This window comes from Notamacropus eugenii, chromosome 5 (assembly GCF_028372415.1).
Source record: "Notamacropus eugenii isolate mMacEug1 chromosome 5, mMacEug1.pri_v2, whole genome shotgun sequence".
In the NCBI taxonomy this organism is placed as follows: Eukaryota; Metazoa; Chordata; class Mammalia; order Diprotodontia; family Macropodidae; genus Notamacropus; species Notamacropus eugenii.
This window is the reverse complement of record NC_092876.1, coordinates 436096318-436168406: the sequence shown is the minus strand read 5'-3', so window position 1 is coordinate 436168406 and position 72089 is coordinate 436096318. Positions and strand designations below refer to the sequence as shown.

General features: G+C 39.7%; 1 long non-coding RNA gene across 1 annotated transcript; it reads left to right on the top strand.

Annotated features, from left to right (window-relative positions):
• Nucleotides 1–41798: 41798 nt before the first annotated feature.
• On the top strand, nucleotides 41799–60685 carry LOC140503112 (uncharacterized). Its single transcript, XR_011966705.1, has 2 exons — nucleotides 41799–41957; nucleotides 60017–60685. It is a non-coding gene; the product is annotated as an uncharacterized lncRNA (long non-coding RNA).
• The last annotated feature ends 11404 nt before the right edge of the window (nucleotides 60686–72089 follow it).

Here is a 72089-nt window from a genome sequence, read left to right as displayed (position 1 = left end):
TTAAATTCATTTTCTTTTTTTTTTTCTTTTTTCAGTTTTTTTAATTTTTTAAAATTTATTTGTTTTCAGTTTCCTACAATCACTTCCATAAGTCTTAGATTTTCTCCCCCTCTTTCCCCTCTTCCTCCCCAAGACAGGATGTAATCTTAATGAGTTCTTCACATATGTTCTTATTGACCACATTTTCACATTAGTCATGTTATATAGAAGAATTAAAATGAATGGGAAAAACCATGAGAAAAAAACAAAACAAAACATAACACAAGAGAAAATATTCTGCCTCATTCTGCTTTGTGATTCCATAGTTCTTTCTCTGGATGTTGATGGCATTTTGCCTCAACAGTCCTTTGGGAATGTTTTATGTCCTTGCATTGTTGTGAAGGGCTAAGTCTATCAGAAACAGTCCTTGCACACTGTGGCTGGTACTGGACCCTTTCCCCTTTTTATGATCTCTTTGGGATATAGTCCTAGAAGCGATATTGCTGGGTCAAAGGGTATGCACATTTATGCCCTTTGGGCATAGTTCCAAATTGCTCTCCAGAATAGCTGGATCAGCTCATCCTAATGTAATGTAGTAATGTTGAAAAATGAATTTTCTAAATTCAAGATACCACTTATTATTATGCTTATTTTACAAATGAGGAAACAAAGAGTGGAAGGTGAAAGTACATGTTCTCAATCATTGATTAAGCCCATAGTGGACATAGGGATTCACTTTTCCTCTTTTGAACTCAGTGCATTCAAACACTCATACTCAACACCCTTCTTATTACCTGGGAAATAAGCTGCAGTAGGATGGAATTTCTCATCTTCCTTTTCCTTTAGAGAAGAAAACTGGTAGATACTCTGGCTTCTAGCTACCTACTGACTCCCTTCTGCAGGGGACCAGTGACCCAGCAGTCCTTTCTATTGGAATTAAATGGACCTGGTCCAAGCGGAGAGGCAGCCCTTGTATGCTGTCATCTTCTCAAGGACACAGAAAGCAAGGAAAGATTAGACGGAGTGATGCTGACTGAAAGATCATTTAGGAAGCACAGGCTGTTACTGTTGTTTAATTAGAAGGCTATTGGATTCCCAGGACCAAGGTGGGTTTGCTCCTCATTTCCCATTTGACGGCCCCCAGTGGCAACATTTTAGAGATTAAGGCTTTCTTGTTACACTGGTAGTGTGTGGTATTTTGTTTTTTTTTTTTTCCCTCTTGTTTCTAAACCCACTGAGCTGAGAAATAGAATTCCCTGTTCTTGTCTTGCTGTTGGCTGATTAGCCACCAAAGGTTGCTACCTGAAGGCACTTTGGACTCTCAGTGCTCCCTGCTCGGCTGTATTCATTTGCTGGTATCTTCTCTAAAATGTGTATTTGCTGATTGTGTCCTTGTCCTTGAAGGAGGCACCCTGCCTTCTGCTGTGTGAGAAAGAGAATCTGAGGTTGTAGTTTGGTCTCTCTCTATAAATTCTCCATGTTGGATAAACTATGATTTTATTCCCACCAGATAAATGATTTTCCAGCTGCTTTTATGTTTCACCTGTGATGGAAATGGATATGGGAGGTTTTCCTGAACATGAAACTAGGAAAGGAAACTCAGAGATGGAGGGTGGGGATAGGCACAGAATAAATCTTATTACAGTGTCTCAGGGGCTAAATACCTTTGACGCCCTGTGCATTTGTGGGTTCATCCCGATATTTTCTTGCTACAAGTGGGATGCCTCAAATAGTGGTTGCACAGCTGCTTAAATCTCATTTGTGTGGCTAAGTCACAGTAGGATTAGTTTCTTGTGAAAAATAATTCATTCTGCTGTTTTGACTCTGGGGTCCCTCCAAGTTACCTCAAATATGTTTCAAGACTTATTTATCTAAAGTTTTCCTCAATGTGGAAAAGAATGATGTCAGACTTGAGTGAATTTTGTTTTTTCCTTTTCTTTTCTGGCCATTTACAAAAATAGATCAGCAAATCATGGGCCAGAAACGAACATTCCTTTGTTTTGGATTTTTTCCCTATATTCTTCCTTCGGTGTTAGGATAATCCACTCGGAAAAAAAAATGTACAGATTTTCATCTACTCAGGGAATTTCAAGGCTCCATTCATTCAGATTTGTAGTTTATCTCTTTCCTCCAGGCAGAAATGAACCTGGGCCATTTCAGAGAGAGACAAATTTCTGTCCTCTTAAAAAAACCTTTGGGAAGAAGAATTCACTACCTGTTTCTATCATGTATTTCAGTTTTTATTAATTTTGCTCTTAGGAAGTTCTTCCTAAAGTCTAACTCAAATCCCTCTTGCTCCAATAGATTTCCTCTTGTTATTTTAACCTGTTTCCTTTTGTTCTATGTCTAGTGGAGGTGGGGAGCAGTCAATAATAACCCCTTACTCCCAAAACACAGATGTAAGAGCTCTCTAGATGTGACATTAGAATTTAGTTTAAAATATGCACATGGGAATTCCACTATCTGCTGAGTATCATCCTCTTGCTGCTGGAGGATCTAAGAATAATGTACATATTGCTGAGTAGAAATATGCAACAAGGGAGAGACTTTACTTCCCTTAAAGGAATTTCAGGGTCTTGCTTTGAAATTCTCCTGTCCATCTCCATTGCTAGAGTCACTGAAGACCCAGAATGTACTCACAAGATGTTTATGATATATTAGAAGTACCTAAAGAGAAGCATGTATGTCCAGATCTCTTTATAAGGTTGAACTACTCCTCTGAGTCTAGAAAGGAATGACTTGTAGTAGGCAGGCAAGGCTGAAAGTCATGGAGTAAGATTCCTGGGGGATGGAGGAGCAGATTTCTCTTTCCCTCCTTCTTTAATCAGCCCTGTAGCTTTGATGGGAATCCCTGGACCAGTAAGAGACACCACATCCAGTGTGAAGCAGAGACACACATTCCAGATAAAATAGAAACAGAAAGTCTTCTGAGAAAGGAAGCATCTTTAAGAAGTGGGATCCCTGGCAATCCAGAATTAGAATATATAGAGAATACTGGGAAATTAGCATGAGGGTCTTATGAAAAGAAGAAAGACTTGCAGGCCCTCAACTCTCAGGACTTGTGGGTTGTCCATAATATTCATATCCTTGGTGTGTGCCTCAAGAACACTGTACTTTAAATAGAACCCAGTCTTCCCACTGGAACTATGTATATTTGTGTGCTTAAGGTTTATGGGGGGAATGTTTGTAGCTAATGTTCTTTTACTATGCCATCTTAGTAAATGTCTTTGCTAAGAGCTAATTGAGTCTACTGGCTGATTGTTAATGAAAAGCATGGTGATGAGGGCTTGTGAAGTAGATTTGTAAATATAACCCCCCTCTGGAACCTGACTATTCGGGTACTAGTTGAATGAGTTCACCAGAGGGGATGCTACACTTTCTGCCTGTAATTTCAGAAAGCAGATGGTTTCCTGGACATAACTTACAGAAACCTTTATTATAAATCAAACAATTCATGTTTCCAGGGAGGAAGGAAATGCTTCAGTAAGAATACTAATTTCCAACTAAATTTAAAGTATAGGTGAAAGTATACTATAGAAAGGGATGAGGCCTTTAAAACAGGAGGCACATACATTATTTTCCTGTGTCTACTCTTTGAGTGTCAATAAAAGGAGAATATCTCATTCCTTTCTCCCCACGCATATAAAAGATGATAGCAGATAAGACATGCTGTCAAATCCAGATCCATTAAAACCCTGTTATAGCTAATATACAGCCTCCCTTCCACTACCCTAAAAAGAAAATAGAAACAAAGGGTGTGGATAATGTTAATATGGGGAAAGGGGAAGAGAAAAGAAAAAGGCCTGAAGGGGATATCCTGTGGACCCTTAAAGGATGTGGCATGTGAGAAGAGGCCCAAAGGAAATTAAGTGTTCTAGGGGGCAGGTGAGGATTTAGAACAGTTCCAGGCATGGAATGGGGTGGGGGTGGGCAGCCTTTACAAAGGCACTGAGGGAGGAGACTGAGTACTGTGGGAGAACAACTGGGAGTCAGGGAGTCTAGAACTGCATTTCATGGCACAGGGAGCTTTCATTGAGGTAACTTCGTCTACTAATACAGATTGGAATCAAACTGATATCTCATAGTCTTAGATAGACTGGACCACTGAGAAGTTAAGTGACTTACCTGAATTCAACCGGCCAATATACAGCAGAGCTAGGAATTTGAGCATAGGTCGTCTTGACCCTGAGACCCCCTCTCTGTCCAATATACAATGTCATCTTTCCACCTCTTTATCCCTTCAATACCCAGAACTTAACAGATGCAAAATTCAACTCTATTTACATTCCCTAAAACCGCTTCTCCTTTGATTCACTCTTTCCCAAGCATCACCATTGAACTGGTTTTCCATGGCTATGACCTCGAGGTTATCTTTGACTTTCCTTTGTTTTCACCTCCCTGCTTTACTCCTGACCTCTTTTCATTCCTTGGTCACTTATCAGATCCTGTCAAATCTATCTCCACAATATTGCACAAATCCACCCCAACCCCTTTATATTCTCACTATTCCAAATCTTTTCTTCACTCCTAATCCCATTCCTGCCTGTCTTGCTCACAACAGATGACTTTGCCTTCCACTCTATAAAGAGCAAGTCTGGCCACATAAACTTTGCTCCATTTCCCTCCAGTTCACTTCAAAGTATATTTCTGTCTTCCTTTATTTCCTCTTTCTTCCCTCCTGTCTCATAGAAAGAAATATCCCTTTTAGAAGATCAAGACCTAGAGAGGGTCACCTCCAGTAATCCTGATCTATATCTTACCACTGGACCCTGATGGCTCTGGAGCAGAAAGGGTTAGGGTTAGGGTTAGGGTTAGGGTTAGGTTTACAGATAAAAAGCAAAGTTGAAATGCTGGCAAAGTAGTATATAATGAACCTCCCATGGCCCCATGTTCCACCAGTCCATCAAGACTCAGTCCCATCTTTGAATGTAGGATGCATTTCCTCAGACAATTCTGTCTCCCCCCACCAGTCCATTCTTTGGTATTCTTCGCATCCTGGAAGAAAGCCCACCTGCTGGTGTGTATGTCTGTCAGTGGCTGTTGGCCTCTGTCTCCCATGGGGTACTAGGCCCTTTGTGCTCCAGAGGGGCCAGTATGTCAGAGATGGGAAACCAAGAGGAGAGCCAATGTCTTTTCATGTGCTGTGTCTGGGAGTACTGAGGAACACTCACCATCCCACCTGTGTTTTGGCTTTTGCTCTGCCTAGTAAATTCCAAGATCTGGTGAAACACACTGGAAGCTGCCACTGTGTGGTGGTTCATTTTGGTGTCTGAGCTGTGGTTGATCTGCAGTTTTTTGACTACAACTGTAGCATCTGCAAAAAGAAACAGAACTGACACTTCATTGTTCCAGCCCATTGCTTCAAGCTTCTGAAGGGTGCTGAGAAAATAACTACTTACACCTTCAACACTCATAAGGCCCAGCACACATTCAGCCAAGAGCTGCGGGGTACAGAGTTTCTATACATCTCTGTCCAACCCTGATGGTTATAGAATCGCCCCCCCACTGCCTGGATGAAGGCGATGTGCCCAGCACTGTCACTGAAAAGTTCAATGGCAACAAGTGCAAAAAGATGATGAAGGAGCACAAGACTATTCAGAGCAAGTCCAAAGAGTGACCCTTCTCCCTGCCTCAGCTCAGCCTGGCCCATGAGAATGAGGCACCTTAGGACAAGACAACTTTACCCAACAAAGGAGCCTATGATGACATGTGTCTGGGAGTCCAAGGGTTTTCTCCAGGTATGTCTGAATGAGGACAAATTAAAGCAACTCACTTTTCATACAGAGAGCCAGCCTGAGACAACTGGTCCTAGAGGCTGATGTTCTTTCTTGGACCAAGCAGTCTATGCCTGACTCCTAGGGCTACATGGCATTCCCCCTCAGCCCAATCTGTGGTCCAGATCATTTCAATTCCTCCCCTTCCTTCCCAACTTTCATGTGAGCTTTTAGGTACATGAGCCTCCTTTGGTTTTTATTAAAGACAATTATTACTCTGAAAAAAAAAAAGACCTAGATATGTATGCTCTTAGTATCATCCCTTCTACCTCCGTCATGACTTTGCTTCTTCAATTATCTTGCCCTTTTCTTGCACCTTAACCCTCTTCCTTTCCATTAGCTCCTTCCTCTTGGTTTACAGTCATGCACAGATTTCACCTTTCTTAAACATAAAATAAACTGCCTCTTGACTCTTCAAGTTATTAGTCTCTCTCCTTTTCCTTTCATCATCAAACTCCTTAAAAGAGTTGTTGGTATACACTGCTTTACTCCTGACCTCTTTTCATTCCTTAACCCTTGACTTATGCCTTTTGCCTCTGTGAAACATCTTTATTACTTCAGAACTCTGATCAATGCAATGACCAATAGTGACTTCAGAGGACAAAGGTACTCCTTCTTCTCTTGGCTTAAAGTTCTTGGCTGTAGTTCTCTTGGAGGAGCCATGGCAGTGGAATGAAGTCTATATTTCTGGCATGGAAAATATGTTGATTTGTTTTGCTTAACTACACTTCTTTATGAGAGAGAGGTGTGGAAGAGTAGTAGGCTAGAGGAGGTCATTGGGAAATGACAATTATATAAAAGAAAACTAGACATCAGTGAGATATTTATTTAATAACATACTTTTCTCTTGAGTTGAAGTTTACCAGTAACATTCTAATCACCAAGTCCTATGAACTATTTTCAGTCCTAATTATCTTTGTCTTCTCTGGGACATAGTTAACCAATCTTTCCCTCTTGCAACTTGATCTTTCTTTCAGCTTCTGTGAAACAGCACTAACCTCTTTCTATCCCTATCTTGCTAATCAGGTGCTTTCTCTCTTTCTTGTTCTTTTCCTCTACAGTTGTAGATATTCCACCAAGATTCTTTCCACATCTCTCTTCTCTCTATATTTGAACCCTTGGCAATCTCAATTCCTACAGCTTCAGCTCTCATCTCTCTGTGGGAGACTTTCACATCTGACCTCTTCTGTGGTCCAGAACTGCCCTTTTAATTGCCTTCTGAACAGTCCCAGCTGAATAAGAGAGAGTGGTGAAGCAAAAGGAAGATGGCATTGGGAATCAAAGAACTTGGGTTTAAATTTCTCAAATTCTCTAGGCCCCCATTTCCTCAACTATAAAATGAGAGATCTGGAGGAAATGATCTCCAAGTCCCCTTTCAGCTTCAAACTCTATGATCCTATATCTTATTACTACCTAAAACTCAAAATATCTGATGTTGAACTTCTTATTTCCCTGCTTCCCACTAAACCATGTCCTCCTCCAGATTGCCTTATTTCTATTAGCTGGGAGGATCATTCTTCCTGTTACTCAGGCTCAAAGCATGAATCATCTTTGATTTCTTTCTCTTGCCCCCGCAGCCAATCAGTCATCAAGTCTTGTCAATTCTACTTCCATGACTTTTCTTGCCCCCTCCTTTCCATTTCCACTGCTACCACCCAAGTTGACCTCATTTACAAAGCCTTCCTAATCCAAGGAACTCAAAGTAATTGTTCCATCTCCCTCTGGCTTCCCCTAGCATGTTATTTATACCTTTTCTCTGAGACTTACCATATGTTCCCTTGTATTTGTGCACATTTTACTTCCTCTCCCATACTGTGTTACAACAAAAGTTTGTATTTGATTAGGGGTACCTGGATTCTTTACCAGAAATAATCACTAAACTAATTCCCCAAGTTCTTCAGAATGAACTGTCTTGGAAACCCAGTTATCTTCTGACTTTGCAAGTAGCCCATGTAGGGGGTGTGAACTCAGAACTTACATTTACACAATGCCAGGACTGAGAACACATTCACCATCCAATTAATTCTCTGCTATTAGACTATACAGGAGACATATAAATCCAATAGCAAAATAGTTTAATTAACACATGAAATAAAGGAGAGACAGAGACAGAGAGAGGAGAGAAGGAAGAGAGGAAGAAAAAAGAGAAAAAAAAGAAGAGGAAGAAGAAGAAGAGGAAGAATCAGTGAAATCATTTATATACAAATAGGCACAATTCACCTTAGGTGTAAATTAATTCCCCTGACTTTCTAGCACTAGGTTGAATGGGACACAATCACTTCAGAACTTATGGCTTTAGTTAGTCTGTCTGTTAATAAATACTTATTAAGCATTGCTATATGTCAGGCATTGAACTAAACACCAGGGTTTTTAAGAAAGAGGAAAAAGATAGTCAGTCCATGCCTTCAGGGGTCTCTCAGATTAACAGAAGAGACAACATGCAAACAACTATGTACCAACAAGATATAAATAGGATAAATGACAAATAATTAGAGGATGGAAGACACTAAAATTAAGAGGAGTTGGGAAGAGTTTCCTGAAGAAGATGGGATTTTAGTGAGGACTGCAAGGAAGTTAGGGAAGACAGTAAGTGGAGAAGAAGAAAGAGAATATTCCAGGCATGGGAGGGAGGGGCAGCCAGGGTTCATGGACTGGTAAGGAAGCCAGCGACATTGGATAGAACAGTATGTGTTGCTGAGTAAGGTCCAAGAAGACTGAAAAGGCAGATGCAAGTTAGGTTATGAAGGGCTTTGAATGCTAAGCAAAGCATTTTGTATTTAATCCTGGAGTCAATAGGGAACCACTGGAGTTTTCGGTTGTGGGGATGATATGCGGAGTGATATGATTAGACCTGTAATCTAGGGATGGAGAATAGATTGGAGTGGAGAGAGACTTGAGGAGGGCAGACCCACTAGCAGACTATTACTATCGTCCAAGCTAGAGGATGATGAAGTTCTCTACTAGAGTGGTGCCAGTGTCATAGGAGAGAAGGGGGTGAATATGAGAGAAGCTGCGAAGGTGAAATTGACAGGCTTTGACAACAGATTGGATGTAGTGTGGAAGGGATACAAGATACATAACTGATCATAATAATAACATTTAAACTCCATTTACGATGTGCCAGACGCTGTACAATTAGTGTTTCATTTGATTCTTACAACAGTCATGAGAAATAGGCACTGTCCATTTTACAGATGAAGAAAATGAGGCAAATGAGTTAAGTCACTTGTCCAGGGTGGCCCTGCTATCTGAGGTCTACGCTGAACACTGGTCTTCCTGACCTCAGGCCCAACATCCTATCCACTGTACCACCTAGATGACTAGTGAGGAGTTGGGGATGAAAGATTGTAAGCCTGAAGGCTTGGGCAGATAGTATTGACCTCTATTGTAACAGGGAAGTTAGAAGGAAGAGAGAGTTTAGAGGGAAAGATAGCGAGTTTGGTTTTGGACATGTTGAGTTTAAGATATCTACTGGTCATCCAGTCCCAGGTGCCTGAAAGGCAGATGGAAAAGTGAGATTGGGAGTCAGCAGGCACAGGATAGGTAGATTTAAGAATCACTGGCACAGAGATGGTAATTGTTGTTAAATCCATGGGCACTGATGGGACCATCAAGTAAAGCAGGATAGAGTGATAAGAGAAGGGAGCCCACAACAGTGGCAAATGCTTAGGATGTTATCTGGCCCCTGAAATCATTTGCAAAATGTCCTGCATTAGGCTGAAGACCTGTGAAGTCTCTCACCTGAGTTCTGGAATCATCAGGGTCCTGCAAGATTTCCTGGGGGTCAAGGACAGTATGGCAGGACTGTTTAATGCGACGCCTCTTTGTCATGCCTGCTTCAACTAGCCCATATACGTATGTTGGACTCAGAAATCCTACTTTCTAAATTTGCCAGTTTGTGGAACACTCCTTACTAATCAGGGTGGTTATATAGTGATATCACCATGGATCAGCCAACTTAAGCACTGTGAGAGACATAGAGTAGTGAATTTTTCCCAATGTGTCACGCATGTCATTAAATGGAGGTACTGTGGAAAGATGATCCAGGTGAGGAACTTTCTCTGCCATTGTAGATCAGCACTTTCTTTGTTGAAGAAGCAGTTTGCATCAAGGACAAATGATCACTGAACCAAGTCTTCCATTTAATATATCTTAAAAGGAGTGATTCTGTCCTCTGGTTCTCTCTCTTCCATTGACCAAACATGGCAAGACTTTTGGAGTGTTCTCTTAAAGTGTGTGTGTGTGTGTGTGTGTGTGTGTGTGTGTGTGTGTGTGTGTGTGTGTGTGAGAGAGAGAGAGAGAGAGAGAGAGAGAGAGAGAGAGAGAGAGAGAGATTCCTTCTGTCCAAGGAGCTATGACGGTGAGAGCTTATAATCAGTAATTCTGAGATGACGGCTCTCAGAAGCAGTGTGCCAGTTCTTCCGGACCAATTGTTACTTTTTCATTATGAGCATTTATACCTCAGAAAATTAGCAAACACACCAGGGTCTTGATTTATTGTTTTGTTGATTGTCTAGATGTATGATGTGCATTAAACTTAACAAGTGTGTCTTGTGTACATTGCTGTTGTTTTCCTCTGGAGAGCTGGTTGTTAAACATTTTACCATCAGTTTCCAGCCTTGTAGGAAACCAGTGAGTTCAAAAAGTTGGGAGCTACTGGACCTGTTAGTGATAACTACACTAGAAAAAGTGCTCCCTAAAGTGATGACAATGCTTCTTGGAAAAGATGATCTCCCCAGGAAATTGGGGCCAAGCAATGCCTCAGAAGCTATACACCACAGGGAAGATGTTCATACGCTGCAAATCTAAGTGAAGTTGAAACGACTATGAAGCAATTTCACAAACTGCTTCATGTTTTAATGTTTTAGGTATCAGTCTCTTGGGAGAACATAACAGGAATTTTGAGTTACTGTTTTGTGTTTTAAGTCTTTGTCAATAAGCACTTAGAAATCTTTCATGTTTTAAACATGTCTTTATTCTTTCTTTTTTCTTTCTTAGTGGAGGAAATAAATAGCTGTCCTATACTTTATCTGCTTTTTACATTGAGTACCTTTCTATAATGGAACCTATTCTCCTTCTTGAAGAGACTTCAGGCATGAGAAATCTCCTCTGGGGTTCTGAGGTTGGGGCTTAAAGTGCCAGAGACAAAAAGAATCCTGACTTACCTGTTGAAAGGCCAGAATTTCAGAGGGTTAAATCCCTTCTGTGTGAGTCCAGAGCTCAGGCCCCTTAGTGGAAGAGGACAGCCCAGCTTGCCTGGGCTAGCAGCTCTTGCAATATACACATACCAGTTTTTTCCTACTAGCTCTTTACCTTCTTATACTCTAGCTTCTCCTTAAAGTTAGGGTGTGTATGTCCATCCTGGTTTGGGGTTTTATTTTCCCTTCTCAAAACAGAAGGCCAGAGGACACCAAATACATTTTCCCATGTCTCTCAGAAAGTTCCCCCCACATTTTCTTGTCAAACAAATGCCTCTAAATATTTCTTTACTGAGATTTTTCCTCTCGTTCAGTCTGTCTCTAATGGGTACCCTTTTAAGCAATTACCAATTACCAAATTAAACAAATACACCGAAATAAAAACGAATTTATTCCTGATTATGCTAGAGATCTACAAAGCAGCTGGCCAATACATGTGAGCTTCTTGAGGACAGGCTTTGTCCTGTGTATATTTGTGTTCCCTATAATGCCTAGCACAGTCCTTTGAACAACTCAATAAATATTGGCTGAATGAATGAATGAACTAGATGGAATTTGAGGTAGAGCTTGAAAAATGACTAGGAATTTTATAGTAGGAGATAGTTGAAGGCTAGGGGGAGAATCCCAAACAGACAGAATATGAGCAAAGGATCGGGGAACCTGACTAGGACATAAGGTCCTTATAGAAAATAGTGGGACCAAAAAAACCAAGCAAAGTAGGTTGGAGTATGGAGGACCTTAGATGTTAGGATGAATAGTGTGGACTTTATATGTTGGGTAATGGTGAGCCAAAGAGGGATTCTGAGCAGAGAATGATATGCTCAAGGATTGCTTTGGTAGTGGTATTTAAAATGCCCTGTAAAGGGAGGAACCAAAGGCTGCAATATATTACAAGACCAGTTGTAATAAATAATCCAGAAAATTAAGCCCTTAACTTCAAATGAAAATGCAAACCAAAAGATATATTAGAGAGATATTTCTGAATCTCCATGGTGGCCAAAGGGTCCCTTGGAACTCTTCCATAGGAGCCATGAGAAAGGTCACCTGCTTCTTCCCTCTCTTCTTTCTCACAGTTTGAATTTGTCCTTTATGACTTTCTTTTCCTTTCTTATGGAAGTTCAGGACAGGTAATGAGAAAAGCCTTCAGGAGAACAGCTACTAGGCTGTCAAAATATGAAAATCAACATAAGGCTTTGACCCAGCACTTCAGTGGAAACAAAGTAGGCAAGGAAGACAAAGACAGAAAGGAAGGGTCCATAAAATTAAAAACTCCACTTTTTGTGGAAGCAAAGAACTAGAAACAAACAAAAAAAGATGCCATAAGCATCTTAGAATGGGCATACCTGGCCCATGCTCTGTGTGTATCTAAGGAATGTACAATGACTGGGGAATGGCTGACCAAACTATGGCATGTGAATGTAATGGGACATTATTGCAACATAAGAAATGACAAATATAAAAAATTCAGAGAAACATGAAAATGCCCTTGAATTAATACAAAGCAGAGCAGCTAGAACTAGGAAAACAATTTACACACCGACTACAACAATATAAATGAAAACAATCTTAAAAGGCAAGGGAACATAGATGAAAGGCAGTGACCAATATCATTTCAGGGGATGGATGATGAAATACACTTCCCTCTTCCTGGTGGAGACGTAGGATCCTAATCCTGGAGAATACTGTATACTCTATCAGATGCAGGAGGGGGGAACCTTTCTGTTTTTCTTCACAACAACAAAAGGTTATATGGGGGAGGGTAAGAGAAAGAGAAGTGAAAAGTCTAAGAAAATATGGTTTAAAACAACAAAAGGTAAAAATACAAATTTTTAAAAAAGGAAAATAATCACTGTAAGGTCTTTGAGGAATAATGTTATAGAGGAAATAAGCGTGGTAGGGAGGGGAAAAAATGTAGAATTTTTAGGCAATGCAACAAAGATAAACTAAGGATTATTCTAGGATGGATTAAACTGACAAATTATGAATTTTAAAGGAAGATAAATCAGAGGGAAAAGGACTCCTCAGGTACCCCAGCATTTTGCTAATTTAAACAACAGTGGCGCCTCTCAATCACACTGTCTCTAGGGTTCATACCATGGCATCATATTATGCAGGAGCTACCTTGTAAATATGAGGTCTTCGGCTCTGCCCCTTTGATATTTCTGGTAATTAAACCTTTTGGGACAATGTTCAAAATAATGTATAGTATACTAAGTCTCAGGTTATAACCAAATGAGGTTTTAGTGTACAGGGCTTAGAAATAAAGCCAGAAGAGAAAAGAGGAAGGGATGAAGGAAGGAAAGAAAGAAAGAAAAAAAGAAAGAATAAAGAAAGGAAGAAGAGAAGGAAAAGAAGGAAGGAAAGGAAAGGAAAGAAAAGAAAAGAGGGAAGGAAGGAAAAGAAGAAAGGGAGGATAATTTTAGGGCCTTAGAATTTATGATACATATGGTATTTCTCTCAAATTTGGAGTTGCAAAAGCTACTAGGTTCAATGTAGGGAAAGTTTTGGAAATAAGTGTGTCTCAATTGACTCAGGCCCCTATCCCACATCAGCTGGGAACCTCAAAAGTTATTCATCCAAACTCAATTTGTGCCTTTCTGACAGATCAGGCAAGGCATTTACAAAGTACATTTAATCAGGACCAAGTGATAAGTGAAGGAACAGGAAAACATATCCCAACCCTTGTTCCTGAAGAAGTACAATCTCCTCCCAAATTCCCATAGAGTAACCTCAGTGTCTCTGGGATTTATACTTCTTAAACTATGGAAAACTCTCTGCCTTTATCTGTAATGAGGTGTGTTTCGACTTCATTGCGTGTAGTCTTGAAAAGAGACTTCCTCTAGAGACCTCCACAATACCTTTGGGGAACCCTAGGAAATAATCCCTGGAAAGACTCATGCTCCGGACTGGGCATGGATCTGGCAAAGTCTTTAGTGTGGCCAAACTGAGTCTGACTATAGTACCCAGGTATCTTCTCAGAGGATCCCTCAGGGCCACCACCTTTTGGTGCTGTGGAAGTCTCAGCTTGTTTTCACGCTATTACTACCCTTCTTTCTGTGTCAGGCACTTCCATGTTGGGCACTGCCGTGTTGGCTTCTTTGTTATGACTTTCCCCCTCCTCCTCTTTTTTTGTCCTCCTTTCTTTCTCTTCCTTTTCCCTAGTTTCCATGTTGAAACAGCTAGGTGGCATGGTGGATAGAGCACTGGACCTGGAGTGAGGAAAACCAGAGTTCAAATCTAGCCTCAGACACTTACTAGCTGTGTGATCCTGAGTAAGTCATTTAACCTTTATTTGCCTCCATTACTTTATCTGTAAAATGGGGATAATAAGAACGCCTGCTTCTCACAATGTGAGAATCAAATGAGATGACATTTGTAAAGTGCTATTCAGACCTTAAAGTGATATATAAATGCTAGCTATCATTAATATTGTGAATGGAAACCTATCAAGACTTTGCAAATATTTACCTTCTGGGGAAAGTTCTTCAAGCTATATACTTAGAGTGGTACTAGTGGTATCATTCTTTATTTTATAGTATCATTGGAATCTAAGACTTGGAGAGGGCTATCACAATCATCTTTGTGGCTTTGCTCTCCTGTTTCTGTACCCTGTCTGAACATTACAAAGACCCAGGGTATAAGGATGACATCAGTTTGCTCAGCTCCATCTTCCCTCCTGCCTGTATACCCTTCCAAAGCCTTAGAATGCGCAGAAAAGGGAAGAGCTTTCCTCTGGAGTGTCCTGGGGAGCTTAAGAGAGATTTCTTTTCCTAATGCAATTTGAGAGAAGGCTAATTAAAGGTTGCTGTATTCAGAATGCAGTAATATTCAACAAAATAAGCAGTAAGGCCTACTTACCAGTCAGTTACCCATCACAGTGCCCCTACCTCTCTTCATTTGCCTGTCATGTAGTAGACTGGACTTCCCACACCTCAGGCTGCATGATTTTATTTTAAAGGAAGGGTGGAGTGGTGTTAGGTCTGATAAGGTGAATGCATACATCTTTCTGTACCCTCCAAGGAAAGAAGAGAAAGGAAGAATTAAAATGAAAGAATTAAAAAAGGGGGGAAAAAAGGAAGACAGGAAAGGGTGGAGGGTGGAAAAAAAAAATTTAAATCCCCATGATTCCTCCATCCAGTGATGTTTCTGCGGTCTGTTTGTGAATGATTAATATAATAAGGGCATCAGAAGAAGGCTGCTAATAATGAACACTGATTGGGAGCAAGCCACAGCTGTTCTGATGGATTTCTGAACAGCAGTCTCTTGCTGAATGAGCCTCGTGATTATTTATCTACAACCCAGGGTCTTCATTGTGTAAGCTCTGCTGTCTCAGCCTCTGTGCTGTCTGGTGTGCCAAAGCCATAGAAATCTCTGATGATGATGGATTCTAGAGGAGCTGCTTTCTGTCTTCTGTGCAATGTGGTACTATCCTAAATAAGGACACTCAGAAAAAATCAGACAGCCTTTTCAGGTCCACAAGGAGGGCAGCCAGAAGCTGGAACATCCATCTTTGCAGGGCCAGACACAAGGGAAACACACATGGAGATATCTGATTGTTCAAAAGACAGTCTTGATTCTATTTGCAAAGGGGCACATTTAAATCCATTATTAACACATATACACAGGTAGATCACAGAGTCACAGAATATCAGAGCTGGAAAGAACCATACAAATCATCTAATCTAACAATCTACCCTCATCTCTCTTTTTTGCAGATGAGGAAACTAAGGTTCAAACAAATGAAAAGACTTGCCCAAGGTCAAACAGCTAGTTAAGTGGCAGGTTCAAGATTTCAGTTGGGGTCTTCAGACATCAATCCTAGTGCCTCTTCATGACATCACAATGAATGATCTGTCCAACTTAATCAAAGCCAGTCCATCAACAAAGCATTTATTAAACATATCATGCTCAACAAAGGAAAAATTGCTCCAGTTTTCAGGATGATTCAGGCTGAAAAATCTTCTTTTTCCTAAATTTACCCACTATATCTACCAGCATTTTCGGTTACAGTAGTCAAATCTCATTTTAAGAATCTGTTTTAAGAAATGTGGCAGTGTCACAAAAGCATTCTCCAGGTTCCAATGTCTCCTTTGTTTTGTTCAATATCTGATTCAATTAGGTCTCAGTACAATGGTGTTATCTGAACTATCATGTGAAGTGCATTGTAACAGAACTTGACCTGTGTTTACCAGTCCCATGTAAATCAAAGAGCATCACCATTTCCAGTTTACTGGCTAATCACGTTATTTCATTGTGCCTTTGGAATGCCTTTGGAAACCTGGACTCAGCCAGTGGTGTGTGACTCTGGAAACACGAAAGCACTATTTCCTCATTTATCAGTTCACTTTTTGATTTGATTAACTTAAATTTTCTGCTCATCCAATTGGAGCTAAAAGACACAAACATCACAAACACATGCAAGAAGCTTTGAGAACTGGACGTTGCAGTAATACCCATCATTGGGGCATGGCTGAACAAGTTGTGATATGGGATGTGTGCTATAAGAAATGACAAGCTCAATGATTTTAAGAAAACATAGAAGGACTTGCAGGAAATAAAAAAGAGTGAAATAAGCAGAACCAAGAGAATATTGTATACATTAATGGCAATATTTTTTTAAGAACAACTTTGAATGAATAAATAATTTTGTCTGTTACATATATCCAAATTAAATATAAAGGACATGTGAAGACAGACACTATGTGCATGCAGAGAAAGAACTAACAAATAGAAACATGTGTACAATAATTTTACATATATATCCATATTTGTGTCCAACGGTAGCCATCTCTAGAGAGGAAGCAGGGAAGAAAAAAAAGAAACTTACAAGATTCTTGCATATTTTTGTTATTTATTTGAAAGGAACAGCAAATTGGGCATAGTAGATTTGCAGTGTCATGCACAGTCATCTCTTATTGTACTATGTATGTTATGGAAATGTTTAATTCCATAAATTTAATAATGATAATAATGAAGCTATGAAGTTGGTCCCAAGAGATGTAAGCATCTACAGTTCATGACTGTGGTGAACAACTTAATAAATAGTCCCTCTTCAGAGAGAAGTAACATTTCCCCTCTTCATTCCCCTCTAGACTTCACCCCTGACCCTTCTGGACTTTCTCTTTCTCATCAATCATCAATTATCATCATCACCACCATCCTACCTAAAACATTTGTATAGCACCTACTATGTGCCGGGCATCATGCCAAACACTTTATAAATATCATCTCATTTGATTCTCACAGCAACTCTGAGCGGTAGGTGCTATTGTTATCCTCATTTCACACATCAGGAAACTGAGGCAAATAGAGATCAAATGACTTATCCAGGGTTACACAGCCAGTAAGTGTCCAAGCCTGGCTCTTCTTGACTCCAGGCTCAAGAGCTCTATTCACTTCTCCACCTAGTTCCTTCTTCAATGACCCAGAAATCTCTTCACCCTTGAGGCTCACTTGGTTTCTTGATTTTACACACTTCTTCTGATTGACTGGTTCCATCTAGAACCTTCACTTTAAGAAAGATGAGCAGGTCAACCATGACTAGGAAAAAATTCCAAAATACCTAAGGGTAATATCCTGAGGACTCCAGCGAAAGGACTACCAGGAGCCACATTTACTGCCTTAACAAGTCCACTTTCCCCTAACCTTTGTAGTTATGGAAGAGTGTGTCACAGTCTTTGGTGAATGGAGGGGAGGTGTGAATTGTTTATACTAATTGTTCATTCCAACCAGCTCAACAAAAATATCCTTTTCTAAAAGCTAATTGTACAGTTGATTAATTCCTGTCAATAGACAATCATGATGAGGAACACAGCTGTAGAGGCTTATGAGCTACAGCCCTAGAAAACATACACTCCAACCTCTAGAGTATTGGGGATGGCACAGTCATCATGCTCTAGGGACCCATTTGTCAATGAGTAGGAGAGATTGGAGAGGGAAGAGACAGGAAGCAAGGAGACTAGTTAGGAAGTTTGTAATAGTGTGGGTGAGAGGTGATGAGAGCCCAGACTTGGGTAGAGGCCCCTGGAGTGGAAAGAAGCAAACATATGAGAGATATGTTGTGAGCATAGAGCTGACAAGATTTCAAGATTGTAAGGTTCCTGTTGCCCTCAAATGACATTGGGAAATTTGTAGAATCTGATGAGCAATTTATAAAATAGCAACATCATTATAAAAACAAATTGCTTTGAAAAATTTAAGAGCTCTGATCACTGCAATAATCAATCATGATTCTAGAGGACCACTGTGAAACATTACTGTGAAACATTACCCTCCTGCCAGAAGAGTGATGGTCTCAAGGTCCATACTTTATACATGGCCAATATGGGAATTTTTTTTCTTTGCTGACTATGATTATGAGAATTTATTACAAGGATTTTGTTTTTCTTTCTTCCTCCCTCCCTCTCTTCTTTCCTTCCTTTCTTTCTTTTTCTTTCTTTCTTTCTTTCCTTCTTCCTTCCTTCCTTCCTTCCTTCCTTCCTTCCTTCCTTCCTTCCTTCTTTCTTCTTTCCTTCTTTCCTTCTTTCTTCCTTCCTTTCTTTCTTTCTTTCCTTCTTCTTTCCTTCTTTCTTCCTTTCTTTCTTTCTTTCCTTCTTCCTTCCTTTCTTTCTTTCCTTCTTTCTTTCTTTCCTTCTTTCCTTCTTTCCTTCTTTCCTTCTTTCTTTCTTTCCTTCTTTCCTTCTTTCTTTCTTTCCTTCTTTCTTTCTTTCTTTCTTTCTTTCTTTCTTTCTTTCTTTCTTTCTTTCTTTCTTTCTTTCTTTCTTTCTTTCTTTCTTTCTTTCTTTCTTTCCTTCTTTCCTTCTTTCCTTCTTTCCTTCTTTCTTTCTTTCTTTCTTTCTTTCTTTCTTTCTTTCTTTCTTTCTTTCTTTCTTTCTTTCTTTCTTTCTTTCTTTTCTTTCTTTCTTTCTTTCTTTCTTTCTTTCTTTCTTTCTTCCATCTGGGGTATCCTCCCCACAACTATCAAGTTGAAATTCCTAACGCAGAGCTAATGATCTCTTCTCTTTACTTCTACTTTTTCAGTGAGTCACTGTTTCCTCTATGTGAAATGTCCAAATCCAAAATCTAGCATTTAAGACTGCCATCCATACCTTTCCAATCTTATTTTCATTACTCTCTTTCATATGCCCCAACCATCAGGTTGTCTAGTGAGAGCCCTAAAGTCATCTAAGTTTTAGAGGGTCTTGTAGAAGATTCTTAGGACCTTACCACCAAGGGGCTGGGCATAGTAAGAACATCTTAAACCACCATTCCATGCAAACTAGGCTAGTTTTTTTCCTTAAAATTTATTGAAACTATTCTCAAGATTTAGCAATCCCAGAGGACTAAGGCTGGAACCATTACTGGAGTCTCCTAGAGACCTAAACACAAAAGTCAGGGAACAAGCAATCTGGATCTCAGGCTTCTGACTAAAGAAGCCCAGAGCCAGAGAGGCTGTGCCTGTCTGAATCACTGCTTTATCTATGCTTACTGAATACACTTTCCCAGCTATGGATAGGTAAAACCTTTTGTCAACTGTTGGGCAGTCTTCTTTCATTCTGATTCTGAGGCTGCAGTATGACACCAGCCTGAACTGAACCTGGCTTACCACCATGACATTACCTTTCTTGTCTGTACCTCAGCCTAACAGAACTACTTCTTCCTTGTAAGTAGAATTTAAGAGCTACCTCCCATGTGAGACTTTGCCTGAGCCTTTCAATTACCACTACTTTTTGCTTCTTGAAATTACTTTGTGTTATTGTGCATACATTTTAAAATGCACTTATTTGTATATATGTTGTACCCCCCTCTCCTCCCTGATTCCCTCTTATCTCTTTATTTCTGGTACACCACTCTCTCCTGGCTCTCCTCCTCCCTATCTGACTCCTCCTTCTTGGTCCCTTTTGCTGGATCCTCCTCCAGATCACTTCCTCTAACTACAGGTGTCCCTCAAGGTTCTGTCCTAGGTCCTCTTCTCTTTTCCTCTATAGTTCTTTTCTTGCTGATTTCATCAATTCTCATTGATTTGTCATCTTTATGCTGATGATTCTCCAATCTACCTTTCCTGCTCCAATCTCTCTACTGATTTCCAAATTCACATCTCTAATTGCTTTTCAGACATCTAGAAGAAGTCCCATAGACATATTAAACTCAACAGGAATTTCAGATCTACCTATCCTTCTCTAACCTCTACTGATCTCCAATCTCATATCTCCAGGTATCTTTCAGACACCTTAAATCAGATGTCGAGTAGACATCTTAAATTTGACATGCCTAAAAACAAACTTGTTATCTTTCCCCCTAAAATGCCTTTCTACCCATCTACTATTGCTGCAAAGGGCAAAACCATCTTCCTAATCTTTTAGGCTTGCAAGCATAGGAATCATCCTAGATACCATACTATCTCTCACCGTCCGTATATCCCATCTTTTGCTAAGGCTGATTGATTTATCCTTTGTAACATCTCTCTAATACATTCCCTTCTCTCCTCTGATACTGCCACCACTGTAGTGTAGACCTTCATCAACTCACACCTGGATTACTTCACTAGCTGATTGGTGAGTCTGTCTGCCTTAGCTCTCTTACCACTCCAATCCATCTTCTATTTGGTCACCAAAATAATTTTCTTTTTTTCTTCATATATATACATATATATGTGTGTATACATACATACATATATATATATATGTATTTTCAGTTTTCAACATTCACGATTTTGAATTCCAAATTTTCTCCCCATCTCTCCCCTCCCCCCACCACAGGACAGCATGCATCTTAACCACCCCTTTCCCCAAACTGCCCTCCCTTCTATCACCTCCTTCTTCTTCCATCCCCCTCCCCTCTATTGTCCTATAGGGAAAGATAGGCTTCTATGCTTTATTTCCTGCACAAGTTATTTCTCAGTTGCATGCAAAAACAATGTTTAACATTCATTTTTAAAACTTTAAGTTCCACATTTTTTCCCTCCCTCCCCACCCACTCTCATTAAGAAAGCAAGCAATTCAATGTAGGTCATATATGTATAGCCATGCAAAACACTTTCATAACAAGCATGTTGTATAAGACTGACCACATTTCCCTCTATCCTGTCTTGCCTTCCATTTATTCCATTCTCTCCCTTAACCTGTCCTTCCACATTAGTGTTTGTTTCTGATTACCCCTTTCCCCAATCTGCTGTCCCTTCTATTATCCTCCCTTTTCCTATCCCCTTCCCCCCCCCCCACCTTCCCCTTCACCCTGCCACCTCCACCTTCCTGCAGGGTAAATTAAATTTCCATATCCAATTGAATGTATGTTATTCCCTCTTTATGCCAAATCGAATGAGAGTAAGGCCCACTTATTCCCTCTTACCTCCCCCCTCTTCCCCTCCAGTATAAAAGCTCTATCTTGCTTCTTTTATGTGAGATGATTTGCTACGTTCTACCTCTCCCTTTCTCTCTCTCCCAGTACATTCCTCTCAACACTTAATCACTTAATTTTATTTTTTAGGTTTCTGCCCTTCATATTCAGCTCACCCTATGCCCTCTGTCTCTCTCTCTCTCTCTCCACACACACACACACACACACACACACACACACACACACACACACATATGCATATAAGTACATATACCTGCACATATGTAATAGACACATACATACATATGTGTATTCCCTCTAACTACTCTACCACTGAGAAAAGTCTCATAAGTTACAAATATTATGTTTCCATGTAGGAATGTAAACAATTCAACTTTAATGAGTCCCTTATGGCTTCTCTTTCCCATTTACTTTTTTATGTTTCTTTTGATTCTTGTATTTGAAAGTCAAATTTTCTATTTAGCTCTGGTCTTTTCAGCAAGAATGCTTGAAAGTCATCTATTTAATTGAAATTCCATTTTTTTCCACTAAAATATTATAGTCAGTTTTTCTGGGTAGGTGATTCTTGGTTTTAATCCTAGCTCCTTTGACCTCTGAAACATCATATTCTAAGCCCTCTGATCCCTTAGTGTAGAAACTGCTAAATCTTGTTTTATCCTGATTGTGTTTCCACAATACTTGAATTATTTCTTACTGGCTGATTGTAATATTTTCTCCTTGATCTGGGAGCTCTGGAATTTGGCTACAATATTCCTAGGAGTTTTCCTTTTTGGATCTCTTTCAGGAGATGGTGGGTGAATTCTTTCAATTTCTATTTTGCCCTCTAGTGCTGGAAAGGTCAGTTTTCCTTGTTAATTTCTTGAAAGATGATGTCTAGGCTCTTTTTTTGATAATGGTTTTCAGGTAGAAAAATAATTTTTAAATTATCTCTCCTGGAACTCTTTTCCAGGTCAGTTGTTTTTCCAATGAGATATTTCACATTGTCTTCTATTTTTTTCATTCTTTTGGTTTTGTTTTATAATTTCTGATTTCTCATAAAGTCGTAGCTTCCATTTGCTCCATTCTAATTCTGAAGGAATTTATTTTCTTCAATGAGCTTTTGAGCCTTCTTTTCCATTTGACCAATTCTGCTTTTTAAGGCATTCTTTTCCTCATTGGCTTTTTGGACCTATTTTGTCACTTGAGTTAGTCTATTTTTAAAGGTGTTATTTTCTTTAGCACTTTTTTGGGTCTCCTTTAGTAAGCTGTTGACTTGTTTTTCACAATTTTCTTGCATTGTTCTCATTTCTCTTCCCTATTTTTCCTCTACTTCTCTTACTGATTTTCAAAATCTTATTTGAGCTCTTCCATGGCCTGAGACCATTTCATATTTCTCTTGAAGATTTTAGATGCAGAAGACTTGACCTTACTGTCTTCTTTCTGTTGTATGCTGTGATCTTCCTCATCATAAGAAAACACCTTTTCACCAAAAAAGTAACCTTCTATAGTCATATATTTTCTCCTTTTTTGGTCATTTTTCCCCAGCCAATTACTTGACCTCTGAGCTCCTTGTTATGTGAAGGGTTCACTGCTCCAAGTTTCAGGACTTTTGTGTCACTGCTTTCCGAGATATCTCCAGGAAGGAACCTGTAAGTTCTCAGTTCCTCCAAAGTGATATGATCAAAGGAGAGATGTTTACTCCTCTCCTGGCCTGCATTGAGGTCTGTGAGCAACCCCAAGCACTCTTTTCTGCCCTGGATCTGCAAGTAGGATTTCTCTCTCCACAGCTGCCACCATCTCCACCACTTCAGTACTCCTCCTTGTCTCAGGGCCACCACCCAAGACTGGGACCCAGATCAGCCACTTGATTCCCCCATTGTCTGTAGGCCGAGAGCTCCAGAAGCAGCTGGCTGTTGCAGCAATGGCTTCTGCCACCCTGGAGCTGAAGCTGGGATTGGAGCCAGACCACATTCCTCTCTCACTCAGGTGGAAGAGCTTTCCCCCTGACCTTTGAAGCTGTTTGGCGTTTGTGGATTGAGAAGTCTGGAAACCACTATGCAGTGATTCAGCCCCCTCAGGCCTGCTCAGATCTCAACTGTGCCCACAACGTGGGCCATGCTCTGCTCTTAACCTGGTGTAATAGAGCCTTCTTGTCAGCCTTCCAGATTGTCTTGGACTGGAAATCTGTTCCATTCTGTCATTTTGTGACTTCTGCTGCTCTACAATTTGTTCAGTCAATTTTTTACAAGTATTTTGAGGGGTTTGGGTGGAGAGCTCAGGCAGGTCCCTGATTCTTTTCTGACATTTTGGCTCTGCCCCTCAGTGATTTTCTTAAAGCATAAGTTCTACCATGTCATCCTCCCACAGCTCTTTCCTCAATAATCTCTAGTGGCTCCCTATGACTTTCAGGATCAAATATAAAATCATGTGTGTCATTCAAAGCCCTTCTTAATATAGGCTCCTCCTACCTTTCCAGTTTTCGTGCATCTTACTATTTACCAGGTACTCTTTAATCCAGAGACACTGGCCTTGGCTGCCCCACAAATAAGATACTCCATTTCTCAAATTCATCTCAGGCATTTTCTCTGGCTGTCCCTCATACTTAGATTGCTATCCCCCTTAGTCTCTTCCTACTTCCTTCTTTGGTTTCCTTCAATGCCCAACTAAATTCTCATTTTCTACAGGAAGCCTTCCTAACCCCTGTTAATTCTAGTGTCTTTCCCTCTCTTAATCATCTCTTATTTATCCCGTGTATATCTTGTTTGTACATATCTGTTTGCTTGTAGTCTCCTGTATTGGACTATGAGCTCTTTGAAGGAAGAGACTGTCTTTTTTCTCTTTTTGTATACCCAGCATTTAGCCCAGTGCCTGGCACATAGTAGGTACTCAATAAATGTTTATTGACTAGTGACTATTGACCTTAAATAGAAATCAGGTTCCTTGAGGGCAGAGAGTTTCATTTTTGTCCCTGTATCCTCAGCACATGGTAAGGACTTAATAAATGTTTACAGAACTGAATTGCTGAAGTTTGTTGAAGCTGAATTGAATTGAAGATGAAATGTTCTTTCTTGTCCTTTTCACAGGCCAAACATCTCTAAATATATTTATAATCTTGAGCTCCTTTGAGGGAGCCTGGCAGCTCATAGTAACTCACATACACTAGGGAGCATTACATTAGCTTGCAGAAAGGAAAAAAGAAAGAAAATTATAAATGTTCAGGAAAGAACAGCCCATTGAACTCAGAACTGCTGCCCCTAAAGAGAATCAGCAGCTATACAAGTCACCCTTTTGATTCACACCTGCCGTGTAAGATCCCACATGAATTTCCTGATACAAAATTATCAGTTCTAGGAACTAGAGAGTGAACCCCCTAGAGATAACTGGCTCAGTACAAGTGACGAACCTGTCAGGAGATGGCAATCAACCAGCTCCCATTGGAAGGCAGACCCACTGGAGCCCTTCAAGCATGCCTAGGAGAGGTGTTGATGTATTTCTTTCCTAATTGTTCATTCTTTGCTTTATGCATTTTTTCTTCCTCTTTTTTCCCCCATGGCTGAGGCCATTGACCCTGCAAAGTACCTCTGTCATCTTAAGATGCATAGAGAAAAACAACAAATACAAGTCTCTTAGCTATATTTTCACTGGCCTGACAGCTCCAAATTGGGCTGCCTGCTTGACCTCGAATGTTTCCACTTACTCAGCCTCATTTCCAAACTAGACACACTGAGAGTTTATAGGAAGCTAAAATCAAATTGGCATGATCCATGGAAAGCCAGTCATAGGTCTGCCTTGTGGGAAATTTTCCATTATTAGACAGAAACAGTGGCTTTTAGGAGGAAATATTTCACTTGGCAGAACAGTTCCCTATACCTAGTTTCACAGTTAACTCTTCCCCCCAGTTTTTTCTGGCTGCCACACGAGCTCAGTTGAAACAATAACAATGTCAACTCTCTCTGTACCAAACCTGTTGGGGGTGTAAGCTCAGTTCCATGTGGACAGTCTCGGGCGGGTAAAGGTGAGGACTTCTAAACCTTAGAGTTCTCATGAAGCTCCCCAGGGAAAAGCAGGGAATTGAGGTGTGAGACCAGGCTATCTCGTGCATTTCCGCCTCTTCCCATGGGAAAAGTGCTGGGAGAGAGCATCCCCACCCTCGAGATTGGCCCGGGGTCTGAGCACACCTATTGTTGTCTAACAGGCACGGTATTCAGGTGCAAACTATGCGGCAGGAGAGCTTAAGTAGGGTCAGGAAAGCCTGAAGGCACTCTTAGCGCTGAGGGGCCCTTAGAGGACAGAAGGTCCCTCTTCCCTCTTCCCTCTCTCCTCTCTTCTCTCTCCCCTCTCTTCCACTTCCGCTTCCACTTCCATTCTCTTACTGTAAGATCTTTGCCTCCTTGGGAGATTTCTCTCTCCTAAGGAAGAATTTCCCCTGCACATGTAACCAAGACCCTGAATAAAGCCTAACCCTTGTTCGACTCTGGAAAGTCTCTTCTCTCATACGTTTATCTGGTTTGGCCAGCCGAAGACCTGCAATAGGTAAGGTAAGACTCAGGTAGCCCTTAGGCCTCTAGGCCTGGCACAAACCTATGTCCAAAATTATATGATCATGGGTTTACAGCTGGAAGGGAAATTGGAGTGTATCTAAGAGTTCAAATCCCTCATTTCATGCTAGAAGGAACTGAAGTCCCAGGAGGGTGAAGTGATTTACCTGAAGTCACACAGGTGATAAGAATCAGGGGTAAGATTGAAATTCAGGTCCTTGGATTCCAGGGACACTGTCTTTCCCCTGGATAATAGCTCACAGTGCACTCAGGTTTACAAAGCACTTTTCTTGCAACAAGATTTCAGGTAAGCAAAGAATGCAAGCATTGTTACTATTATTCCTATTTTACAGCTGAGGAAACTGAGGCATAGCAATGAAGGAACTTTCCTACATAGCAAATAGCAAAGCTCAGAGTCACTTTTCTTCCTACCCAATTGAACTGGTCAGTCTAAATGAGTCACTGATGTTTTTATGCTTTGAAATTGTGCTTCAGTGAAGGCTTGAAGCCCAGGTAGCAAGGAGCATCCTTAGCAAGAAGGGTTCATAGCTCAGATGCTCACTAGAGATGCTCCTTTACTGGATAAGTCCTCTCTGAGGAGCTAGGGTTCTCCCAAATTTGAAATAAGCTCTCAGTTGGTTTGTAACTATTTTTAGATCCAAAAAGAAAGAAAATAAATTTGATTTTTTTTTTCCTTCTGGTTCATAAATAAAGACAAATTATGACCTAAGGAATTTTTAAATTTAAAGATTTTTTTTATTTAAAAATAGATAGGCCAATGGAAGAAAGAAGTCAGTAATGAAACAAACATGGCAATATGAGACTGTGAAAGATGGTTTGGAATGGAGAGAAGTCAAAGGTAGGGAGACCAAATAGGATCTACGGTAATTGAAGATGTCCTAATAGAGCTGCTCCCAGTCATTATAGGCTCACTGTACTTACTTAGCTCTCTCCCCCTCCATGTCCTAACTTCCTCATATGTGCCTCACTGCTCACTAGACCAACAGGTGTGCCCCTGAAACTCATAGTTTTCACAGAAATAGCAGGAATGTTCATGGGAAGGGAACTACTTAGGTCCCAGACCCATTCCTCATATTTCCCATAGAAATAGCATGTGTGTCCATGCACTCAACCACAGTCACATCTATCTAGTCTTAGACAGGGCTGCAAAACTCAGAAAACAGTACCACCAGGATGCCCAAGCAGGATGTGGGTGTGCAGTAATAATAAAGGAGTGACCTAAAGTGAACTTATAGCATAGAGAGATTTATAATAATATCATTATTACATATACATACCCCCCTAAATGGGTTTCTCTGTATGCATTGTGGGTAATCACATGAGAAATTCCACTGTGGCTGAGACCCCTCCTCCATTACCTAATCCCTCAACAAACTCCTCCTGCCTTTTTAATAATAATCATAGTCCCATGTTCTGTGTAAATTTCCATTTTGTAATTTCATCTTTACCCTATAAAAATCCATTTTGCTTTTTCCAAAGTTACTGATTCCTCTTGGAACTTAGCCTACTCCATGAGAGGCGTCAATCTCAATAAATACCCATACTTGGATTAGAGGTAGTCCAACTGAATTCTTTGAGGCAGTTCCATCCCAATACATCATGAAATCGCAAGAGTTTTTGGTGTCCCAGAGTTGAAACCTCAACAGTTTTTGACATCCATGGGCTGAAATCTCAACAGTAATCACTCAGGTATCTCTGAGATAGGTGAATTGGAGTGGAGAGAGGTTTGAGTTGCAGAGACTAAGTTAGCCTTATATTTGATCTCCTTATCTCAAAAGCCTGTTTACTTCAAGTCATCTTGTGCCTAACAGCCCCAAAAGGTTTTCATAAAGTATAGGTCTAATCATATCACTCAACCAGTCAATAACCACCCTTGGCTCCCTATTACCCTAAAATATAAACTTCTCCCTTAGGTATTCAAATCTCTTTATAACTTGGACCCTTCCTGGTATTTCAATCTTCTTACACATTACCTCTCTCCATATAGTCTGTGATCCATTCAATAATACTGGCCTACTCCTTGTTCTTGCCTCTCCCTGCCCCCATGCCTCCTTCTTTATCTCCACCTCTTGAACCCGTTTCCTTCAGCACTCTTCCTTCTACTTGAAGACTGATGCCACTGCCACCACACCTCAGTTGCTAATGCACTCTCTTGTAAAATTGTCTTATATTATATATACACTACAGAAACATGTAGAATAGGAGGGAAATTCCCACATGTAAAGAATACATAGAGATCATGGTCTTTATCTGCAACATTTAGGGGACTTATTTTCCTTTAGCAAGTGTCCTACCAGTAGTTTGGATTGGGGGAGGATTGTTCCCAAGCAAGAGGAGCGTTGATTGTCAGAGCCCTACTCAAGGTACTCCCCGCCTCACTCCCCTCACCGTACCCCCTGCCCTTCGCTAGCAAGGCACAGAAGCAATTTTTAGAAATGTTTCCCTTACGGCAGCAGCTTTAGTGGGTAGATGGGCATTGCACAGGAAACATAAATCTCCATCGTCCTAGGCCTGCCTACTTTTGCCTCAAGGGATTATTTCTACTAGATTTAGGTATATACATGTATTATGCCAATGTGCATACCCCTAGATTTAGCAGAAACTATGTGTGTGTATACACACATACATACATATAAACAGGTATACATGTATATGTATTTACATATTCCTTTGGAGATGATATAGATATGGCTATAGATAGATATGCATCATGTATATATTTGTGCATGTGTGTGTATATTTCTTTGGAGAGGTAGATTTTTATCTAGATAGATATATAGATTTGAATCTATATTGATACAGAGCCATAGATCTATGGATCTCTCTCATCCTATACATAAATACAAATACATATATATGTACACACATACATTTATGTGCATATATATCTGAATATATACATACACATAGTTTCTGCTAATGTAGAATATGTATATGCATATGGCTAGATTTAGTAGAAATATAATTGTATATATGTGTATATGGATATATCTCCAAGGGAAATACAAATGCCCACCAGTCAGGATTGTACATCATGTGCTTGGGTATGTATGTGTAGAGAGCGGGAGATTATATGCATGTATCTATATTCATACACATATTTATGTTTTATACATGCATATGTGTATTTTGTATGTATATGTATATATTTATATGCACACACAATCTATATCCTTGTCAAAAAGGAACCTAGAAAGTATTGGCAAAGATTAACAAATCTCAGGAAAGAAACTGAAGATGTGGGGGCACAAGCTGTGTTTTCCTTACGGAGAGGAGAAGAGAAGAGAGGAAAGGAGAGAAGAGGAGAGGGGAGGGGAGGGGAGGGGAGGGGGGGAGAGGGGAGGGGAGGGGGAGGGAGGGGAGGAGAGGGGAGGGGAGGGGAGGGGAGGAGGGGAAGGGAGGGGAGGGCAGGAGAGGGGAGGGGAGGGGAGGGAGGGGGAGGGGAGGGGAGGGGAGGAGAGGGGAGAGGAGGGGAGGGGAGGGGAGGGCAGGGGAGGGGAGGGGAGGAGAGGGGAGGGGAGGGCAGGAGAGGGGAGGGGAGGGGAGGGAGGAGAGGGGAGGGGAGGAGAGGGGAGGGGAGGGGAGGGGAAGGGAAATGGGAAAGGGAAAAGGGAAAGGCTTAGTGACAGATTGATGGAGACTGTATCTACAATTTCCTTTATATAGGGAACTTCCATATGAGGAAACTCCCTCTAACAAAGTAAGTAGCTGTAACTTAAAATTATAATGTACAGTTGCCTAGAGCCCTTTCTAAGTGTATGCATGCATATGAATATTTATCAATGCATATGTAAAAATAATTCTCTCTCTGTTTATAGACTCTCCTGTCTATGGAAGCTTGTGCTTGCCTAGGGGCACAGTTGCACATGACTCCGCTGCAGTTGGAGCTTCCCAGTGGAGGCAGTGGCAGCTCTCCCTCTCCTCGTCCCTCAGCATCACTGAAGTGGGAACATGTCTTGGTCCTCCACACCTGGACCTCTAACGCTCTCCCCTGATCGCTCCCTGTGCCACCGCTAATAATGCCAGATGGGAATTTGTTAGCCACCAATTTTTCTTTTCTATGAAAGAAGGGGAAAAAATAATGGCCATGGAAAGGCCAGGGAACAACGGGGGACAGGAGGAAACCAGCGGCTCAAGCTGCTCGTCGCCACCGCAGAACCAGCTCCTCCGACTTAGTTAAGCCCTCTCCCACAGGAAGGAAAAATGGTTCACCAGCTTAATGGAGACACAAGCTCTGGGATAATTTCAAAGGAGGAGAAATACAAGTTTCCCTCAGTCTCCTCGCGAGTCTCCCCAGCTTCCCCTTCACTTCTCTTCAGGGGCAGGTAGAAAGACCTCTTCTCAGGTTGGATTCTCATTGTCTGTCCCTGGAACCCACTGGATCACAGATAAAGGGGCAGGGGGCTGGGATACAGGAACTGTGCCCTCTGTTTAACCCTTCCTGCACATCCTCCCTTGTGGCAGACACATAGAAAGGATGCCTATGCACGTTCCACACTGTTCTCTCTCAGAAACCTCCAAAAACACAGTCTCCCACAACCAAGTTCCAACCGCATCTCCCACTGGTGAACCCTGAGTCAGAATCTCCCTGAATGTCTTGTGTTCATAGAAATGAGGAACCCAGGAAACCAGGGTTACCTATATACTTGTATGTGTATATGTTGTTTCCTTGATTCCCCTTGAGGGAAGGGAATATTTCACATTTATCTTTGCATCCCCAGTGCTTCTTATAGTCATAGCATAGAGTATATAGTAAGGCTTTAAAAAATACTTGTCCATTCTATCTTTGGTAGACTTGGCTCTTCTCAGCAATGCAGCATTCTAAGACAACTCCAAAAGGCTCATGATGGAAAATGCCATCCACATCCAGAGAAAGACTTACGGAGTTTGAATGCAGATTGAGGCACGTGACTTACTCTCTCTCTTTTTTGTTTTATTTTGTGTTTTTTCTTTCTTGTGGTTCATTCAAGTGGTTATAATTCTTGTCTGCAGCATAACTAATGTGAAAATATGTTTAATGTAAATATATAAGTAGAGCTTATAACAGATTGCATGCTATCTTGGGGAGGAGAGGAAGGGGGAGAAAATTTGGAACTCAAAAGCTTGTGGAACTGAATGATGTAAACTAAAAGTAAATAAATCAAATTTTTTAAAAGAAAAAATATTTGTCAATTGAGTAATTAATTGATATGATACATCCTGATGTTAGATATGGGACTGGCAGACATTTTCATTTCTCTTGGATCTGTATGCTATAATAACTAATAACAACTGACATTTACATAGCTCTAAATCGTCTGAGATACATAAACATAATTATGCCCATTTTATAAACAAGAAAACTGAAGCAAAGAGAGAAGGAAGTGACTTTTTTTCTGCTTTTGGCTTCTACGGGGAAAGGTTGTGGGAGAATGGAAAAGGACCTGAGTTCAATAAAAAGGAAGAAATTGTGAAGGTGATTTGAAACAATTTGAATTTGTGGAAGACAGAGAGAGATTGAATTAAGGGAAAAGAAATTTGGAAGGAATGAGGGGAAAATTACAGGAGAACAATTTTCAGGCCCAAATTTTATTTCTGATTTCAGGAAGCAGAATTAAGGAGTAAAAACTTGAAGAGGACTCAAGAAGAAGGAAAAGGAAGGCAGCTGGCCGGAAAAGGTTACATTTTTTTAAAAAAAGATATGTAAAAGTAGCTAATTAAATTAGTGAATAAAAAAATTTGGTGAAACAAGTAGTCAGAAAAAGGCAAGACATTAGGAGATGGCTGCAAAGTTATGAGACAATCAGTAAACATTTATTAAAAATCTATTACACATCAAACAGCATAGTTAAGTGATAGGGATACAAAAAGAGGCAAAAGACTGTCCCTAACATCAAGAAGTTTACAATCTAAAAGAAGTGGGGTATATGAGGCAAGTTGTTCATTATTGAGATGATAAAAGGCTAGGAGGTCTTAAGGAGATACCTACAGGTTAAGTGTTCACTTACTTAAATAGTCCAACGACAAGGTTGAGAATCTCCAACACTATGGAAAGTGGGTAAAATGTTATAATGATTTACGTGGCATGTTTGTATTTCCTTGACAGTCAAGTGACTGCAATCTATGTTCACAGTGTACACTGGGATCTCTTTTAAAAGGGAACTTGAAGGAAACTGAGAAATGTCTCCTTCTCAGATTATCAGTGACAATGAAATAGTCCTTTAAAAAAAAGCAAAAGTGAGGCTTTAATGGAAGGAAAAAAGATGGAATTTAAGTGGCAGAGGAGAATTTTGATGCTCATCAAGACCTTGGAGAGCAGAAAAATTCCCAAGAGAAAGAAAGGAAGGAAATAGACAACGGTACACTTTGACTTTTAAAAAGAAAAAAGAAATTTGAGCCTCTTTCTCAAGAGCAGTGAGGTGGCTTCTCTGAAGCCAATGCTCATCACCTAAGAAATGACAGATTAGATCCACAGGTACTTGTGGTGAAGAGATCATCCAATAAAGAACAGAAGAAGGAAAGTGGTGGTTGCTGACTCCCTGCTCTGGAGCACTGAAGCAGTTATTTTTCAGCTTGATAACACAGAGGGCTCTTGTCTTCCTAGGGCATAAGTCCAAGTCATAGCAGAGGACTCCTTAGGATTTGTTGAGATACTTAACTACCACCCACTTCTAGCATAAATAATATTGCAGAAAGCAACCTAAAAAGTTGTACTAAACTGTATAAAGTCTTAGGAAAGAAACGGACTTCCATAGAAGCACAGATTACATTGTTCTCACTGTTTCCTATCAAAGTCAAGGGATGCATAGGGCAAGAGAGGGATAATTTGGAAATTGAACAGCTGGTTTTCTTTTTCTCCTTTGCTGCTCCCAGTCTTTCTCTCTCTACAGCTCCCACTGAATAACTTCTCTTGGAGGTTCATGTGATCCATGCTTATCACTGAATCAAGATACTGGTGACCATTATCTACCGACCACTGGGATATCCTACTTCCTTCCTCCATGAGTTCAGTGTTGGGCTTATGGTCGTTCTCTCCTTTCCAATTCCTGCCCTCTGGTTAGGGCATTCCAACATACAAAGTAATACTCTCTGTAACACCTTTACCTCCCAGTTCCTTAATTTACTCATTTCCCATGACCTACTCCTCCACTCTACCTCAGCTACATACAGAGATAGTCATTCCCTTGATCTAGTTGTTACCCATAAATGCATCACCTCCATGTTCATGAACTCTGAAATTCTTTTATCTGATCACAACCTGTTGTCATTTCTACCTCTCCCTCTCTGCCTTGCAACTCCAGTCCCTATTCTTCAATTTCATTGTCCTCTCAATTCTGTCCCAGTCCATCACACTTATTTTAGTTTTTAGTTGATTCTCTAGAATTTTCTGTGTATACCATCATATCTGCAAAGAGTAATACTTTGTTTCCTTGTTGCCTATTCTAATCCCTTCAATTTATTCTTCTTCTCTTATTGCTATAGTGAACATTTCAGTACAATATTGATAATAGAGATGATAATGGGCATCCTTGTTTCACTCCTGATCTTACTGAGAAAGCTTCTAGTTTATCCCCATTACAGGTAATGCTTATTGATGGTTTTACATATATATTACTTATCATTTTAAGGAAAGCTCCCTTTATTCCTATGCTATCTAATTTTTTTAAGTAGGAATGGGTATTGTATTTGGTCAAAGACTTTTTCTGCATCTATTGAGATAATTGTATGATTTCTATTGGTTTTGTTATTGATATGATCAATTATGCTGATAGTTTTCCTAATATTGAACCAACCCTGCATTCCCTGGTATAATTCTTATTTTAAGTGGATAAAAACTTTTTGAAAAAGAAGAAGGAATAAAATTAAATCAACAAAATAATAAATGAATAAGGCAAAATCAGAACAAAACCAGAGTAAAATAAATTATTATAACCTCCTGTGAAATAGAGAAATATCTTCAAAAATACCCATACTAACAAAGATTAAATAGAGACGTTAAATAAATCCTTTCATTACCTCACCCTTTCCTACCTTTCCAGTCTTCTAACATTTGATTTCCTTTCATGTACTCTGTGATCCAGTGACGGCTGCCTCTTTGCTGTTCCTCGGACAGACACTCTGTCTCTTGACTGAGCATTTTTACTGACTGTCTCCCATTCCTGGAACACTTTCCCTTCTCATTTCTGCCTCCCAGCCTCCTTCACTTTCAAGTCTCAGCTAAAAGCCTACTTTCTCCAAAAAGCTTTCCCAGCCTAAGACTATCCTCTATCTATCCTGTATATATTTTGTTTTTACATGGTTGTTTGCATGTTATCACCTACATTAGACTGTGAGTTGCTTGAGAGCAGAGATTTTTTTTTTCCGCTTTTTCTTTATATCCGCAGTGCTTAGCTAAGAGCCTGGCACACAATAGGCATTTAATGAATACTAGTTCACTGACAACTGGCTAATTCGATCTCTGAAAAAGAAATAGAACAAGGTGTAAAAGAGATGGAGGGGGTAAGTGGAGGGGAGGATAGGGTTAAAAGAGAACAATACTCCTTGCCTTGATGTATTCATAGAAGAATTCTACCAAATTTTAAAGGAATAATCAAAACCAATATTGCACAAATTATTCTCCAAATTTAGAAAGAATGCACTCTATTAGATTTTTTTAATGAGACAAATAATAAACAAAGGAATGATAAAGCAAAGAAGAGCTACAGATCAACATCATTAATGAAAATCAATTCAAAGATTTTGCACAAAATTTTGTCAAACATACTCCAGTAGTTTATTTAAGAAATAATTTATTTTAATCAAAATGAATTTGCATCAAGGAAGTAAGGATAGTTTAACATTAAAACAATCAACTAAAAACAAATGCTAAATAATAATAAATAAAGCATCAAAAACCAAATGATTATCTTGATGCAGAAAATTTTTTTTAACAGAAGACTACACCTTGACAATATATAGATACACAGGAAACTTTTCAATATGATAAACGTATCTATCTAAAATCCAAAGCAATGGAGACACACTAGAATCTTTTCTAATTCATACGGAAGTGTTGCAAGGATGCCAATTCTCCCTACCTTTATTTGATATAAACTTCTTGAAATTTTAGCAATAGCAATGAGACAAAAGAAATAATGGAAGTTATAAAGTTATAAAAGAAAAGAAGAGAGAAAACTATTCTTGTTTGCTGTAACAAGAAAATCCTAGGGAATTAGAAAATTAAATGATTGAAAAAATTAATAGCTTCAGTAAAGTTGCATGCTACAAATTGACACATACACAAAACAGCATTTCAATATAATAATAATGAAATCCAAGAGGCAACAATAGAAAGGAAAATACCATTCAGAATAACTATAAAATACTTGTAAATACTTGGGGATTAATCTACCAGAGTACAAAAATACTTGTATAGATGTAAGTACAAAGTACTCCTTAAAGAAATAAAGAATATGAAGTATACTATTTTCACTTTTTTGTTGTTGTTTTTTCTTATGTTTTTTCCCTTTTGTTGTGATTCTTCTTTCACAACATGACTAATATGGAAATATGTTTAACATGATTGTACACATATAATCTATACCAGGTTGCTTGCTGTCTTGAGGAGTTAGGATAGATGGGAAGGAGGGAGGAAAACTTGGAACTCAAAATTTTGTAAAAATGAATGTTAAAACTATCTTTACATGTAACTGGAAAAAATACAGTTAAGTGAAAAAGAAAAAGAAATACATAACAATCAAAAATAGCTGGAAGAATATTCAGTGCTCGTGGGTAGGCTGTGCCAATGTGATAAAAAAGAAAATACTACCAAAGTTCATTTACAATTTTAATGGATATGAATAAAATTGTCAAAGGAATACAGCACAAATCTTGACATAATACCATAATTCAATAACTAAAGATCTGAAATAAAATGGAAAATAATAAAAAAAAATATGAGTGGAGGGGGAATAGCACTTCCAGATCTCAGACTATATTATGAAGTAGCAATAGTCAAAACATTTGTATTGGTTAAAAAAAATAGGGAAGTAGATCAAAACAATAGAATAGAAAAAGGAGGAAACAATGGAATTCCATAAAAGAATATTCACTAAGTCTAAAAGCATAATTTGCTTAGGAAAGAGCTCTCTATTTGATAAGAAGTGCTCAGGAATTTGGAAAATAGCCTGGCAGAAATTAGGATTAGACCAACATTTGAAGTCATATTCAAAATGGATATATGACAATATTAGAAATCATCCTATAAAAAAAATTTAGAAGCACATCATATATTTTTCACAACTATGGGTAACAAATATATTCTTAACCAAACAAAGGATAGAGGCAACCATAAAAGATAAAATAGATCATATTGATTACACAAAACGGAAAAGCTTATACACAGAGAAGATTAATACATCTAGGACTGAATCAGTCAAATGGAGGAGAAAAATCATTGTACCAAATTTCTCAGCTAATAGTTTGATGTCCAAGATATATAGATAACTAACATACGCATATGCAATGTGTGTATACATATACATATAGCATACATGCACAGAGACACATATGTATACATGCATGTATATGTGTGTAGATAGATAAAGATATATGTAAAAAGAAAGGGGGGAGGTAGGGAGACAGAGGGAGGGGTGGGCAGCTAGGGGCCAGCAATTGACAGAGAGCTGGAATTGTAATCAGATAGACTTGGGTTCTCGCTAGCTGTTTTACCTTGGGCAAGTCACTTAACTTCTAATTTTGCTTCAGTTTCCTCACCAGCAAAATGGAACTAACAATAGCACCTAACTCCCAGGGTTGTTTCGAGGATCATGTAAGATTGTAAAGTGCTTCACAAACCTTAAAGTGCTATATAGATGCTAGCTCATATAGAATCAAAAGTCATTCTTCATTTAAGTGGTCAAAAGATATGAACACAGCTATTGAAAGAAGAATTACAAACTATTAAGAACCATATGGAAGAATGTTCTAAATCACTAATAAGAGAAATGCAAAGCAAACATCCGTCATACTCAGAAAATTGGCCAAAATGACAAAAAGATGGCAATGATCAATGTTGGAGGAGTTATGGGAAGGAGAAATATCAACAATCTCAGATACACAGACAACGAAAAATTAACAAGCGTCTTGATGAAGGTGAAAGAGGAAAGTGCGAAAACTGGCTCGAAGTTTACATAAAAATAAAAAAGATCATTGAAACTGGTCCTATCAATTCCTGACAAATAGAGGGAGAAGAAATGTCAAATTTTATATTCTTGGAGTCAAAGATCACTGCAGATGGCAACTGCAGCCATGAAATTAAGGCACTTGTTCCTTGGAAGGAAAACTATGGCAAATCTGGACAACATACTGAAAAGAAGAAGCATCTCTTTGCTGACAAAGCTGAGCATATTCAAAACTCTCTTTTTTCCAGTAGCAATGTATGGCTGTGAGAGCTGGACTATAAGGAAGGCTGAGTGATATGGAACTGACTCTTTCGAATTATGGTGCTGGTGAAGATTTTTGAGAGTCCCTTGGACAGCAGGTAGATCAAATCAGTCCATACTTAAAAAAATTAGTTCAAACTACTCATTGGAAGTACAAATACTCAAATACTGAAGCTGAAGCCTAAATATTTTGTCTACATAATGAAAAGATGGGGCTCATTGGAAAAGACCCTGACATTGGAAATGATTGAAGGCAAAAGGAGAAGGGGAGGGCAAAGGATGAAATGTGTCATGGAAGTAATAAACATGAACTTGGACAGATTTCAAGAGATAGTGGAGGACAGAAAGTGGGCTATGATCCATGGGGTCATGAAGAGTCGGACATGACTGAATAAGTGAAGGATAACCGCAGAAGGTATGTTATTAATTCATTGTTGGTAGAGCTGTGAATCAGTATAGCCATTTTGAAAGCAATTTGGAATTATATAAATAAAGTGACTAAAATGATCACAGATTTGATTTTGACCTCTTTGGTTTTGAATCTCTTTGACCCAGAGATTCTAATATTAAGGTGGTCATGGATAAGAACATTTCCCCTCACGCCAAAATATTTACCACAAAAAAGTGGTATCAAAGAATTGGAAATAAAGCAAATGTTCATAATAACAACAGAAACAATAGCTAACATATAGTGCTTTAAGGTTTGCAAAAGGTTTTATAACTATTACATATATATTATACTATTATTTTATTAATTTTAATTAATTTAAATATTAATTTATATTACAAATATTATTTCATTTTTCCCTCACTATCCTGGGAGGTAGGTGCCATTATTAATTCCATTTTACAAATGAGGAAATTGAAACAAACTGAGTGACTTGCCCAAGGTCACAGAGCGTGTCTGGAGCTGTATTTGAACTAAAGTCTTCCCGACTCCAGACTCAGCGCTCTGTCCATTTCACCATGTGGCTGCCATCAATTGGGCAATGGCTATACAAATTGATACATGTATATAATGGAATATTACCATGCCATAAGATATAATGAGTAGGACAAATACAAGAAAGCATGGAAAAACTTGTCTTGTGGTGCAGACTAACTTAGAAAAAGGTCAAGAAGTAAGAGGCAACGAATGGCTAGAGGGGAATATAGATAATTGGGAAGTTTAGGGACCTTGATTTTTGTGAGAGACCACTTCCAAAAAAAGAAAACGCTTTGTGTAGGATGTCATTGAGCCATGGCAGATTAAAGGTAGGTCCAAGTGGAGTGGCCTCCCCATGATTCTATTCTGCTAGTAATGAGCTGAGGTCAGAATCAGACCAATGAATTTCAGTATTTGAGAGGCATGGATGACCATATGCTTGTCATGGATTGGGGTGAGATGTAAAGTGAACCAGATGGAACTCTTTGATTCCCCCATCCTTAGTAGGAACTAGCATTTGGAAGCTGTCATCTCTCCTTCAATTACTTCCTTTCCATTTTCCCCTGAAGCACAATCAGGGCAGAGGGTAAGAAAGGAGAGAGGGACTCAAATTGGAGCATTTTTACAGGTTGTAATAAAAAAAAAAAATTTTCCTTTTAATGTTTTTTTTTAAAATTTCTCTGTTTCATTTTGTAATGCTTCAACCAAACTATGATTTTCTTGCTGTGATTTATGCTTAAGTTCTCAAGTGCAAAATTTGAGAATGAGAAGGAGAATTTACCCTTGAAGAGATAAGAGATATTTATTTCCTCAGCAGAAGCTCGGAGGTTGAGGACAGCATCCAGAAAGAGAGAGAATTTGTGAAAATGAATTATCTGCTAGAGTATATGTGCAGGCCACACATAATACACACTCTCTCCTCTCTCTCTCTCTCTCTCTCTCTCTCTCTCTCTCCCCCATATATATATATATATATATATATACATATACATATGCATATATATACACATATACATACATACACACTATATATACATACACACACATAATTGTATGTATATTTATTTGTACAGATGCACATACACATATATGTGTGTATATACACTTCCATATATGTATATCCTTGTATGTGCAAATATACATATATACATATGAGTGTATGTATGTGTGTGTGTATGTACAAGAATTCATGCTACTTTTACTTTTTGAGCCTGATAGGAGAAGAATTAATGACATTGGGGTATGTGTGGCTGAGGGTGGTGTAATTTAACTGAGTTTCTCATTTGTACACTATGGTGGCTTTGACCCTGGCCTTTCCGCTGCCACTAGAAGATACTGGCTCCATGCATCTTCTAGTTTCTTTAGTGTAATAGTAGTCTGGCTGGGGACACACCACCCCTTATAATGGACTCTTTAACAATAGTACAACATTTTGTTTGTTTTAAAGCCTATTCCTATGATTCCAGCAGTGTTCCTTCACTGATACTGATCAGCAAGTCATCTGTAACTTAGAGTCTTAGGGAGATGGAAGGGCTACTGAGAGTTTAAGTGACTTTCCCATGGTCCCATAGCTAGTACAATGCATCAGAGGCAGGACTTGAACCTGGATCTTCTAATTCTAAGGTAAATTCTGGTGCTACAGAAAGATTGCTTGATTGGGAATCAATAAACCTGAGTTCAATTCCTGAACCAGTTACTACCTACGACCTTGGACAAATCACCTAAACTTTTTAGGTCTCAATTTCCCCATCTGTAAAATAAAGCATCTGGGTTGAATGATCTGAGTCAAACTCTTCTGTACCTAACATATGGGCCTCTTATGCAGTCTATTATACTACCTTGTCAGGACAAACTGAATTTATTTGACTTGAAAATTCCCATTAAATTGGCAGAGTAGGTCTCAAACCCTCCTTCCTTGCAAATTATTACCACCCCATATTCTTCTGCTTTAAACTCCTAATCCATGTAAATCCAGAGTTGAATGACATATGGGTTATATCAGCAACTAAATTCTCTTGGATGGGATTCAACAAGTGACGCTTTATATTAAAATCTATCATAATGGGAGTTTCTGATGAATTGATAAAAAGAGACAACATGATTTGATAAGTCTTCGATGCTTTTATCTCTTAAAGAAATTCTTTCTTTTACCTTCCGATTATAGTAGGAAGAAAACTATATATTTCCAGTATTCTAGGCAAATTCATTCAGGGCTCTCACTGTCGTTTTAAGGTTAAAGTTCTCTTCTTTAAAACAATGAAACTCTCCCACCACAAACCAATCAACAAGATAACACCAGTTCCACATTCCCTGTACTCCCTAGGACTCTAAGTTGAAGAAATTTTCCATACTGGCAAATATGTAGTTCTAATCCTCTCTCTAGCTATGTCTGTATAAAACATGTTTTTGATTGTAGGCTATAGTGACACCATAAGCATTTAAGACCCCAGAGTCTGTCTCTCCTTCCATTGTATTTTTAGAGGGAAAATGGAAATGAAATAGACAGGGAATAGGTGGTAGATATGTGTGTATACACATACATGTATATGCATATGTATATTTTCCAACTAGATACATGTAATATACATACATGTGTGTACACATGTGTATATATACATGTGTATAGCAGCTGCTACTATTTTTGCTTAAAAAAAAGCTATTTGTAAAGACCAAGTATATGTGAAATGCTGATATGAGAGAGAGAGAGAGAGAGAGAGAGAGAGAGAGAGAGAGAGAGACTATGTATGCTTTGGCCCCACTCTCACAGGGCCAGGCAGTCTACTTCATCCCTCAAGGATTCTAGGGTATGTGTTTTTTTCTCTGCCACCAGACTGAGCCCCCAATGGCCATGTCGCCTCATTTTAGGAGGCCAATGACTAGCATCTCCAGTTCCATTTAACCACTTAAAATCAATTTACCTTTTTCAAAGGGACACTTACTTCCAAGAGTACAAACATATAAACACTTCACTCCCTCCATCATTTCCAGAGTAAACTCTTTTCTACACAACCTTTATTTCTCTGTGTGTGATAGAGTGGGGTGGTAGTGATCGGTTTAGTCGCACCAAGTTCATGCCCAGATGCAGCATGACTGACATATGAGCTTACATCTTGGCTACTGATAGGCTAAGATTCTGAAGGTCACTCCCAAAGATTGCTCCTTGCTTCTCAGGGCAGCGATGCTATGCTCACTACCAGCCCAAACTCTGGAATGATGGGATGCTGAGGAGCCCTCTGGACCTTTCTAACTCACAAGGCCATAAGTTCCACTTCCTTTCTTGCTTGCCCTTGAGATGAAGAGACAACAGCTAGGGTTGACAGACTGCTTTAAATGCCTCCATAGCCAAAGACTCTCTTCTTAAAAACATGGTTAGATACCCAGAAGTAGTTTTAGATTGTCCATACATGCTCCACAGGCATTTCCTTTCTACATCATCATGATTCCCCTGGAAGCTGGATCTTCCACATGGGCATGCCATCTGAGGCACTTTGGTCATGCTCCATTATTTCCAGAAGCTTGTGTTCTCTGTATCAAGGATCATGGGGAGAAGGGAATGAAGATGATTGGGAGAGGCTGTTGTCAGTTAAGTGGAGGCAGGATCAGCTTAAATATATTTATTCTTCCCACAAAGAGCAACATTTATTTTCTTAGAAGGCAGAGACTACTAAATACAAGAGAAAGATAATTCCTGTTAGCATTTGGCAAGAAAGAAAGAAGGAAAGAAAGAAAGAGAGAAAGGAAGGAAGAAAGGAAGGAAGGAAGGAAGGGAAAAGAAAAGAAAAAATCCCTATACATCAAAAATATACGTATGTATAAACTCTAAACATATATGCTTATATGTGTGTCTGTAAAAATATTCAAATAAGAGAGTGGACAGATGTGGATCACATTGGGCTTGAGAGTGATTGTACTTCTTATTAGATGTGTGACCTTGGGGAAGTCTCTGCACTTCTTTTCTCATCTGAAAAAGAAATTGGACTAAATAGTACCTAAATTATTTTCTAAGAATAATAATCTATGATGATCAATTTAGCCTAAATGTTCAATTTGATCTCAATAAACCTATTCCTTTGCTTCAGAAAAAACTGAAGCATAAGAAGGGAAGCCCAAAAGCTTGGGGTCCCACATTATCAAGACATCACAGTGGTCAATATTCTGGGTTTCTAGTACTAGTTTTCCACTTTATTTTTTGAAAACATTTTTCCAGGCTGCTCTAACATGGACTATGCTTCTACAATTCATATGCAATGAAGGGTGAAAAGCAGTGACCTCTAGAGATTTTTTAAGTTTCTGTTAAAATGTGTGAAAATTGGTTCTGAAGTAGGTGCCTAGGATCATGCCCTGTGTGGTCAGAGGACCCTGGTACAAGGGCTGCCCTCCTGCTTTTCTCTCCCAAAGGTCACAGACCTAATATGATGACTGTTTACCTCTCACAGCTCAAGTAAAAAATGTCTCTCAAATATGCCCATTGCAAAATGGAACCTGGCAGGTGCCAATGGCATTCCATGTGTGTTCGGTTTTAGCAGATAACTTGGCTTTTTGTTATTCCCACTGAGCAAAGCTGGAGAAAGATTGCCACCCTGCTCTGTGGCCTCCTTAGTCATTCTCATTCCCCTCTGAGGTCAATAGCATTCTTTCCCTGCAGAGAGGAGAGAGTCTCCTGACAATGCTGTCAGACCTGATTTTTAGGCAGAGGACCAAAGTTATTCGGGTGGTCAATTCTGTTACTCGTTATACCTAGTAACATTAGTGAGTGACATTAGTAGCTCCAATCACAGTATGTTGTGCTGCAGAGCTCTCCAAAGTAGGAGAGTATGGCATGATTCTAAAGCATACACAATCAACCAGTCAGAGGGCATTCTATCCAATCAGTGGACTATTCTCTAATACAAACTCATTTTCAACTGTTCTGCCATTCTTCCTCCCACTACTGTCTGTCCAAACTCTCAACCATCTCCTCGTCTCCACTTGGGAATGAGCCTCTCAGGAAGTTGTTCCTAACCATGAGTAGGATACCCTCACCAGCAATTGTACAGTCAACTTCCCTTCCCCCCCCACCTCTAACCTTATGCACTTTACAGGGAAGGACTCTGTTCTTGAGGCAATGGCTGGTCAGAGCCCCCTCTCCATCCTTCTTTTTATTTTTCAGTGGGACAGAATAAGTTTCACAAGATAAGTACGCAGGGATGGCTTGGGATTTGCTTTGAAATTTCGTTATATAATTTTTCCCCCCGAAACCATTCCTCTTCCAAACTGCCATATTTGTATTACAAGTGCTACCATCTTGCAATCACCCAAATTTGAAATCTTAGTATCATCCTCAACTCTGTATGGTCACTCACCCCATGTATCTAATCAGTTGTCAGATCTTGCCACTTATTTCTCTATAATGCTCTAGTGCACATTGTCATCACCTCCCAACTGGATTATGCCAATATCCTTCTAGCTGGTGACCCTAATTCAAGTCTCTCCCCGCTGAAAATCATCCCTCACAATACTACCAAAGTAATTTTACTAATACATGTCATTTCCCTACTCAATAAACTCTAATGAGTCTATTTAGACAGGAGTCTAATAAGTCTATTGACTTGAGGACCAAAAATTTCATATTTATCCCATCCTTTTAAAATGTCCGTTTCTGTGTATTTTTAAAAATATAGAATTATCAGTGCTGTGGTAGGGGAATATAATTTGTAAATGATATACACATAGTTGGGGTGCACTCTTAATCTTTCTGTGTCCCCAGATGATCCTTATGACATTTCTAGGAGGTTGCTGGGAGATGTGGCATCATTGCCCTCTCATCACCTCACCCACTTTCCCCTTCCCTTTTTTTATTGGTGTGGAAATTCAGACCCAGAGAGTCTAAACTGAATAGCTCTAGAGCTACAAGGGAATTTAGAAATCATCTGGTCCAATCCCCTCATTTTACAAATGAGGAAATGGAGGCTTAGAGAGTTTAAATCATTTGCTCACATCCATACAAGTGACAAGACACAGAATTCAAATTCAGATCCTCTGACTCCAAATCTGTTCTTCCTTCATGTAGCACTTGAATAGTAGGTTGTTTTGATCCACAAATCAAGTCTGAGTCAGAGCTAGAAATGCAATGTGTCTACTAGACCAGGCAGTCCCGTTGCTTTGAGGGTACACACATCAGGGGTACAACATTCTTACAAAAAAAAAAAAGTGAGAAAAGTGGCTCTTTGGCTGGAATCCTGAATTCAGAAGCTCTACGATCCAATCACTGATTGACCAATAACTTATTATAAAAAAACAATTCTCAGCTATAGCTCAGTCTACCACATTCATTCAGTGAGTAGAGACTGAGTACCTTCCACATGCACAATTACTTGCCTAAGCTTGATATTTACCTTTTTAAAAAAACAATACCACAAAGTCTCCTATGCTTGCTTCGACTATTCTTCTCCTTGTTCAGTCATTTTTGACTCTGTGATCTTGGTTTTGGGTTTTTTTTTTTTTGTTTTTTTTTATTTTGCAAAGATATTGTAGTGGTTTGCCATTTCCTTCTCAAGTTCATTTTACAGATGAGGAAACTGAGGCAAGCAGGGTTAAGTGACTTGGCCAAGGTCACACAGCTAGTAAGTATTAGAGGACAGATCTAAACTCAGGTCCTCCTGACACCAGGTCTGGTGCTCTATCTATTTCATCCCCTAGCTGCCTGGACTAGCCTAGTAGTCATTTCATAAGAATTTTCACAAGCGCTTCCCTAGGTAGCCCTTCTGGGAGGCTGATTTCAGAGCCTTTAAATTGAACTTGGTTAGAGATCATCCTCCATCATCATCATCATTAACAAGTACACTGTGCCCTGGTGATAGGGGTACTACATTAAAGTAAGGAGTGATCCCTTATCCCTTTAGGAGCAGGGATGTTAAGAAGACAAGATAACTCCAATCTCTGTCTTTATTTCTTGTGGGGTTTAAATGAACAACATCTTAGCCAGCAACCAGGCGGCTCGGTGCATAGAGTGCCAACCCTCAAGTCAGGAAGACCTGAGTTCATGTGGCCTCAGACTTTTGCGTGACCCTGAGCAAGTCACTTAACCCTGCTTGCCTCAGTTTCCTCATTTGTAAAATGAGACAGAGAAGGAAATGGCAAACCACTCCAGTATTTTTAGCAAGAAAACCCCAAATGGGGGAGCAGAGAGTTAGTCAGGACTTAACAACAATATCTTGGCCAGGTACTCTAGTAAATACCTGAATGATTAACTAAACGCTCCAGTCAGTCACATGAATCCACCTTCTCAGATTCAAGTCAAATACTGATAACGACTGAGTGATTTAGGCTGCCCACAACATTGGTTGTGGGTATTGACTCCATGTTTCCTCTCCTTCTTCCTTCTATAAATTGAAGCTAATCCAGTCATGATTCCTCCCTATCTCACAGGTATGTAGTACAAATAACAACAAGGTATGGGTAAGGCCCTACGCCAACACAAATTGCAGCTTCCAAACAGCATGTCATTAGATTCATTATTTTTTCACTGTTACTGGCATCTACCAGGACTGAAGTCCCTGAACCTCCCTATACAGGTAGCCAGCTGGGAATGCTAGGCATCTTTTGCCATGAGTGGTTATGGTGACAACAATACACTTTAATAGAAGGGACCGGAAAGATTGATCATACAAATACAGTGGATGATAGGTCATTCAGTGATTTGAAGGATTGCATCAGAGAAATCTGCAGTGACTTGCCTACAGTGATGTGCAATACATATCATATCTGCCATGCTAGTTAACTCTGGAATTTCAGATAAGAGGGAGTCTCATGCACACATTCTTAAGACTTTTAGACATTCATGCCTTGTCTACCCTGCTTACTCTGAACTCCTGGCTCATCTTCCTCTTGATTCTAGATACCTAATGAATAGAAGAGGAAGGAGCCCTACACAATGTGAATAGACCATTAAGTGAATAATATAATATATTAATGGACAATAAGATTTGACTAGATCTATGTATATATATATAGATATATGTGTGACATTCAAATGGGTGTATATATATATATATGAATATATATATGACTAATTTATATGTTTGTATCAGTTAGGTGGCACAATGTACAGAGTGCCAGGTCTGAAATCAGGAGACTCATCTTCCTGAGTTCAAATCTGGCTTCAGACACTTATTAGCTGTGTGACCCTGGGCAAGCCACTTAAGCCTGTTTGCCTTGGTCTCCTCATCTGTAAAATGAGCTGGAGAAGGAAATGGCTAACCACACCAGTATTTCTGCCAAGAAAACCCCAAATGGGGTCATAAAGAGTCATACAGGACCGAAATGACTGAGCAACATGACAAAAATATATGTATATTATATATACAGATATACATACATATATGACTATATTTGTATATGTGTATGAATACATGATAACCATGCAATGACATGCCAGGGGCCTACATCACTTCAAATCATACTCATATCAACATCAGTAAATATAAGGGAGATAAAAATGGAATCAGGTTGCCACAAACAGTATTCCTCTGGTCGTCTACAGTTAGTGAGTTTCCGCTGCCACCCACCAAAGGCTTGGGGACTCTTGGCAACCACTGCTTTTCTTTTCCTATTCTCTCTCTCATGGCTTTCCTTTGTTTACCCAAAGAGAGTGGGATCTCCTCTGCAGAATTAATGGAACAAGAACTATACAGGATGAAAATGGACTAGAAGGATATGATATGTGTGTGGTGAGAGGGAGAGCCCACATTGATGAGGTCACAGCTCTTCAAAATGTCAGAGTACTGGTTTTTTCCACTGTAGCAAGTCTTCAACCACAACAGACCAAACTCATTTTTACTATAATGTATATTTAGGTCCCTCCAAAACTAGTCATTTCAAAAAAAAAAAAAAATAGATTTACTGAGCACTTAGTGTGCTAAATAATGAGGAGATGCAAGGATGCAGCGGACTAACTGTCCACATGAATTGAATAGCATAGATAAGACTTGTACATAAATAACTCTTTAAAAGAGGGTGGGAGAGAGGAAGGATGCCGAAATACAATGAGAAATACAGAGGGAAGAGAAATCACTTTGGGGATCAAGATGTTTGTCTCCACAGCTGCAATGATTTCAGCTAAATAGTCCGTGCATAGATAGTAGCATGCCATTCTCAATAAAATGTGTCTTCTTCATCTTGCTGCATGTGGACAAATATCACCCCTATTGCTCCCCCCTTCCTCTCTCCCCACACATATACTCTTTCGATTTATTGCTTGCTGTTGCCCACGCTCCCGTATCTAACACCTTTATTGACTGCAGACTTCTGCCTCTGAGCTGGTTAAACACGGGGATATTTTGGCCCCCTTTCCAGCATGCTGATGTGCTGGCATGGCTCCATCACTTTCCCTTTTGGTCTCCTAAGCTGAGTCAAAAAGAGAGGACTGATGTCAGATGCAGCCACAGTGACTTTGAAGGGGAAAAGTCAAGGTCAGAGAAGGACACAATGCCCTTGAAACGTTGATCATCCTCCTGTCAGCATTAGATTCATGATCCAAGGGCATCAGTCTCTGGAACATTTCAATAGGACAAGAAAAGCAGCAGAGCTGGGCTCTGAGTTCCAGCACTTATTAGAGCACAGTGGAATACAGTCACATGACTGTTGCGTTGGCTAGGTTTAAGGAACTGATTTTTCTTTCCTTTTTCTCTTTTTATCTCTTTGATACAACTGTGGCAGGCTGAATGACACTGGTAAGAGAAGATACACTCAGAAATGGAATAATAAAAATTATTAATAAAATAATACAATACAATGCAAAATAATCAGAATAAAAATACAATGCAAATACAGCAAGCGTTTACTAAGAGACTTGCTAATCCCTGACACTGTCTCCTGGGGATACCCACAGACCTTTCATAGAGGAGATGGCATTTGAGTAAGACCTTGAAGAGGAGGAATGGGAACTGGACAGACACAGCTAGAGGTATCATTCAAGGGCAGAAAAAAGAATGTGTGTGTGCGTGTGTGTGTGTGTGTGTGTACATACACATACACAAAGACCTATTATTTTGATCAGCTTGACACAGCTCAGCAAAAAAAATTAAATAAGGTTTTTACAGGTTCTCATTCCCTGTTTTAAGTTCATTAGCCTGCATTGTTGGGTTAGGTAGCCTTCCTTCTGGTCACTGGTTGCAGGTTTGAACTATTTCCCAACCAACAGAATTGTTTTTATCTTGCAATGGATTCCACTTAGGATTTCTTAATCAAGCCTCTCTTTTCTGGGCCCTTTCTGACAGCCTTAAGAAAATTCCCCACAGTGGGTGTCCCCCCTAAGTGTTTCTTGACTGGCTGCCCCCTACTGCTTTACAACAAGCATGGAATCATCCTGGTTTCAGATCCCCAATTTTTCTAAACAGCTTTTTACAATTCTGTAGCCTGACTCTCCACTCTACCCATACATACTTCCTAGTTTCATCATCCTTTTGCCCTTCAGTCAATTGTCACTCAGTAAAAAATTAGCATCTCAAAAGGACTCCTTTTCAGCTGATGACGTTATCTGCAGGGAAACAAATAAAGCTGGGAGTCCTTTCCACCTAGTAGCTCAATTTTTCTTTCCTAGAGCTGGGAGGTTACTTCTGCAGCAAACTGTCTGAAAATGACTTGGGAGTCTTTCTCCCTATTCCCCACCTTAAGAGAGAACCTTTCTTGTACATAACCTATGATCTTTACCCCCAAAACTCCAGCTCCTATATTTCTATCAAGGTCACCACCATAGTTCTAAATCATCCAAGTTCCCAACATCAATTCTTTCTCATCCCCCATAACCAATTAATTGCTAGATGGAACCCATTCTATTTCCACAACAGCCCTCTCATTTGTCTCCTTTCTGTACTAGGTTTGCATCACTTTTCACCTGGACCATTGCAATGTACAGCCCTCATTGGTCTCCCTGCCTCCAGTTTTTTCCATCACTAATCCATAAACCACACTGCCGCCTAAGTGATATCCGTGCCAAAACACACATCAGATCACATCATACCCTCCCTTATTCAAGAACTTCAGTATTTCCCTGTTGACTCCAAGGTCAAAAACAAACTCTTATGTTTATATTTAATGACCTTCACAATGGGGGTATGGCTGATTTTTCCATACTTACTACAAATTATTGTCCTTAATATGATCTTTCAAACCAGCCTACTTGCTAACTCACACAGGGCACTGCAAGCCTCTGAAAGGGCTATCCTCTCCCATACATTCTGCCTCAGCTCAGCCTCATAAAATCCCCAGGCTCCTTAAAAGCCAAGCTCAAACAACTTCTCCTACATGAAATCTTTCCTGATTCTCTAACGTTTAATGGTTCTTTCACACTGGAATTACTTAGCCCATATCTTGTATAAATTGTATATTATATATTCACAGGTTGCTTTCTCAGTGAGGTCAAGTACTATTTCCTTTCGCTGAATAGTACTGAATGGCATTGCCTCAAACTGAGGCCTAGGAAAGACTTTACCTTAAAAAGCCAAGGTCCTCCGCAGCATCTCGGGCCATGGCCAGTCATCTTGACCTATGTCTTACCACTACCACAATGACTCTGGAGGAGAGGGTGCGGCTGATGACTTTGCACAGCTCTGCCTTACTTAAATCCAATTCACTTGTAAGTGAAGACATCACCCTCCTAATGTCATGGATCCTCTAGAATGAAGAACTATGAGCAACTAACAGTAGACAATATGTATTTGGTAACTGAATGATTACTTAGCTGTTCTTTAAAGTGATTCTCAAAAATTTATCCACAAGGAATAATTCATTTTTATAAAATACTTCAAAGTTTTCAAAGCCTATTCCTCAAAATAAAACAAATCAAAAAAAAAAAATCCTCCTGTTTAAAGGAACTGCTTCTTTAAAATTTTTGATAGAAATGATGACTGGTCAAGGGGAGTAGGTAGGGGAATACACATACATGTATAGATATACATATGTGCATACACACATACATATGTGCACACATATACATGTAGGTGCATGTATACATACATGTTCAGAAATTGATGTGTCTCACTGGCTGTTAAGACATAGGCTAATAGAGCTTTGTAGTTAGCACAAACATTTCCACTTTAAAAATGAGGCCTGGAAATTTTAAATGCCTTGTTTAATGCTCCAGGTCAGTTCCATGGTTTGGGGACTTACAGGTAACTACATACATGAATCAGATGGATTATTCAATGCTAAAAAAATCTTTATTAGGGCACTTTAACTAACAAGGGAAGGCTATGATGTAGGTCAAGATACAACACCTAAAGTGGAAACACAGAGAAGGGGCAGCAAGAGAAGGGTATTAGGGTAGCACTGCCCCTCTTTGCCCCTCCCAAGAAACAAACAAACTGGACCAAACTATGCAGCAGCTAATACCTCCAACTAAGAACCAAAATCAGGAAGGACAGTGAAGAGGCACAGTCAGGGACACTGAACACTATGATCTTCTGGTCTTTGCAGAAGGAGGGAGTCCATAGAAGTCTTCCAAACCCTGGGCTTGGCTCAATATTACACTGATTTCTTAACTTCCTAAGTTTTCTTACCATGTTCAATAGGTGGAACTCCAGCTTTCAACATTACTCTATGCATCAAGGCAGCTCATGCATGCAGTATAAAGGGGGATTAATAAAGAGGGGCCATTTTCACTGGACTAACAAAACAGAAATTTTTAGAAAGTTTTAGGCATAGAGGTTTCCAGATTCAGTGAGGAGAGCTTTAGAAGTATGCATTCAGTCTGTTTGGTTCAGGAAGGGGTACAAGGCAACAGAAGAGGTGGGAGGGGAGGGGGGGCGGGGCGAGGAGTGTCTAGGGCAGACACAGTCATCAAAACAAGTTCTGGATCCAAAAAACTAAGGAGATCTTCTGGACTACCTTCCACACATAGGCTCAAACAAATAGAGCAGAGGCAAGACTCAGATCCAAGTTTTCTGGCTCCTTTAAGTCCCAAATAAAATCTCTCCTTTTCCTGGAAGCCTTCTTTGATGCCCCTTCATTCTAATGATTTACCTCTGCGGATTATTTCCTATATATCCTGTACATAGCTTACTTTGTATGTATTTGTTCGCATGTTGTGAGATCCTTGAGAGCAGAAACTGTCTTTTGCGTCTTTTGATAGCTCCAGCGCTTCCTTAACACATTGCTTGGTATATTGGAGGTACTTAATGAATGTTTATTGATTGAAGACCAGTGCCCTTTCCTTTACATTGTGCTTCAACAAGGAAGGCATCAAACAATCTACAAAGAATGAAGGAGGGTGTTTACTACTTACTGCCTTTCCACCTTCATGGAAACAGCCTTAAGTTTAATTGCCTAAATAATTCAACACCTAGGTATATTTATCATGTGCCCACTCTGTACCAAGCAAGCACTGTGGTAGGAACTAAGGATAAAAAGACCAATAAAATAAACTGCCTTCAGGGAGATTACATTTTACTGGGTCTGAATTGATTACAGAATCCAATGACATTCAACTTGTCTCCTCACCGACTCCCACAGTAGACACTTATTAGCCTATGTACCCGTTTTGTGGGGCACAATGCAGATCATAACTGTGGCAAAAACCACATGCCAGCAGTTTAGATTCCATGACATCCTCTCTGACAGAATCGGGACTCTCAGATGAAATCACACATAGCGACTTGTGCAAATAAATATATAATGTGTGTAGATGTGACATACAAAAACCAGTCAGAAATGTTGTGCTGGAGATGTGAAAAACCTCAGGAGAGCCCATCCCTTAGGTAAGCCAAATGAATATTGTCATCAATAAGGTCCTGGGTGTGCTAAGATTACCATAGAGTGTTACATATCTTTTGGTTAATCATTGTAATTTTTATATGTGAAAACAGCTACCCTGTGTAGCAATAGAAATTAAAGCCCTTCCCCCACCCCTGCATTTTGGAACAGTTTGTCTCTGAAAGAGACAGAGAATGTAATTTGTTCCCTGGGTATGGAATTTGATGCTGTTTGGTAAACAGCAGGTCCTTGGCACTGGGTTCAGTGAGGAGAGCTTTAGAAATATTGGCTCAGGCTATTCTGCTTAGATTGGGGGAACTGATACAGGGTGGGGGTAGGGAGGAATTTAGCAATGAGAAGCTCCTCTACCCTATATAGAGCATTTCCCTCTTTCTTCTGCCTGCTGAGATAAATCACTCATGTCTATGTTCACCTACCTGGGACCTCTCTCAGCTTCCTTCAGTTTTCCATAGGCAGCCCAAATGAGAGGAGGGATCTGGATGGGAAATATTTGCTTTCCCTATCATTTCTGGAGTAAATAGCTTCGAGACCCGGTCATTGGTGAGCTCAAGGGATGCAGTGTGTGTGCGTGTGTGTATGTGTGTGTTGTGGGAAGTATACACCCAGGGATATGCTGGTGAAGTTTTTAACAACTAGCTCTCCAAAAACTATATATATATATACACACACACACACACATATATGTATAGATATATACACATATATATACATATATTTATATATATGCGTACATATATATTTGTATATATACATGCATATATATGTATATACATATTATATATGACTCACTTTTAAGTTTAATTTACAAGATAAGTATTCAACCTGTCACTTTCTTAAGATTAAATCAACAAAACGATAAATCAGGCTGTATTTCATAGTGTTTGCCAATTTCAGTGCTTCTGCAGAAATCTGAATCTCTTAAGTGGCTGGCTCCGGCACATTTCTCAATTGTATCTATTCTGATTGAACTGATTTTTTTTTATTAGGGTATAAGCTTATGAGGTATAGGACAGAGATGTTATCTGATATTTCACTTTGCAATGTAGTATAATGGAAAAAGCATTGGCCACAAGGTCTGAGTTCAAATCCTTGCTCCTGTATTAACCAACTTTGTGACTCTGAGCAAAGTTCCTAACCTCTCTGAGCTTCAGTTTTCCTATTGTAAAATGGGACTAAAAATATATTTCCTACCATGTGGAATTGTAAGGAAGTATGTGTGACCTATTCTTTTTTTTTGGAGGGGTGCAGCAAGGCAATTGGGGTTAAGTGACTTGTCCAAGGTCACACAGCTAGTAAGTGTCATGTGTCTGAGGCCAGATTTGAACTCAGGTCCTCCTGACTCCAAAGTCTGTGCTCTCCCTATTCTTGAAGAAAAATGAGAATTCAGGTTATCAGGAAATAGAATCCACAGATATAACTAATTCCACAATGTCTCCCTTGTCCACACTTTTCTCTTTAGTCATACAGCCTTTATCCTTGTTCAGGCCCTCATCACCTCTCACCTGTAATATTCAAACATTGCCCAATTGACCTCTCTGCCTTAAGTCTCTCCATTCTCTAAGATATCCCCCACACACATACCAAAGTGATTTTTCTATAGCATAGAGTTGGCCATGTCACTTCTCTTATCAATAAACTCCTATGACTTCTTATTACCTTGAGGATCCACTCTTAAGCTCTTCTGTTTAGCTTTCAAAGCCCTTCACAACTTGGCCTCAACATACTCTTCCAACCTTATTATACATTACCCTCCTTGCTCTGTCAATGGTCTAATGAAACTGCCATTCTTTTGCAATCTCCTTGTAGGCAGGGACTGTCTTTGGCCTCTTTTTGTATCCCCAGGGCTCAGTACAGTTCCTGGCACTTAATAAATGTTTATTGATTGACTGTTTCTCACACTGGACACTCTGTCTCCCATTTTTGTGACTTACAGACTTATACTATCAATTCACTTTTAGAATCCCTTGTTCCTTCAAAATGCTGCTTGATTCATTCTATATCCAAATCTTTCCTGATTCCTCCAGCTTCTTACACCCACCCCGTCTTTTCTATCTATTACCTATACATATAAATATCTATCCAACTGCATATATATATATATATAGGTATCTATATTTTTATAGATATGTCCACTTACCCATTTTACCTTTATGTTCTTATCTCTCTTAATAGAACATATGTTTCCTAAGGGCCGGGACTATATCGTTGTTGTTTTTGTATCCCTAAGACTGTGTGCCTAGCACTGTGTTTGTTGAAGGATTGGTTTGTTGATCAACTGCTAGAAATGTGATAAAAGATGGCCTTTTGTTTCAGGAAACATCTTAAAAACTAATTTGTAGCTTTCCAAAATCAGGTCCTTTGCCACGTTAGTCACATTCCTCTGGGCATTCTTCAGTTTATGAATGTCCTTCCTAAAAATGTGGTGGCCAGAACTGAACACAATTATCCAGTGAGAGCCAGACTATTACCAACCCCCAGGCCTAGATACCATGTCTCTCAATGCAGACTAAAATTACAGTAACTTTTTTTTAAAATTGCTTCTGTATCACTCTTTTCCTTTATGTGAGAGGCAGCATGGTGTGGTGGTTGAAGAACTGGCCTTGGAGGAAGGAACATCTGGGCTCAAGTCCTGCTGTGTGACCCTGGGAAAATCACATGAACTCTCAGTGCTTTAGGCAACTTTCTAAGACTGTAAGTTGAAGAGATGTCATCCTGCATTGGTAAAGAGAGTTGCCCCATCCAGGAATTCTCCTAACCAATGAAATCGTAGGTAGGCTCTCTTTCTCTGTTTACTCATATTTGCAATCCTTTAATACCCTTTTAAAATAGACCATTATCTCTTCCATCTTGTAATTCCAAAGTGGATTTTTAAGCCAAGTATATCTTTATATTTTTCCCTATCCTATTTCACCTACTTATATTCATCACAACATTTTAAGATGGTAAGATCTTTTAGGATCCCAGCTCTCTATCAAATATATTAACTATCTCTGGTCCCTTTGTATAATCTGAAAATTTGACAATCTTACCATCTATAGCTTTATCTAAGCTAATGGCAAAAATAAGAACCAGCACAGGTTCAACATCTGATCCCTGGAGCACACTGCTAGAGACTGCTTTTTAGGTTTATAAATGAGTAATTTTAGAGTCTACTTCTTGGGTGTAGCCTTTCAGCTAGTTCTTACACTACTGTAGTCCAGCCCACATGTTTCTATTTTGTCCACAAAAGAAAGGTATTACCGACTTTGTCAAATGGTTTGCTAAAATCTGGGTGAACTATCTCCTTGGTATTCACCTGATGTATTGAACACTGTCAAGAAAAGGAATAAGTCTGTTGTGACCTGGTCTTGATGAAGCGAGGCTGCTCTTTGAGGTCACTGTTCTACATGTCCTCTATCTACCACTTTCATAATAAATTCTGTAATTTTCTCAGGAATCAAAGTGAACCTAGAACTTGTAGAATAGATTCTTATGTCTGGTTTGAAAGTTTATCTTTTTCAAAGCCCAATGTACCTCTCCTTGTCAATGATCTTTCACAGATCCTTGATAGTGCTTTAGTAAGTGGCATCTGCTGGTTATTTCAATAGCCTGAGATAGAGTTCATCTGGGCCCAATGACTTAAATTCAACAAGGGCAACTGAAGTGCTTTCATATGAACTCCTTCCTGATTTGGGATCTGAAATATATATTCGCCATTTTGGTTCTGTCTTTTCCAGTCCAAAGACTATACTTGTTGGAGGAGGAAAAGGGCTCATAAGACTTTTTCTAGTTATTCCTTTTCTCCATTGTGAATTCTTATCTTTCTATTCACATGTAGCAACAGCATTATTCAATGTTTTCCCCAATATATAGCCAATTTTAAAAAATACCCACAATCCCTTTTTATTTTCTTTAGCATTCTAGCATTCTTCCTTAGTATCAACTCATTCTTAGCTTTCACATACTTGACTATTCTTACTTACAGGATGTCATTATTAAAAAAAAATTCATCCTATTACCTACCCTTGTTCCACATTCTTGGAGAATAAGAAGCTTCCTTTTCTTCAGAGTCCATCCCTTTCCCCTTTGTTAAGAACCAGCATTGACTGTTTGGACGCAAGTGTTCAGTAGTTCCTCTCTAGTGTCCCATTCTTCTGTTTTCCAACTTTCTGATACAGATCAGTATTTCCTTCTGTTTCTTTGTATCCCTTTTCTTCTGTTTTCTTTGAAATCTTCCTTTTTTTTCCATTGAAAAAAAGAACACAATTCTACCCAATAGCTTGGAGCTAGAGAGGAATTCCCTCCAGGGATGGCCGCATTTGAGGACCTAGAGGGCTATGTGTGGCCTCCAGATCATGGGATTCCCACCCTGCACCTAGTCCTTTTATCTCATCTTCTAGAAGGGTGACTGGCTTGCACTTTGAGCATAAATAATAAATTGATAATTCTATAGAGAGATAATTCTGCCTCTTGGTTATGGCAGAAAGGCAAGTATTGTATATTCTTTTGAATTGTTCTTCAGTCCCTGTTCTCCAATCTTGCTGAAAGTGAGAGCCTTAGGCCTTTATTTTTCTTGCTGGGGACTCTTATGTAGAACTGAATATCTACCTATTTAGTCTTAGTTGCATTTGTAAATGGTAATATTGAAACGGTCAGTTAGAGATCAACTAATCCAATTTTATTTTACAAATGAAGAAACTATGATTTGGGAAAATGAAATGTTTAATCCAAAGTCTCACAGCTTCCTCATAACATGTAATAGCTGGGTCAGGAATAGAACTCAGATCTCCTTATTCCCAACCCGAGACTCATTCCAGTACATTATACTATAGCATATTGATTTAACTTTATGTGCCGTACATATAGGTATTAATATTAGAAAATAATTGTGGGATTTGAGTCCATTGTGTTATGATATAAAAGAAGGCTAAAAATTCAAACACAATGTGAAATTCAAAACACCGAATCAAGTTCTGATGCCCTCAGGCAGATTTAATGAAGGTTGGTAATGTTCCTTTAAATAAGATTACTAAAAATCCAGACTCAAAAGATTGATTTTTACATGAAAATATTAGCAAAGTTCTAATTCATAGTTTCTATTATTTGAGATTCCACACTGGGGAGTTTTAGTGATGAGTAAAATTCACATGTGTCATGTCTCTTGAAGAAACAGATTCACACATTTAATAACTGGAGAGGATACAATAGAAAAATGTGCAACAGAGATTATGCAAGCTGGAAAAAAACACAAAATAAAACAGAACAGTGGGTTGTTGATGCTATGTCACATTCACACCTATCCTCTTCCCGTCTCTCTCTATACATTCTGTAGATGAACAGGTGGATAATCAAGGTTTGGGGTTAAGCGTATGCTGGAAATTGTTTAACAACCAGCTTTGGAGGGGAAAAAACACAGAACACACTTTTAATTTAATCTGCATTATTAACATTTCCTTCCTCATTTTCTTAAGGCTAGCCAATCAAGGAAATAATAAACCAAGCCCTGGTTTGTCATGGACACCTGAGGTGAAAATGTTCTCGTTGGAAATTTAATAATCAACTTTGTTCACAAGCTTTAGCTGATTCTAGCACAACCCTGGCAGGGTACACTTAGCTGGGAAGGGAGGATTTTTAGGAAGCAGGGAGTTGGTAAAGGAAGAAGAGCTAATAAATGAGTTGAATATTAATACAATAGAGCTGTACCTACCATTTTAACTCAGGCAATGATGGGGAAAAGAGGTTTTATTTTATTGGCTGGAGGATGGAAAGAGAAGATGAGGGGGCAAATGGAGGAGATAAGCTAAAATTAGACCAAAACCAAAAATACCTTGGGAGATCAATCATTCGGTTAGTTAACAAGCATCTATCAATTGATTACTATGTGCCAGACTATGGCTGAGCCTGGGGATGCACAGACAGAAGTGAGCAGAGTGAACGCTCCCATCTTCAAGCAGTTTTCAGTCTGTCTGAAGGCAACCTGCATAGGTGTGTGTGAATATGTGTATATATGCAAATATGTATATATGTATATATGTGTATATATATTTATACATATGTGAAATGGGGAGAAGGGGTTTGTATGTGAATAGGGGGTCAAAGAACAGAAATAATGAGGTATTAAATGTTAGCAAAGTGAAAAGTGTTAAAGCACTCTTATCCTCTATGAAGTTCCATCTCCATGATGGAATTTGGAGGAAGTTATGAAGTTTTTTGAATACAGCACTAGGTTAGAGTCAAGAAGATCTGGGTTCACATCCTGCCTCCAGATGCTAGCTGTCTGATCCTGGGCAAGCCACTTAATATTTCTTAGACTCTGTTTCTTCACCTATGAAATGAGTGAGTTGGACTTAATGACTTGTTAGGTCCCTTGTGGCTTTAAATTTATGATGCTATAAATTAAAGGACCCAGGCATGCTTTCATAAAGTGTGAAAGAGTTTTCTTTGATTAAGATTATATAGAATATAAGCTCAAAAAGTTAGGAAGAAAAAAATTACTTGCTATGTTTTAAGTGATGGAAATAAAGACACACTCTAAATCACTTCTTTGACCACTATTGTTTTGCAGCACGGACATCACTGATAGTTGTCAGATAGCTAAAAGCTATGGTACAATGGACAGACTATTGGTCCCAGAGTCGAAAAGATGCATGTGACCCTGTGCAAATTCCTTAACTTCTCTTTGCCTCAGTTCCTCAGTTGTAAAATAGAGATAATAACATTGATGGGGTATGAGCCTAAGTCAAGATCTTTGTCCCTTAGACTAGGAGGGATTTTGGTCCCATTTGTCTGAAGGGCCCCGGAAAGCCCGACCTTGATGGGCTCCTTGGATTCCCTTATTTGATTTAGCATTCTCTTGAAGTCCATATTCCCCAGCCTGGATACTCCCCACCTTTGATCCTATTGTCCAGAGTACTGGCCACTATTTAGCATTCTCTTGAGGTCCATGACAGCCCGGATTGTCTGGACTACAGGCCACTCTCACCAGGATCCTCACTGGATTTGATGTACCTTCCAGGCTGACCTCCAATATCAAGACCATCCCTGGGGCCCCAGACTACTTGGTGACACTTGGATTTTTCCCTTGTCTTTTTCTGTATTTAAGTTCCATCTCACCTTCATGAAGGTGCTCACATTTAATCCAGCTCAGACTCTGTCCAGCTGAGATTCTCTCTGGCCTGCTTGTCAATATGAGCCTTACAAACTCCTTAAGAGTCAACCCAGCATGGCAAATCTTTAATAAACTCTGTTTTTCTTTGACTTTAAGAAGGTTTGTGCCAAATTCATTCAAGCAGGACCTGTTTGTGGGTATTTTGGGGGTCTCCAGCACCCCGAACCTCAACAGCATCACCTGTCTACAAGGGTTGTTGTGAGAACCAAATGAGATAATATTTGTGAAAAGCACTTAGCATAGTGCCTGGTACAGAGTAGTAGGCACTATAAAAACACTTATTCCCTTCTCCCTTCCATTATGATCAAACTCTTCAATAACGTTGGTTGTTTGACCAATGCTGAGAAACAGACTGAAAATGTGCTATTTGGTTTCTATCCAAAAGACCACTCCAGTTGTAGCAACACCAATTCCACTGAGCGTTGTCTGCTTACCACAGCTGTATCGTTTACTGAAAGCTTGCATCAAACCCATGAAATTAACTGGCCTCTGCAAAATTATTCTGTCTTTGTTTTTAATCGGTTTACAGGGTTAGGCAGGATACCCCAGAAGTACTGAAAGGGTCAGTTAGAGATCAAGGGTATATAACCCTTGCTTCTCCAAAGTTTGGGGCTGTCTCAAACATGTTCTAACTATTTAACATAAAGTCACATCTCTGTGTTCTTTTCACATGTGATGTTCTATAGCCTAGTGAGGGGACTGGGACTGCATATGAACCTTCATGTTAGTGGAAAGCACCTTTCAGCCACTAATGTGCAGGAGATATTAATTGAGATATAACCAAGGTCTCTTAGTGCAGTCTTGAGGGGTGATCCATAATGAATTGCCAGTAGATATTTGGGCCAGTTCACCCTGGGGGCTTCTCCTGTCAGTCAACCAGAATTTATTATATCTAGTCATCTGCTGATTAGAGAAATCGAGTTTGGAAACCGAAGCTGGGATTAACTCTGCTGTTGACTTTCTCCTTAGGCCTTTCTTTTCCATCAAAAAAGGTGAAGAGTAAAGCAGTTCCTGCTGGAAGCATCCACTCTTGTCTTCCCCATGTGAATGATGGCGTTCCTTTTGACAGTCCCTCCTCACCTCTGCCTTCTTGGAAGTTCTGTTCAGTTGCAATGGCCAGGACCAAGTTCCAGCTCATTATTGGTCACCTTTTTCTACTGTTGCTAGGATGACCGTTAACTGGCTTGCCCCGCTTGCTCAGACTGCTCAAGGCAGCAACTTGTCAGCAATTGGGGCCAGGCTATAAATTGCTTGTTGGATTATACTTCCAAACCATTAGAGCTTATTACTGCAGGATGGCTGGGGCCGCTGAGATCACAAATGCAACGAAATAGAATGTTCCTGAATTGCTTTGGCCTAGAGTCTGGTGGGGGTAAGTCATGTCTTTACTGGGCAAGATTATTCAAAAAAAGATGGGAAAAAAGGAAAGAAAGAATCGGGAAGAAGAAAGGACAGAACTGGATGGACTACCTGTTTCCCAGATGGGTGGGGCTCCATCATAGACCCACAGGCCTGCCCTTACAGAGGACAGCAGTGTGGGGTCAGGTTGCTGAGACTTTTTAAATCTTTTTCTTTTCCTCTCTGACCTGCTGTGCTGAGAACAGACAATGCTGTAATAAAAAATGCTAATCAAACTGGTGCCAGACCAGATCCAGACTTCCTCTCCTTCTGTCTCCCTCCCTCTCTGAACTTTTATCCCTTTATTAACCCCAGTTCAGGGATATTTTGCCCTCTGTCCCCTGTTCTGTGTTTCTGTCACCACCTTTCTCAGCATCTCAGCATGCACTCTTGCACACACAGGCTGAGATAAGCTGAGCTGATGTTCACTGGGTGACCTCTAGGAACCCTGCAAAAGAAAAGCTGTTGTCATGTAATGGACATACACACACACACACACACACACACACACACATTCCCTCTCTCTCTCTCTCTTTCTCTCTCTCTCTCTCTCTCTCTCTCTCTCTCTCTCTCTCTCTCTCTCTCTCATCTCTCCTCTCCCCCCTCCCTTTCTCCCTCCCTCTGTCTCTCAACAGTGGTAAGCCCTGTGTGTTTTGGCTTGGAGCCAAGTAGAATGATGAGAGGGGGAGCAATTCCCTTCTACTCTTGGTGATTTTTTTCTCATCTTTAAAGAGAGGGAGAGTCACTGTAGCAGTTGGTTGTGGTAGTAAAAACTGGAAACAAAGTGAGTGTCCAGTGATTGGGAAAGGGCTGAACAAAAAAATACAGTATGCTGCTATCATGTAATAGTATTGTGTCTGTCATAAGAATGAAAGCAGATGAATTCGGAGAGATAAGGGGATGTTGATATGAAATGACATGTAGAGTGAAGTTAAGAGAAAAATATTAACAATGATTACGGTAATGTTAATGAATGCTGAAAAGATCAGGTGTAATGATCGCCAATGATTATAATGACCAATCTTGTTTCTGGAGAAGATAAAACAACATGCATCTTCCTCCTTTCCTTGAAGAAGTAGGAGTCTAGGAATGCAGATTGTTGCACATGCTCCAGACATGGTGACTACCTCAGCTGGTTTTGCTTAAATGTTTTTCTTATTATGTTCCTACTCCTCCTTTTTATACTTCTTTGTTACCAGGGAAGGCTCATTGGATGGTTTGGGATGGTTATGTGAAAAGCAAAAAAAAAAAAGAAGTAAAAAAAAGTTAAATTAAACAAATTAATTGAGTGAAAGAAAGAGGATTTGGACAGCGTAACAAGAAGTTAACTATCTATCTGACAGCTAGGTGACACAGTGAACAAGGAGCTAGACAGGGTCAGAAAGGTGTTTTTGTTGAGTCATTTTTCAGTTGTGTCTGACTCTTTGTGACCCCATTTGCAGTTTTCATTTCCTTCTATAGCTCATTTTACAGAAGAAGAAACTGAGGAAAATAAGGTTAAATGACTTGCCCTGGGTTACACAACTAATAAGTGTCTGAAGCCAGACTTGAACTTGTAAAGATGAGTCTTTCAGACTCCTCGCCTCTCCCTCTATCCACTATGCCACCTAGCTTCCTCAGAGTCAGTATGACCTGTATTCAAATCCTACCTTAGTCACTACGCATTGTGACTGAGCCAGTCACTTAATTTTTTTTAATCCACAATTTCTCTTCCCTTGTAAAATAGATATAATAATACAACCAACAGCACAGTATTGTTATAAAGATTAAATAACAGAAGGCCATGCAAACCATAAAGTACTGTATGAATGCTAGCCTTTATTTCATCATTATCATTACTACTTCTGCTACTGTTGTTAAAAAGCAGCCACCACTCTGCCCCTCCCTCTCTAAGATTCTTAGTGCCATCTCTAACTCATGGAAATTTCTGATCCAATAAACATTGTTCCAGTTGCATCAACTGTTGATCCAATGTGCATTTAGTTCAAGACATTGTGCTAGATAACTCAGGATACCAAGGCAAAATGAAGATTTCCTCCACTTAAGGGGTTTGTATTCTACTGGAGCATACAACAACCAAACAGATTCATCCGTATCTGAGGAAGGAAAGAACACTGGAGTGATGAGGAAGGTGTCCTATGCGAGGTGGCATTGGAAAGGCAAATATAAAGGAGTATAAAAACTAGTTTCAAAAAATACTCAGTACGTAATGTTAACCATGTAGGGGAAGAGGAGAGAACAGGAATACTGCTTATACCTGAAGACCAGAAAGTAGTGAATGGAGGTTAAGTTGTCTTACCTTAGCTAAATCAAGGGCTTCATTCCTTTGGGTGAGAAAAGCAAGTTGGAGATCTGAGGTCATCACAATAGCCTAGGAGCTCTTTGGTGTGCCATAAAGGAGGTGCTATGGGAATGATTCCTGGAACTGTGTTGACTTGTCCCAAAACATACTGTCCCAGATAGTCTCTTTCTACAAGAATTGTAACACTTTGCTGAGGAAATGAGACAGTGCTGGTGGCAGCAACAGTTGCCATGGCTCTAGTAGAGACAGCAAATATCAGGCAGAGTTGTTAGTGATAGATGAGGAGTTGTGGGACAAAGCAGTGGAGCTGAGAAGCTGAGAAGATGCTAGTTTAAACCCAGAGCTATAAGTATGTTATCTTGAAGCCTTGCAGATGTCATCAAAAAGCCGCTAAATGGAAAATAAATAGGAACAGAACAAATAGACCGCCCTAGAATGTAACTACAATGTAATTACATATAACAGTGATAGAGATATCCAGAAATTCATAGGAAACAAAAATCCACAAAGAAGTCCTCTTAAAAAAAAACCCAAACTCATGGCTTCATAAATGTACAAAGTATGGATAATAAACAAGAAACTAGATGTACTGAAATTTGACTTCAAGAAGCTCACAATCTAATGGAGGAAACAGCACAGAAAAAATCATGTACAAATTATAATTAGGATAACTGAGAAGTAATACATAGAGGGGAGGTTCTAGCACTAAGGGAGATCTGTCAAGGCTCCTTACAGAAGGTAGGATTTTAACTGGGACTTGAAGAAGTCAGGAAAGCCAAGAGGTGGAGATGAGGAAAGGGATGGAAAGGGAATAACATTTATTCAGTGCCTACTGAGTGCCAGGCATTCAGGTGAATGCTTTACAAATATCATTTCCTAATGAGGATGGAGAGAATTCCAGACATGGGGAGACAGCCAGTGGTGAGTTGTTAGATGGAGTGTCTTAGGTGAGAAGTAGCTGGTTATAATGTGCTGAGTTGGGTAATGACTACTAAAGATAACCTAAGGTGTTTTGGTTTTGTTTTGTTTTTGTGTGGGGTGGGGAAAGGATCAGAGAAGGAGCATCACAGAAGGAATAAGACCATTGCTTCCACCAAATGAAATGGTAATAACATACCTGGAGAAGACTTAGAGGAGGAGAAAGGTGGAGAGTTGTATTGCTGTCTTGAAGTATTTGAGAAGGTGTCATATAGAGAATTTTATTTTTTCCTTTTCTTGGATCCAGTGGGAGGCCATTGGTAAAATTTCACAAAGTAGAGTCACTAATTAGGAATTCTTATAGGTAAGGCAATTATAGTTAAGCAGAAGGGAGAATAGGATAGCACCAAGGATAATGGGGGTGGGGGGGGGGAAGGGGAGTGAGGGAGGAGAAGGAAACTGCTTAGGGCCAAGACAAATCAAGTTGTGTCTCCATGGCATGGTTAGTGGCCTCTGCCACCCCAACTCTTGGAAGAAGGGACAGGGGAGGTAATGGTGGAAAAAGATGGCTGTAAGAGGGGACACCATAGCAATGAAATCCTAGGGACAAAAGCATGGAAATGGGGAAGGGAATAGGGGTCATTGCTGTATGACACAGACTGGCTGTGAGCTAAAGAACTCATAGGAGTTGGGGCAGGGGAATGATTCCCTTTCTCAGAATATTTGTATCCTGGGAGTAAATCCCAGTGGCTCTTTTTCTAGTTATAAATCTGGCAAAGAGACTGATTTCTACTGTTATAAAGAAAGATTCCTAACAGCTGGATGTGTCCCTAAAGGGAATAGGCTGTCAAATATGGTTTTCAAGGGATGGCTGAAGGACCACCTGTTAGGGATGTCATAGGGTATTCTTATTCAGGTACAGGTTGGACTAGATACAGGCTGAGATTGTTTCCACATAGGAGATCCTCAGGTTGTAAATACAATGTTCCAGGCATGTTTTTGACTACTAGGCCATACAACAGAAGATTATACTCTGTATCTATTGATGTCAGATTATTATTATGAATTATTATCCTTAGTCTTCTCCTCAAACTGTTGTCTCCTTTAGAGATAAGTATAAAATATACATTTTGGAGGCAGCTAGGTAGCTCAGTTGAGTGCTGGGAGTGGAGTCAGGAAGACCTGAGTTCAAATTTGACCACAGACCCTCACTAACTGTGTGACCCTGGACAAGTCACTTAACCTCAGTTTGCCTTAATTCACTGGCGAAGGAAATGGCAAACCACTGCAGTAAGTTTGCCAAAAAAGTTCCATGACCATTATGTCCACCAGGTCATGAAATATCAGGAATGAATGAACAGCTATCATAAATTAATTCACATTAAAGTACTCTTTCTTCCTGTGTTATCCTTCCTGGGAGCATTTACCTTAGAAAAGAAGATTTTAGAGGATTCAGCCATATTTAACCCAAACCACTGAGAGAATTTTAGACACTGGAACATCTGAATGAGAGTTTTTGGTAGAGGGAAATTTTCCCTGAGTTTCCCAAGTCTGCCTGCTTCTTGGGTAACCCTACTTCTGATTCCCAGGAAAATTCTACAACCAAGAGTTATTAACCTGGTGTATAGGGACCTTAAACCGGCCCCTGGGTCCTCAAACCCAAGAGGTTTGTGAACTTGGGAAGGGTAAAAAATTACATCCTTATTTTAACTATTTCTAAATGAAATTTAGAAAGTGCAGCTGGGTGGTGCATTGGATAAAGTGCTGGGTCCAGAGTCAGGAAGACCTGAGTTCAAATCCTGAGTTCAAATCAGTTACTTATTAGCTGTGTCATCCTAGGCAAGTCACTTACCCCCATTTCCCTCAGTTCCCCATCTGTAAAATGAGCTGGAGAAGGAAGTGGCAAACCATTCCATTACCTTTGTCAAGAAAACCCCAAATGGGGTCACGAAGAGCCAGACACGACTGAAATGATTAAGCTACAACAAAAATGAAATTTAGCTTTCCTTTCAATTATTTAAAAATATTATTCTACTATTTACATGAAAAGCTTAAGAACTCACAGAAAGCAAATTGCAGGCACTGATCAGTGGTTTCCATAACTTACTGCAGGCCACGGATTCCATAGGTAAAAAAATGGAAGGAGATGTGTGCCTAGTTGGCACTGTTGTCCATCTCTGATTACACAGCAGCCCTGGACTGCCATCTATTGTAAGATGGTTCCTTTCGATTTTTCTCTTTCTTCTATCATTCTCTCTCTTCCCTTCCTGTAGTTAATAAGCAAAGTTTTCTTCCTTTAAGATTTCATGGGGAAGAATGTCAAAGAATGCAGTCTTTGAGGTGATCATACAAGTACAGATGCCCTGGGCAGGCCTTTGCCCCCCAGTTTGTGTGATAACTCCTTTTCACTGAAATCAGAATGTGTCTTTTACCACATACATCATCACCATGGACAATCTAATTACAGCCTTGTCTTAAAAGAACTCAATTACCAGAGAGACTTCTTCTTTATAAAACTGTGACATCTTGAACTATGTGCTTATAACCTTTTTAAAATAGGGGGTAGGGAAGAAAATTAATTAATTTTCTTGTACACGAGAAAAACTCGTGAGGTCTCATCCTCTGTGTTCTGAATGGATTCTCTCTCTTTGGGCTTCCTACTGTGTGACAGTGAAATGCTAAAATTATTTTGGCAGGAAAATATTCTCAAAGGCTGTTTTTATTTCAGCAGCAGTAGAAATCTCAGAATGCAGCCTGCACTTCTGCCCTGTGGGGCTATTTCTAATTGCGTGTGGTATGCTGCAAAAAAACCCCCAAACTATTCAAAATGCAGAGTTTGGGAAAGCCCAATGAAACCCAAGAAAGATAATCAAGTCTGCCACACTCCTGGCTCCCCACTTAAAGGAATTAACTTGTTGAAATAATATATTTCTATGGGCGTAAAAACTCCCTATTAGAATAATGAGAGTGACCTCTCACTTACACATCCCAATCATTGGATTTTGTTTTTTTCAATCTGTAATCGAAACACAGCGATCTTCATTGTAGCTCACACCTCTGTAGGCAAAACTGGCAGTGAATACCTTATATTATCACTTTTTTTTCCCAGTGTGAGATAATTGCCCAAGGAAGGGATTTGACAAACAAGAATATGGATTTAGAAAGGCAGCACAGCTCTCATTTGAGGGCATTCAATGGAAAAGAGAGGCAGTCGGTAGCTCAGAACACATCTCATCTCACCTCCTACATCCCTAAACCTCTGCCCCTTGAAAAAGGAAAAACAGCAGCCACAACAAACTTTTTATTTCTGTGATCTTAAATTGAATTTTATATACATATATACACATACGTACATATTTTAAAAATACAGTTTGAAGATTTTAGCAATCAGAAGTTTGTATTCTATTCATTTCCCTCTTCCAAATCAATCAAACAAGCAAAACCTGAAGGCCTTCTCAAAATCTGGGAGCCCCAGTTCCAGCCCCAGTCCCAACCCCAACCTCAATTTGAAAATCTCACTACCAAAGTCAGGAAACTGGGTGCTTTCTCCTTTGGATAACTGAATTGGAAATGATAATTGTGCATAAAATATTCCAGATATTAAGTACTCAGGAAAAAGTGACTGTGATAATTACATTCTCCTGCCACCTTCCATCAGTAACAATCCCCAGATGCTCTAAAATCAGCCTGTTTATTACTCCCAACCACCCCAACCCAGTGAATCGTTTGAGTCACAGCCCAAGTGTGGCTTCTTTTGGGGAGCATAGCAGAATGGATTTCAGCACCATGCAGTAGGGCCACAGGGTCCTAAGTGGAATGATTGGTACCATGTTCAGCTGCAACTCTTGGAACTTAAATTTACAGATTATAATTAATCAAGATGGAATCTGGCCAGGGCTCACCTACACATGGCTAAAATGTCAGTGGGAATTGTAAAAGCCACAGTCAAGCCAAGGCCTGAAGTTCTGAGTCTGTGGAAAAAATGGTTTCCATGGCCATAGCACCTCTTACAGAAGACTGGATGAACACAGATACCATAAAGAAAGAACTCCTGCTATACCATGCTATACCCTCCCAACATACACACACATCCCTTCTTTCCCAGCAGACTCCTACCTTTTTTCATCCCAATAGTTCAGTAATCACCAATCCTTATAATGTGGATAGAAACAGTGCCCTAAAAGTTAAAATAATATTAAGGATTGACTTTGTGAAGCCCTTGGTTTACTTTCTAACCTGAAGGTGCCCTAAAGTCTCCCCTTAACACAAACCTTCCCCTTATCCTGGGGGGACCATAAAATTCCTTGTCCCCACCCTCATCCAGGGAAATGGGATTTTCTTATCTTGTGTCATTCCTAGTTCTCACCCTGTGTCGTTATCTTGCAAGATTTACCCTAGATCTCCAACCCCCCCATAAGGAAACCCTAAAATCATCTTGTATAAGCCTGGTCCTTTTCCTAGATCACTGCCTTTGTTTAGCTCCTTGCTAAATCTCAGGCTCCCTGATTTTGTGTCAATAAAGCTCCCAGTGGCTACAGAGAAGGTCTAAGTGAATTCATTCACATTTTGAACTAGCTCTCCCATGTCTGTGTCTTCAACATTTAGAAGCCTTGTATCTAGTACAAAATGTGGTTGTCCACTTTGCAGATACTTTTGCACTGTCTCAAGTCAGAGACTATGTCTGTCTCTGTCCCCCTGACTTTGTCTTATTTTTTTTGTCTCTGTCAATCTGTTTCTTTCTCTCTCCTTTTCTCCCCCTCTCTGTATCTCATCATGGCTAAAGTACATGTCCTGATAATGTAATTATATGACAGACTCTGGCTATGATTATCAGTGGCTGTTTCTACTCAGAGATCAATTATCCTCCATCTCTCTGTGAAATTGATCATCATATGAGGTAGCACAATGGTAAAGCCAGTCTACTTAAAATCACATTAAGATACTTATTATGAAATGTATTTTTCTAGGGTTTCCAACTCTGAAAAAACCTCAAAATCTCAGAAGAGAAAATAGGATGGCTGGAACCCAGTTTGTTTTCACCTGATATTTGGTTATGTATGGGGAGCAGGGTGGGTGAATGCAAAGGGTGGGGAAGAAGGCTGAAAGACATTGGATAAAATTTTTTTTTAAAAGATCTTTTTTAGAAGTAATGAACTTTTGGAAAATCAAAATTTGATGTTTCAGACTTCTTTGAATTTCTATTAGCTGAACTTTTGAAACTGAAGACAGTTTTTGTTTTCCCCAAAACAGTTTTTTAATTACTTTCATTTTCTGCAAAATAAATACAAATTATCACACGTACTTCTTTTTTAAACAAGAGGGTATGGAATCGGGAGATCCTCAGACACTACACTCATTTCCTTGTCCATAAAGTCAGAGATAAATTGCCATTAGCCTAGAGGGAAGTGCTTTGCAAAACTTAAAGCATCATCTAAAAATGATTTATGATTATTTTTAATGAACCTAACATCTCCACAGTGGGCAAAGCTTAGAAATAATTATAAATAAATGAATATTTGCAATAATGTTCCTGTCACTTGATCAGTATTTTGTCCTCATATACTACTTTTTGTGCCTGATCCAAACACACTGTCCCTAATTTCCTCTTCCCTATTTTCTTTCCTCTACTCATACAGATGGGGTTCAGACTCTAGGAACCTCCTTGAACTCCCCTTGAATCTTCACCCTTAATCTGGCCTTTCATACTCAAATCTGTTACCCTAAACCCAACTTGGCCCTCCATTGTCTGTTACCTCTTGATTGCCCCACCTGCTTCCCACCCAAGCCCTCCATTGTCTGATACCTCCCAATTGCCTCCAGCTGTTTCCCACTGGTGATTACTTCACTAGTTATCCCAGTCTCATCAAGATCCTCCTTAGACCCTCCTCCTGGACTGCTAGACCACCTCTAGATCTTTCCCAAAGACCTTCTGTATATAAATTTCATCTCGCCTCCATGAAGGCGCTCAGATTTAATACAGCACAGACTCTATCTAACTGAGATTCTATCTGACCTGCTTGTCAATACAAGCATTATAAATGGTTAGGCTCCTTAGGAGTCAACTCAATATGGTGAACCTTTAATAAACTTTGTTTTACTTTGGCTGGAAGAATCTTGAGTTGAATTCACTTGGCAGGACGCGGAGTGTTGGCATTTTGGGGTCCCGAGCACCTCAAACCTCATATGGTTTCCCAGACTCAGCAATACCAGTTAAGGTTGCATTTTCTACACCCTTCATCCTTTATTCATTCCATCTTTTCCCTTTCTTCTGTCGTATACACTTAACACTTACTGTCCTCTCTCATGATTCCGGAGTATAGGGTGACTAGATTTTCAGAATGGAAAAGTAGTCATACAGTATTGCCGCTCTAGAAGAATTGTTTGGGAAACTGAATGAAGAAAGTCCTTAAAAGGCATAACAATAATTCATATTTCCATAGCATTTTCAAGCTTACAAAGTGCTTTTGTTTCAACAACTTTGTGAAGTAGTATGATAGTAAAAAAAAAAAACAAACAAAAAACTTGGCTTTTTTTTTCTTTTGGTCAGTTCTCTCAGAGACCAAGAGGGATTACTTGCATGACCTCTGTTCCTGTCTCTTCTGGAAAGTTTCATATCCTATGCTTGCTTTTTCAGTTTGAATCACTGACCAATCCCAAGTGTGTCTTTGCTTGAGGTAACAGAACTGGAAAACCAACCAAACACACCTGAACAAGAACATGATCCTATAAAAAGCATGGTCATCATCTGTTCCAATGAACTGCCCTGGTGTGGAGGAAATGAAGGACCCAGGTAGCCCACATAAAGATTTGCATATCCACTGGGTGGCACTGGTGACCAAGGTGGATAGGGCTGTCAATCATCCTTGGGGTAGGGGAACTTTCTGTGTATTGCAGGGAAACTCCTCCTCAATCCTTTGTGTGGAGGTGGGCCCTGTCACTCCACTCCCCTCCCTACCCTCTAGAGCATGGTTTTCCTTTCAAACTGAGCACACCTCTTAGGGGCTGCCACCTTGCTGGATGACTTCTGGAGCTGTATCAGCTCTTGTCTGCCAGAATTATTTTCCAGATGATGGCTCCTTCTTTTCCTTTTAGGACATTCATTAAAATGCTCTAATGATTCTCCTCTTTCTGCTAAATGTGTAATTTGGAATCCCTGCCAATTTGCACTGGGCAAACTTGAAAGTGAGATGATAAAACTGCGATAATTTAGATTTCCATCCCCTCTGTATTGTACATAATAACCAGACAAGGTCAGAATCACCAGACAGTCAGTCAATAAGCATTTATTAAGTGCCTACTGTGCTCTAGGCATAGTACTTTTTTTTTAAGTAAAGAGACCATTCTTTGCCTCATTTCTTACCTAGCTTTAATCACTGAATGGGTGTTGCTTCAGTCAAACTGAGACCTATTAAAGACCTTAGCTGAAAAAGGCCAGGGTCTTCCAGTGCATTCAGGGCCCCTTCCAGTCATCCTGATCTATATCTTGCCAATGGGCACAGATGGCCCTGGAGGAGAGAGTGAGGCTGGTGACTTTACACAGCCCTGCCTACTTAAATCCAATCCACTTGCGAGTCATGGCATCACCTTCCTGATACTATGGTCCATTTTGAAAATGAAAGACAAACAACAAAGACATCAGCAAGGGAAGACAGAAGGAAAAGACACTCCTAGCTCTCAAAGACCTCACAGTCCAGTAAAAGAGACAACATGGAAAACAGCTATATACAAACAAAATCCTATAGATAGATAGATGAATGGATGGTCAGATGGATGGGTGGACAGATGGACAGACAGACAGACAGACAGATAGATATGTATAGATATATATATATGTATATAGGATTAAATGGAAATAATCAACAGAAGGAAGGCACAGGTGTTAAAGAAGACAAAGAAGGGTTCTTCTAGAAGGTGGGATTTTGGTTGTTTGGTTGTTGTCCTTGGTCTTCGCAGAGGACCAAAATGACATCACCATGATAAAGTGAAATTTCAGTGTGTCCAACTGTGGCTGATCACACCAATATGAGCTCAAAATGCTCTACCACAGGTTGGGCACAGATACTCCGTGTGAATATTTGGGGTGGATGTTCCAAATCTGCGCATCTTATGTTTACTTTGTGCTGTCTCAATTCTTCTTTGCTCAAAGAGCACACTACCCTTTCTGATGTGGTCATGCCATGCTGAGTAGTTCTGTGCCAGTGTCTCTCATGTTGCATAGTCAAATCCAAAGTTCTTGAGAGAGATCTTGAGAGTGTCCTTGTATCGCTTCTTCTGACCACCATGTGATTGCCTGCCCCATGTGAGTTCTCCATAAAATAGTCTTTTTGGCAAGTGTACATTTTGCATTTGAACAATATGGCCAGCCCATCAGAGTTGCACTCTCTGAAGCATAGTTTGAATGCTTGGAAGTTCAGTTCAAGCAAG